At 47.0% G+C, this 72,089-nt stretch overlaps 2 protein-coding genes across 2 annotated transcripts; one reads left to right on the top strand and one right to left on the bottom strand.

Moving 5' to 3' along the window:
* The first annotated feature begins 46,182 nt into the window (after positions 1–46,182).
* On the top strand, positions 46,183–48,391 carry LOC124685764 (photosynthetic NDH subunit of subcomplex B 1, chloroplastic). Its single transcript, XM_047219829.1, has 6 exons — positions 46,183–46,916; positions 47,024–47,214; positions 47,310–47,555; positions 47,637–47,754; positions 47,880–47,965; positions 48,058–48,391. Exons 1-6 carry the CDS (start codon positions 46,326–46,328, stop codon positions 48,236–48,238), a joined length of 1,413 nt encoding a protein of 470 aa, XP_047075785.1. The 5' UTR covers positions 46,183–46,325; the 3' UTR covers positions 48,239–48,391.
* Positions 48,392–48,634: 243 nt separating this feature from the next.
* On the bottom strand, positions 48,635–56,869 carry LOC124685748 (probable WRKY transcription factor 32). Its single transcript, XM_047219828.1, has 4 exons — positions 56,457–56,869; positions 54,353–55,026; positions 54,110–54,256; positions 48,635–49,408 (listed from the first exon to the last, which is right to left on the bottom strand). The coding sequence occupies exons 1-4, from the start codon at positions 56,796–56,798 to the stop codon at positions 49,003–49,005; spliced, it is 1,569 nt and encodes a 522-aa protein (XP_047075784.1). The 5' UTR covers positions 56,799–56,869; the 3' UTR covers positions 48,635–49,002.
* Between the last annotated feature and the right edge of the window lie 15,220 nt (positions 56,870–72,089).

Here is a 72,089-nt window from a genome sequence, read left to right as displayed (position 1 = left end):
AACCACTATGCCATTTGTGTCCACCATACCTACCTACTACATGGTATTTCTCCGCCATTCCAAAGTAAATTGCTTGAGTGCTACCTTTAAAATTTCTATCCTTTACCTTTGCAATATATAGCTCATGGGACAAATAGCTTAAAAACTATTGTGGTATTGAATATGTACTTATGCACTTTATCTCTTATTAAGTTGCTTGTTGTGCGATAACCATGTTCCTGGGGACGCCATCAACTACTCTTTGTTGAATATCATGTGAGTTGCTATGCATGTCCGTCTTGTACGAAGTAAGGGAGATTTACCACTCATTTAATGGTTAGAGCATGCATAATGTTAGAGAAGAACATTGGGCCGCTAACTAAAGCCATGATCCATGGTGGAAGTTTCGAGTTTTGGACATATATCCTCAATCTCATATGAGAACATTAATTGTTGCTACATGCTTATGCATTAAAGAGGAGTCCATTATCAGTTGTCTATGTTGTCCCGGTATGGATGTCTAAGTTGAGAATAATCAAAAGCGAGAAATCCAATGCGAGCTTTCTCCTTAGACCTTTGTACAGGCGGCATAGAGGTACCCCTTTGTGACACTTGGTTAAAACATGTGTATTGCGATGACAATCCCGGTAATCAAGCTAATTAGGACAAGGTGCGGGCACTATTAGTATACTATGCATGAGGCTTGCAACTTGTAAGATATAATTTACATGATATATATGCTTTATTACTACTGTTGACAAAATTGTTTCTTGTTTTCAAAAACCAAAGCTCTAGCACAAATATAGCAATCAATGCTTCCCTCTGCGAAGGGCCTTTCTTTTACTTTTATGTTGAGTCAGTTCACCTATCTCTCTCCACCTCAAGAAGCAAACACTTGTGTGAACTGTGCATTGATTCCTACATACTTGCATATTGCACTTGTTATATTACTTTACATTGACAATATCCATGAGATATACATGTTATAAGTTGAAAGCAACCGCTGAAACTTAATCTTCCTTTGTGTTGCTGTTATCACCAGATTTTAGACAAATCCAGAGGTGGGCCGGGCTTGGAAGATTACATGGAAGATTTCTGAAGCGGCCTGGCACGAAGGGCTTTGGGCTGAATTGCCCGTGTATCTTTATTTAGTAGTTTATTATTTTAGAAGTTAGAGTTTACCTCGTGCACGGTTTAGTGCACGCCCGCATAGAAGTCCCCTGGACTATAAATATGTACCTAGGGTTTATGGAATAAACAACAACTCACGTTCAACCCCAAAAACAAACCAATCTCGGCGCATCGCCAACTCCTTCGTCTCGAGGGTTTCTATCGGGTAAGCGACATGCTGCCTAGATCGCATCTTGCGATCTAGGCAGCACTATCCACGTTGTTCATGCGTTGCTCGTACTTGAAGCGCTTTTGATGGCGAGCAACGTAGTTATCATTAGATGTGTTAGGGTTAGCATTGTTCTTCGTTTAAGCATGCTTACGTAGTGCAACCCTTGCATATCTAGCCGTCCTCACGCCTATCTCGGGTGTGGGGCGGCACCCGCTTGATCATTATTTAGTAGATCTGATCCGTTACGATTGCTCCTTGTTCTACAAGGATTAGTTTAATATCTGCAATAGTTTGGCCTTACAAAGGGGGGGAGGATCCTGTGGCACGTAGGGTGGCGTTCGCAAGTCCTAAACGGGATGTTCCTAGGATCAACTTCATGTTGGTTTTTTTGGCCTTGTTTAGGATCGGCTTATGAGCACCGTGCGTGGCCATCTGGCCCAACCTGGAGTAGGATGATCCGATTATGTGGTGAAAACCCTAAATCGTCGTAGATCTCATTAGCTTCATCTTGATCAAGCAGGACCACCAAGTATTCGTACACCCCGTACGGATCATGGGTGGATCGGCTCTTTGAGCCGATTCACGGGATAACTCGAGAGCCGATCGAGGCTCGTATTTGCGTTTACATGTATGCCTGCGAGAAACTAAGCGAGGCAATCTCATCACCTTCTCGACCGGGTATAGGTCGGGTGGCACGCCCTCACGCCGCAACGCCGCGTGTGACCGAGAAGAGCATTGCGGGCCGTCGCTCGAGAGGGTCTCGGCCCGGCCGCAGCTCTAGGCTCCCCGGCTCTACGGTGTTGACAAGGCCGCTGCCCGCCGGTGGGTTTTGGCAAGTCAACACATTCCGGCACGCCGGTGGGACAATCGTCTACATCAACCACATCGCCATCTACATACGAGATGAGCGGACGGCACGCCGGTCACCTACGAGGATCCGCCGACGACCTCAAGAAGCAATACAACGAGATCAAGGCTACCCTCGGCCGACCTCATCGGCTCTTTTCGGAGAACCCGTTCCGGTGGCATCGGATGGAAGGGGTTCTCACCGAGGGTGCACTCGATGGGGTAGACCTTTCTTCCCCGTCGGAGGAACGCACCCGGGGTCCGCGGCAAGAGATCAACTACCGGTGGCTCACTCGCTACACCGCCACTGCGAGAACTTGGTTAACGTGCTGGAGCGTGTCGCCCTGCGCGTGATCCGGGAGATCATGAGCCACCGGTACTCGCCGTCGGGACCAGCTCTCGGGACGCATCAAGGAGAATTGCCATTCCGGTCCCGTCCACCGCTGCCATTTGCGTTGGCGGCACACTGCTCGAAGTGCCGACTACACCGGCATTCCTCGTTTACTGAGGTGGTGGCGACCCCGGTGACTACCGGTTCTTAATGGAGGCGCCTAAGGAGATCCCTCATGGGTACGCATGCATGTATGTGCCGGATTGTGGTGACTCGGGCACTCACAAACCAGGCCACAACATCGGGGACTCCGGCGAAGACGGGAGGAACGTCGGCGGCGAGCGGGACGTGGCTAACTAAATACGCCACACCGACGAAACTCCCGAGCCCAGCTCCTGCGGCTGGCTCGAGGCTGGAAAAGCAAACGTGGCGAGGCCAAGTACGCCACCCCGGCGAATCTTCGGAGTGCAACTCCTACGGCCGGCACGGCGGATCAGATCGAGTACCATGCGAGAGACCGGTTCGGCATGATGCCGAAAGAAGGGCGGTCGGCTATTCCAAGCCGTACCACGACGATTACGAGATGATCCCGCTGCCACCAAAATATCGGCTCCCGACTTCTCCAAATTCGGTGGATCGGATGGCTCCGGCTCCATCGAGCACGTCGGCCGATATTTGGCTCAACTAGGACCGGCTTCGGTGTCGGATCAGCTACGCGTGAGGCTCTTTTCACGAGTCCCTCACGGGATCGGCTTTTGGATGGTACACCTCTCTACCGGCGAACTCCATCCGGTCTTGGAAGCAATTGGAAGAACGAGTTCCATATGCAATACCATTCGAAGCTTCGAGTGCGGCATTGCCGATCTAGCACAACTACGTCGGAAGCGCGGAGAAACGGTGACGAGAATACATCCAGCGCTTCGGGAATCTTAGGAACCGATGTTATTCGGTTCGTATAGCTGAAAAGGAAGCGATCGAGTTGGCGGTAGCGAGGCCTTGCAACACGGCTCAAGGACATGGCCTCCCAAGCGGATTATCCCTCAGCTGGCGCACATGGTTCGAAACTATCGGCATATGAACGAGCGCCACCCGGCCTGTACCAAGACAAGTTCAAGCGTGCGGTAGTCATGGTCGATACGGAGGAGGATGAAGTGCTGCGGGAGGCCAAGAGATAGCGGTGGGTGAGTGGACTCGGGGAGGAACCCCTGTGGCACTGCAAATGGGTAAAGCCACCGGGGCCGCCCGGGGATTTGATTTTGACGTGACCAAGGCCGAACAAATCTTCGACCTCCTGCTCAAGGAGAAACGAGTTGACGGTTCTGAAGGTCTCAAGTTCCCCACGGCGAAAGAGCTAAACGGAAAGCCGTCTTGCAAATTCCACAACTCGCTTTCCCATGCCACCAACGGCTGCGGGTGTGGCGTCGGCACATCCAAGCGGCGATAGAGAAGGGGCGGCTAATTTTCAACCGGTACGCCATGAAGGTCGACACCCAACCCTTCCCCGCCGTTAACATGGTAGGAATCACCTACCACGAAGGTTGCCGACCGGGGCCCTCGTTCGGCATCAACATGGTAGGGCCTGGAAACCACTGCGGCAAAGATGGAGATGAGGGCGAGCTGCTCTCACGGCAAGGATACGGATGAGGCCGCTCCATGCGATCGGCTCCGTCATGATGGCAAGCGCTATGTCACGAGAGGAGAGGTGAAGAATATAAGATATCAGCGACCCCTCTCCGATCACCTCCTCAACAAATATGTTAATCGGTATGGTCAACGCCGGCGACCCTATTACGGTGATAGAGAAGATCGTTTGGCTAGAGAAGCCGAGAAGATATCGTCGGCGAGGATCACGATGAGGAGGAGCATGAGCGCTATGCCACGGAAGCATCAAGGGAGCAAGACGACAACGCCGGGCATTGGGACTGCCCCTTCTTCGGACACTCGCTGGGATTCGGGAATGAGCCGATTGCCCACAATCGGCAATTGCCCGAATGCAATCGAGAAAAAGAAGGAGGCAGCCAACGTGTCCGTGTTCGAGCGCTTAGGGCCTCTCCCACCACAAAGCAAATGCGGCTGAGTCACCTCGTTGGGCAGATCTTGAAGATTCGGGAGACGAGGGAGAAGTGGAAGAAGACAGGTACCACCGGCCAAGGTGGTGCCACGACGGACTCGGCCGTTCCCGAAGCGCGGGGTTCGGCGATTGCGGGGCCTGGAGGAAGCCGAAAGGTTGTACCGCATACGCTAAGAAAGGCACGGCCCGATGCGGCTGCAAAGGTTCGGCGAACCACTGGATGAAGAGGGTCGTCCACGGAAAATGGAGTGGCGCCCTAAACAGAGGAAAGCCGATGATGAGACATCGGGCTGGCACAAACATGGTACTCGTCTTGCAGACGGAGCGTAGTGCTCCACAACTCTACGGAGCACACAAGGTGGACGACGAGCGGGCGCATCAAGTCGGAGGTTGGGTTGGTTTCATCCGGCTGGCCAAGTAGCAAGATCAAACCAATGAGCAAATCGGGGAGAGGCTGATCCTTGTGATCGGCCCCAAAATTTATGAAGGGAACTTACAAAAACCTTCAACGAGCAAGCAATATGGAGGCCGATTCCGGCGATCGGCCAAAATTATCCTCACCCACCATTACGCACTGGGTTCAACATGGTGTCCAACGGAGCCGATACCATCAATTCTCTTGACGAGAATCGGCTCGGGGGCACCCGAGGTAGATAAGAAGCATCTCATCTTACGGTGATGGGTATTGGAATATGGGGGCCGATGCACGGGTCGGCCGTAATAAAAGTGAAAATTCGAAAATTTTCGAGCACGGTCGATGCCCATCGACTCAAGGGGAGTAAGCTGTTGCGATCGGGGGTCAATAAAGCACAAAGGGGACTCCTCAATGGAGCAGTTTGGAAGCTCGGATCCTCGCTTCAAGAACGGTGTCGGGGAGCGGCATGGGCGTGCGGATCGGGTCAAGGATGGATTGCATCGGGTCCACCAAAGGAAAGGAGCCTATCGGCCGGCGAGGACCGAAGAAACTCGGGGGGCAGCTCACCTTGAGGGCTCTGCGCTTTGGGAAGCCGATTTATGTTTAAATCGGCTAGCTCGGCATAAGGAGTTCCCTCGGACATGATCGAGCCCAGGTCCATGTGGCTCGTTTTGCCTCGGCTAAGACTCGGGGGCAACAAGCACTGGAAGATGCCCTGTTTTTAAGAGCCGATTAGAGTCACCTCGGCTGCGCGAGCTGCATCATGGTCGTCTCGGGGAAGAGCTGGGAAGGAAAAGCCGTCGTCTAGTACGGGGCACTGGACTATGCTTGTTCTTGCAAGAAAAGGGAAGAAGTCCGACGCGTTGCTGTCGGTCTTAGCATGACAAACGGAAGGAATGAAATTGGAGCGATTAAAAGATGAATGGAAAGAACAATTTCATTAATTCCAAGGAGCGGCTTTACAAGAAAGAGCCGATGGCTCTCAAAAGAGGGATACGGTGCCTAGTGCACTTGCTACTACTAGTCCTATACTACTAGTCGTCGTTGTCCTCGTCATCGCCGCCGTCGACATCGTCGGCGCTGCTCCCGGGGAGCTCCTCGTCGCTGCTGCCCCGGCCCTTGGCCGGAGCCTCTTCCTCCTCGTCATCATCATCATCCTCGCTGTCCGCCCGGGAGCGGAAGCGCTTGGTCGGCGGATACCCGATGGAGGAGGAGGAGTCATCCTCCTCCTCTTCCTCTTCGTCATCATCTTCGTCCTCGCTGTCCGCCCACATGCGGGGCGCTTCTTCGGCGGGAGCTTGGCGGAAGGGGAGGCCTTGGCCTTGGCTGCTTCTCCTTCTTTCTCCTCCTTGTCGGAGGAGAAGGGGTTCACTTGCGGGGTGGAGGCTGTCCTCGTTCTTCTTCTTCGGCGAAGATTGGGGGAAGAGTTTTGAGAAGGAAGAGGAAGAGGAAGACATCGCTACGAGGAGGAGAGGGTTTTTTGGTGCCGATAGTCTGGGATGGAATAGAGGATAAAGAGAGCTAACCGAGTCGGCACGGTTAAATAATGAGAAATCTGGTGAAGGTTTAATGCCATTACGACTTCCAAGGGATCGATGCTAAAGGCTATCGAGAATTTTTAGAGAAGGCGAGAAGACGGGGCATAATGATGACGGATCGTCGCAACGGCTCGCTTCTGCCACGACATGACCCTTCGAAGGGAAAGCATAATGATTTTGGAAATGTTATTTCCAAAACCGAGGGGAGCATGTGTTATCACCAGATTTTAGACAAATCCAGCGGTGGGCCGGGCTTGGAAGATTACATGGAAGATTTACGAAGCGGCACGGCACGAAGGGCTTTGGGCTGAATTGCCGTGTATCTTTATTTAGTAGTTTATTATTTTAGAAGTTAGAGTTTACCTCGTGCACGGTTTAGTGCACGCCCACATTAGAAAGTCCCCTGGACTATAAATATGTACCTAGGGTTTATGGAATAAACAACAACTCACGTTCAACCCCAAAAACAAACCAATCTCGGCGCATCGCCAACTCCTTCGTCTCGAGGGTTTCTATCGGGTAGCGACATGTCTGCCTAGATCGCATCTTGCGATCTAGGCAGCACAAGCCCACGTTGTTCATGCGTTGCTCGTATCGAAGCGCTTTTGATGGCGAGCAACGTAGTTATCATTAGATGTGTTAGGGTTAGCATTGTTCTTCGTTTAAGCATGCTTACGTAGTGCAACCCTTGCATATCTAGCCGTCCTCACGCCTATCTCGGGTGTGGGGGCGGCACCCGCTTGATCATTATTTAGTAGATCTGATCCGTTACGATTGCTCCTTGTTCTACAAGGATTAGTTTAATATCTCGCAATAGTTTGGCCTTACAAAGGGGGAGGATCTGTGGCACGTAGGGTGGCGTTCGCAAGTCCTAAACGGGATGTTCCTAGGATCAACTTCATGTTGGTTTTTTGGCCTTGTTTAGGATCGGCTTACGAGCACCGTGCGTGGCCATACGGCCCAACCTTGGAGTAGGATGATCCGATTATGTGGTGAAAACCCTAAATCGTCGTAGATCTCATTAGCTTCATCTTGATCAAGCGGGACCACCAAGTATTCGTACACCCGTACGGATCATGGGTGGATCGGCTCTTTGAGCCGATTCACGGGATAACTTGAGAGCCGATCGAGGCTCGTATTTAACGTTTACATGTATGCCCTGCGAGGAAACTAAGCGAGGCAATCTCATCACCTTCACGACCGGGTATAGGTCGGGTGGCACGCTCCGCACGCCGCAGCGCCGCGTGTGACCGAGAAGAGCATTGCGGGCCGTCGCTCGGAGGGGTCTCGGCCGGCCCGCGGCTCTAGGCTCCCCCGGCTCTACGGTGTTGACAAGGCGCGCCGCCGGTGGGTTTTGGCGATCCAACGGTTGCTTCAATACCTTTACTTTGATTTATTGCTTTATGAGTTAACTCTTATGCAAGACTTATTGATGCTTGTCTTGAAAGTACTATTCATGAAAAGTCTTTGCTTTATGATTCATTTGTTTACTCATGTCATTACCATTGTTTTGATCGCTGCGTTCATTACATATGCTTACAATAGTATGATCAAGGTTATGATGGCATGTCACTCCGAAATTATCTTTGTTATCGTTTACCTGCTCGGGACGAGCGAGAACTAAGCTAGGGATGCTGATACGTCTCCGACGTATCGATAATTTCTTATGTTCCATGCCACATTATTGATGATATCTACATGTTTTATGCATACTTTATGTCATATTTATGCATTTTCCGGCACTAACCTATTAACGAGATGCCGAAGAGCCGATTCTTGTTTTTCTGCTGTTTTTGGTTTCAGAAATCCTAGTAAGGAAATATTCTCGGAATTGGACGAAATCAACGCCCGGGGGCCTATTTTGCCACGAAGCTTCCAGGAAGACCGAAGAGAAGACGAAGTGGGGCCACGAGGCGCCGCCACAACGGGTGGCGCGGCCCGGGCCTTGGCCGCGCGGCCCTGGCGTGTGGGGCCCTCGTGTGGCCCCACGACTGCCCTTCCGCCTACATATAATATTCGTCGCGAAACCCCGGTGCCGAGAGCCACGATACGGAAAACCTTCCCGAGACGCCGCCGCCGCCAATCCCATCTCGGGGGATTCGAGGAGATCGCCTCCGGCACCTGCCGGAGAGGGGAATCATCTCCCGGAGGACTCTTCACCGCCATGGTCGCCTCGGAGTGATGAGTGAGTAGTTCACCCCTGGACTATGGGTCCATAGCGGTAGCTAGATGGTCGTCTTCTCCTTATGTGCTTCATTGTCGGATCTTGTGAGCTGCCTAACATGATCAAGATCATCTATCACGTAATGCTATATGTTGTGTTTGTTGGGATCCAATGGATAGAGAATACTATGTTATGTTGATTATCAATCTATTACCTATGTGTTGTTTATGATCTTGCATGCTCTCCGTTATTAGTAGAGGCTCTGGCCAAGTTTTTACTCTTAACTCCAAGAGGGAGTATTTATGCTCGATAGTGGGTTCATGCCTCCATTAAATGCTGGGACGAGTGACGAAAGTTCTAAGGTTGTGGATGTGCTTGTTGCCACTAGGGATAAAACATTGATGCTATGTCAGAGGATGTAGTTATTGATTACATTACGCACCATACTTAATGCAATTGTCCGTTGTTTGCAACTTAATGCTTGGAAGGGGCTCGGATGATAACATCGAAGGTGGACTTTTTAGGCATAGATGCATGTTTGGATAGCGGTCTATGTACTTTGTCGTAATGCCCAATTAAATCTCACTATACTCATTATATCATGTATGTGCATGGTCATGCCCTCTCTATTTGTCAATTGCCCAAGCTGTAATTTGTTCACCCAACATGCTATTTATCTTATGGGAGAGACACCTCTAGTGAGCTGTGGACCCCGGTCCATTCTTTTACATCGAATACAATCTCTTGCAATACTTGTTCTCTTGTTTTACTGCAAACAATCATCATCCACACTATACATCTAATCCTTTGTTACGGCAAGCCGGTGAGATTGACAACCTCACTTTGTTTCGTTGGGGCAAAGTACTTTGGTTGTGTTGTGCGGGTTCCACGTTGGCGCCGGAATCCCTGGTGTTGCGCCGCACTACATCCCGCCGCCATCAACCTTCGACGTGCTTCTTGGCTCCTCCTGGTTCGATAAACCTAGGTTTCTTTCTGAGGGAAAACTTGCTACTGTACGCATCACACCTTCCTCTTGGGGTTCCCAACGGACGTGTCGACTGCACGCATCACGCGCCAAGTCGAGAGTGTTAAGGAGATGATCGTCAGATTCTTCATATAGGGTATACTCCTCACCCATACGGCCTGCTGGAGAAAACCACGAGTTCGTTAACATCGGGGAACAAGCAAAGGCAGAAGCAAAGGGCGAGTGAAAATAATGGCTTACTTGTAAATCTGCGGTTCTACGTGTCGAAGCGCGTCACTCTGGCATTTTCGCGTTCGATTTGCTGGACCACCTTGTCGCTTAAAGTGTCCTCAGCAGTCTTAAGCCTCTGACGAAGACCCTCGACAGCTGCGGCATCCTTCTCGGCTTTCTTACGAGCCGTCTCGCTGATTTCAAGCTTGGCCGCCAGCGCATCGGCGCGTTCTTCGGCACGGTGGAGCGCCTCTCAAGGGGAAAGATCAAAAGGCAAAGAATCCTTGTTAGAAGACGAAGAATCCCATGACAGAAACAGGAAACATACTAAGAGCAACACAAGTTTTACCTCTCAAAGTAGCAGCTTCATCGCGGAACCCAATAAATTCGGAACCCAGGTTGATCAGATCCTTCATTAAGGGATGTACAAAAATTCAACAAGATGGAAAGATATCGTCAGAAGATAAAAACTTGACAGGCAAAAGAGGTGATGAGCAAGGAAAAGGAAACTTACATCTTCTAGCAGGGAAGCCGACGCATTCCCAGTGGCAAGTTCTCCCGTGTTACCAGCCCCGGTTGTTGTGGGTATACTTTATGGGTATATCAACCAGGTTGGTCGGGATATGAGCTCTTGATGGCGTATCATAAACCTAGTCGTACCCAGACATATCTCTTGAGACCTGGCCTCCTATATAAAGGCCAGGAGAGGGGCTGCCGAGGGACAGAATCCATCATAGCAACTTTAGCCACCAGAAGCCTAGAGCTAGGTCGCCGTATCACTTAGCCTCTCGACGAGATCACAGCCGAAACCTTCGGCACCCCATTGTAACCCAATATCCTCATAATCAAGATCGGACGAGCGAGACGTAAGGGTTTTACCTCATCGAGGGCCCCGAACCTGGGTAAATCGCTCTCCCCGCTTGTCTGTTAACAGATGTCTCGTGTCAGCCTACAGGATTCCATCAACCCTAAGCCCCAATCGGAGGGCATTGCCGAGGAGTACCCTCGACAGCTGGAAAAAGGGAACTTACATCTTCCAGAAGGGGATTTGACATACTCCCAGTGGCAAGGTCTCCTGTGTTACCAGCCCCGACCCTGGCTTTCTTCGTTGGAGGCGCTCGGGGGCTGGGCACGGGAGTTGGCGCTTTCGAGTTATGCTATGGGGGAGGCGAAGATTCCATCACAGCACGGTGTTCTTCGGAAAGAACTAGCGTGTTGGAGGTGCTCGTAGGAGCTGTCCCATACGCGGCGAGTTCCTCCTCCTCGTCAACCCTGTCAGTATAACAACAAAACAAAACATAAGAGTCTAGAAGGACAAAAGAAACAGACAAATATAGAAAAAGAGCAACTTACGAGCTAACAGCACCAACATCAGCAAAAGGATCGAAGGCCCTTCTTCCTCCGGGGAAGATTCTTCGGCAGCAAGTTTGGACGCACCGGAATCTTCGACATCGCCTCTCTTCCTCTTGCGCCCGTCAGGGAATGTGGCAAGAGGAGGAGAGATGGAATGGCCATACTCAGAATGTTGGGAGCTTGTTTCTTTTTCGGATGAACCCGCGGATTTTTGGGACTCCGCGGCTTCAGTCTTAGGAAGAGTTTTTTGTGAATTGTCGGTAACAATGACTCGACCATCCACCTCTCCACCTTTAGGTAGGGGGAAGAGAAGACAGAATTTGGTGACCCTACAGAGCACAAAACAAAGAAGAGACAAAGAAAGTGACTATACAAGGAAAACAAAATAGTAGTCGAAAAAATAGTTATACAACTCGAAGATAAATTACTTACTTCGGGAAGAGCGTGGCTACCACTGAAGGGAACCACGCGACAGGAAGAAGGGACTTCGTTGTTCTTGCTCAACAAAGTAAATCGGCGGACGAGTTTCTCCAAGTCCTTCAAAGGAAGCTCGACAGAGACTCTGTCAGAATCTTCGGGACCTGAATACATCCACATGGGATTTTTTCGGGCCTGAAGAGGTTGAATGCGGATGCGCAGAAAATATCCAATAATCTGCACACCCGATAATTATGCCCCATCGGTGTTTTGCAGTTCGTGGATGCGGGCGATTAGAGATTTTGTAGCCGCCTTTTCTTCGGCTGTTACTTCAGCATCCCAAGATTTGCGCCTTTGAATTTCTTTGTCAGCGTCAAAGGGAGCAATGTCGTATTCTTGGGCGACAAAAGACTCATCTTTTATATAGAGCCACTTTTTGCGCCAACCTTGGATGGAGTCGGCGAATTTGACATCAAAATAATCGACATCCGGGCGAACACAGATAACAATGCCACCTACGTTGTAGGCGATGTTTTTCGAGTTGTTGCGCCGGAGATAGAAGATGTGTTTCCAAAAGCCCCAGTGACATAGGCATCCCCAATGGGCCTGCCGAAGATGGTACCCGGGGTTTATTGAAAGCCCATAACCCGAAGTATACGAAGCCCGGAATCCTACTAAAGCATCGACTATGGCAAGAAGAGATAGATTAGGAATAGAGAGATTTGTAACTTTACGGGTCAAACTCAAAGAGTGTCCCAGAGATTGTAACTTGTGTAATACGAAACCCTCGGCTCCACCTCCTATATAAGGGGGAGTCGAGGGACGAAGAAGGGATCGGTTTCATTGTCAACATAACCCTAGTTTTATAGCAGTCGAGTACTTTTCCGGCTGAAACCCTCGAGATCTACTTGCCCTCTACTTCCACGAAAACCCTAGTCTATGATAACCCACAAGTATAGGGGATCGTAACAGTCTTCGAGGGAAGTAAAACCCAAATTTATTGATTCGACACAAGGGGAGACAACGAATACTTATAAGCCTTAACAACTGAGTTGTCAATTCAGCTGCACCTGGAAAAGCACTAGTAACAGGGGTGATGTGAAAGCAGCAGTAATATGCGAGCAATAGTAACGATAACACGAGCGATAGAGCGATAGAACACGTAGGCAATGGCACCGGAAAATAGTTGATACTACTTCTAATGGCATATAGGACCAAGTGAGTATTTGATGATGAAAGATGGACCGGGGTTCCCAGCTATCTACACTAGTGGTAACTCTCCAATAACAAGTGACAAGTGTTGGGTGAACAAATTACAGTTGGGCAATTAATAGGATTGAAATAGCATTAAGACAGAACATCAAGTTTATTAATCATGTAGGCATGTTTTCCATATATAGTCATACGTGCTCGAAATGAGAAACTTGCATAACATCTTTTGTCCTACCAGCCTGTGGCAGCCGGGCCTCAAGGGAATCTACTGGTAATTAAGGTACTCCTTTTAATAGAGCACCGGAGCAAAGCATTAACACTTGGTGAAAACATGTGATCCTCATATCTAAGCCTTCCCCTCCAGCTTATCCCGATTGCTTGTCACTCGGGGCCTCGGGTTCCGGACATAGACATGTGCAAACAACTTGTAGATACAATCTAAGCAATAAGTATAGAGCTTAAATCTAAGATCATGCCACTCGTGCACTAGTGACAAGCATTAAACACAACAAGATTGCAGCAACAATAACTTCACAAACTTTATAGATAGACCAATCATAATGTAACAATTCATCGGATCCCAACAAACACAACACCGATTACATCAGATGGATCTCAATCATGTAAGGCAGCTCATGCGATCATTGTATTGAAGTACATGGGAGAGAGAGTACCAACTAGCTATAGCTAGAACCCGTAGTCCATGGGGGAACTACTCACGGAGCATGATGGAGGCGGTGGCGTCGATGGAGAAGACTTCCGGGGGTCGATCCCCGTCCCGGCAGGGTGCCGAAACATGAACTTCTGACCCCCGAAACTTGGTTTCGCGATGGCGGCGGCGCCCCTGGAGTCTTTCTGGAATATCGTCTGGTTTTGTAGGGTTTTCGCGTCGCGAGGAATATATAGGCGAAAGGGCGGCGCGAGGGGGTGCCTAGGGGGCCCACCCCATAGCTGGGCGCGCCCCCCCTCTTGGTCGCGCCGCCAGATGGTGTGGGGCCCCCTTGACCCCTCTCCGTCTCTCCTTCGGTGTTCTGGGTCCGTCTCGGTAAAATAGGAGGTTTGGCTTTTGTTTCGTCCAATTCCGAGAATATTTCCTGTGTAGGATTTCTGAAACCAAAAACAGCAGAAAACAGGAACCGGCACCTCGGCATCTTGTTAATAGGTTAGTCCCGGAAAATGCATAAAATCATTATAAAGTGTGAGCAAAACATGTAGGTATTGTCATAAAACTAGCATGGAACATCAGAAATTATAGATACGTTGGAGACGTATCAGTCTACAACTTGTAGGCATTGACAAGTTAATATCTTGTCAATTGGCGCCGTCTGTGGGAATTAGAGGCGACAAGGAGCTGATCTCGATGGCACGTTCAACATCGTCGACATCTTCAGTGGCAACCAATGCGATGGACGGAGGTAAACATATCAAAACTGGTCTCGTTGATTTTGTTCCTCACCATCCCGCCCGTTTGGATGCATATGCCTATCTGGAAGAGCCAATGGAGATGAAGTTTGGGAGCTTCTACTTTTGCATCGGGAGAGAAGGATCACATCGTTTAGCGGCACCGATCTGTTCGGGACCGCTAGCGTTTGGTTCTGATTCCTCGAGATCATCATCGTCAACCAAGTCGAGCGGCGGCGAAACTTCGTCGACAATCAGCATCAAGCCCGCCGCCGGCGGAGATCTCGCCAATCTTTTCGGCGGGATGTCATTCGGGTCGTTCACGGACTCCAATCTGGACAGCGACTCGGAAAACGTCGATAGCTTCAGCTTCATCGACAAATCTACCCTTATTCGGGAGGTCTTCGCCGATCGTTACGACGGTGTCACCGACCCAGAGGATGATCACTCAAGGCCAACATACCATCAAGTCTACGTGATTGGCGAGTCCAGTCGTCCGGAGGATGAAACATCAGAGGCTTTCGATGATTTGGGAAATCCATACAACGATCCCACTGATCTTACGCGAGGTTTAGGCACCAAGTATGTCGGGACTACACCATGCTAGAGGTTGCAACATCCGCAAGCAGCGTGGGACCGAGCAACAACAACCGTGAACGGTACAGATCCGTTGACCACCGCCGCTATGGTGGAGGAGTTGCAAGCATACCAATATACGCTCACGCGTGCTGGTCGAGAACTGGAGAAACAAAGGGTGATACTTGAGCAGAGAAAAGTTGCGGCTTCCCGCGTCAAGTAGGCGAAGAGCTGAGCTGAGTCGACAATCAGGAACTTCGGGAGATAGTCACATGGCAGCTCGTAATAGAGGAAGATCTCGGCTGCGGCATATACCTAAGGGTGAGAGGGAGCATCTGGTCCAAAACCTTGACAGGTCCTTTATGTCGATAGACATAAGAGGAAACATTATTCCCAAAACACTGGAAGCTGGATACATGGTGACTCAGGCTTATATACCGGCATCCAGGCCACCTCCCGGAGATCCAAGAGAAACTTTGTACAACATGTCTATGGCAGGAGTTGGAGTCATGGGAACAAAGTTCGCAGGCACAAGTACACCTCCCGAAGGTGCTCCAAGGCAAAATAGTCCACGACCTACGGTGGTAGTGCAAGATCCTCCAAGAACGGGTGGTGCGAGCGATACAGCGACACAGGCGCGGTCGATAGAGCGCGGCAAGAAAGGAGAGAACGTCGGCACTCACCAGAGGTAGATGAGGAGGATATGTGTGGGCTCCCTTGTTTCACTCGACGAGTCTGTAAAACTCGGGTCCCGTCTGGGTTCAGACTGCCCGACAATTACAAGAAGTTCGATGGTTTGCAAGATCCTGAGGATTGGTTAGTCGACTACCTGGAAACAGTAAAATTGACGGGTGGAACCAAAGCAACTGCCATGCAAAGCATCCAGGTACACCTAAGTGGAGCAGCAAGGTCATGGATAAAAAAGCTACCACCTGGATCCATCGATAGCTAGGAAACTTTCGAGGACATGTTTGTGAAGAATTTCCTATCCACATGCAAGAAACCCGCGTCAATAGAGCAATTGAGGGCCTGCAAGCAGAAGTATGATGAGACAATGAGGACGTATATCCAGAGGTGGAACATCATCAAAAATTCGGCAGAGAACATATCTGACGAAAGAGCAATAGATGTGTTTGTTGCTGGAATCCGAAGAAAGGAGTTAGTCGAGGATTTGGGAAGGACTAATCCGAAAACAATAGCAGCGCTCATGGAAATAGCGAATCGCTGGGCAGATGGAGAAGACGATGTTCACAACAAACGACATAGGTCGCCTAAGGACGACCGCAACCGAAATAATCAAAATAGACGACGTTTTTCTCGACAATTTTCAGATTATGATGGTCCTGGCCAAATATCGGCTGGCTTCCGAATAACTGGTGGAGGTAATAATTGAGACGATTATCAGAGAAGTAACGTGCATCGCAGCAATCAAAGGGATGCTCCCCGTCCCAGTAGAAAAAATAATGGGCCAAGGTTCCAGAGGCCATATGTGTCACCCGTGGATCTCTTGAATGGACCATGCCAAATGCACTTCTTCCTCGATAACAATGGGAAGAGGCAGTCGGGACATCTGCAGAAGGATTGCCAAACTTTCCTAGCATTGCATAGGTATGCAGGGCATGCCAACGCACATGCAGCAAACAGAAACCCCCAGGGGCCAAGGAGCGAGATTCACCTCCCACCTCCACCCGCAATTACAGACGAAAATCGACATTAGTTGCAATTGCCGGCAACTCCAGACAACGGTCCTTATATCGACACCAATGGAGCAGTTTCGATGATTCAGAAGGGCAGACCCTCCAATAGAACTCAAAAAGTGATTTCGTGACAAGTTTTTATGGCAGAAAAGATGCCTCCACCAACAATCGAGTATCTGAATTGGTCGGGGCAGGACATCGGCTTCACCTTAGCGGACCACCCGCATCAAGTTCCACGACCAGGGCAATCAGCCTTGATCCTACCGGCGGTGATTGCAGGATTCGACGTTTCACGGGTGTTCATAGATGGAGGCAGTAGCTTAAACCTCATGTATGCAGATACACTGAGGAAGATGAACATATCCTTGGCCAATTTAACACCAACCGATACGCGTTTCCATGGTATCACACCGGAGAAGCCAAGTTATCCATTGGGAAAGATCAATCTCGACGTTCAGTTTGGAACCCGACAGAATTACAGAAGAGAGAAGCTGGAGTTCGAAGTTGTGGATTTCCCGTCACAATATCATGCTTTACTAGGACGACCCGCTTACGCCAGATTTATGGCGGTACCACACTACACATATGTTGTGGGTATACTTCATAGGTGTACCATCGACAGTGCCTAGATCCGGCAAGCCCGGGTGGCCCATAGATGGTGATGTGGCATGTGGCCCATCGGGCGGCCCATTTGCTGTTGATCCTGAAGGATGAAGTCCAGCCCAGGATAGGGGAGCCGGATCCCAACTGACCTTCGGAGGAAGCCGGATCCGTGGGGGCCCATATGGAACCCGGATCCAGTACGACGTAGATAGGAAGGCGGATCCTTGACGTACACGGCAAGACATTGTACCGTAGTTAGGCCACCTGTAATCCGGCTAGGACTCTCCATGTAAACCCTAGATCCGTGCGCCTTTATAAGACGGATCCCGGGAGCCCTAGAGGCACAACCACAACTCATTGTAACAACGCGAAAGCGCCCAGATAATTCCAGACAAGCAGCAAGTAGGCCCTGTCATCGTGCAGGTGTTCCGAAGCTGGGTAAATCGCGTACCACCGTCCCGTGTGCACTCCGCCCTATGGCCCCTACTTCTTCTCCCCCTCGTGAGGATCCCTCCTCTGAGGCACCGTAAAATAGGCAACGACAGTTGGCGCCCACCGTGGGGCCAGCGGCGTCTGGAGGCCGGAACCGGGAGGGTTCCGCCATGGGAAGCTACGACGACACCATCGCTGTGGGGCGCGTCCTTTACGCCGGAAACCTTCCGATCGTCCCTCCGGATGAATGCTGGATTCCGGCTAAGACTAACCCTGTCAAGCTCTCCATCGTCCCAGTTGGCGGCATACACATCTTCATCGGCGAAACCGTTGATTCCGACGGGAACGCACTGGTAAGTAACGCTGACGCGACCGCCGCTGAGCAGGACGCAGTCGCAAAGATCCGATCAGAGATGCAGGAACTTCCCAAGCAAGATTCCGCCTTAGATATGGAAAAATCAAAACCCACCCAATCCACCCCTGAGCAGGAAAAAACGGTGGAAGACCAATGCAGATCCGCCTGGGTCTCCCAGGTGTTAGAGAAGCAAAGGTGTCACTTCGTGCACTTCTTAGCCCATACCGCAGGAGCCGCCCCTCAAGAAGTCGGAGCAGGCCCCATGCAGGTTGAGGAACCGGAAAATAACGCTGCTCCGGATCAGCGAGGAGGTCTGTCGGAGAAAGCGATGCCCGGGTGAAGAATCGATCCTGGGTAACCTAAGCCCAATTTCCGGGGATGCCCCCTCTATGGATACTGATGAGTTCGATCGCAAGGTGAAGGAGTTTGGATACGGTGATCAGCCTGAAGTTGAATCCGCCCAACCTAAACAGGTTCTCGCAACCTTGGCGGCGCTGGATCAACGGGAATCAGAGGATGAAAACACCCACTCCGACCCACAACCATCTCGTGCAGGATCTCCGCTATCAAGGGAGCGTCCGCATAAGGAAGTCATGTCCCCAGAGGAACTGGTTGATCAGGCAGGCATGGATGCAATCGCACACTCGGATATCCTCAACAAACCCATAACTCCTGCAGACGCAGCAGATGCGGAAGCTCTAGAAGCAAAAAGACAGGAGATGCTGGCAACAGCCAAAAAATTCGCCACCACCGCAGCAGCAATTCTAGATGAGAGGAAGGAGGCCGCGAACTTCGTGGACAATTTCCTCAAGCGAGAGCGTGAGGTGGACGAGTCATTGGTAAAAGTCAAGCAACTCCGGAAACATTGGGAGGACAAGATCACCGAGGCTCAACAGGAAGCTGATAGGATCAGGCGAGACGCTGTAGCTCCTCGCAGGATCACCTTCGCAACACCTACCGAGCAACAGCCACTCGCAAGTCTGAAGGATAACATGAAGAAGGCTGCGGAGATCTTGAAGAAAAAGGACGAGGAGATTGATATCGACTACGTCCGTACGCTCGTTGCCTCAGCAATGAAGCAGCAGAGCAAGGCAGACACTTCGCGCAAGTTGGAATCCAACCCGGATCATTGCATCTCTACCGCGCAGAAGGACGCCTACGACAATCGCCATCGCGATAACGAATCGCGAACCGGATCCTCGGAATGCAGAAGGAAAACCAGAGAGCACCCAAATCCAATCCTCGTACCATCAAAGACACCTCCGTCGGATCCGAAGAAGGGAAAGGATGCGATGTACACTGGTAGGAACAAGTACCGGAATCCCTCACCTCCACCCAACGGATACCCGCGTCCTCCACTTCCTCGCCGCCGCAGTCCAGTCGGAAACACCAGGCCTCATGGTCCAGGTGGAATCAACATCCGCGACAACGTGCCGCCTCCGAGGAACAGAGAGCGTACGCCGGAACCCCGCCGAAGCCGGAACAACGATCGAGAGCCCGAGCCTAGGAGGAGTCGGAACGAGGAGCGTGACCCGGAGCCTCGCAGAAGCCGGAACGACGAAGGCAGCCAGCACCATGGTGAAGGAAGCCATCGAAGCCGGAGTCAACATCGCGAAGGGCGGGGAGAGTCAGAAGGCGGAAGCAAAAGGTCGCATCGGCCCCCTCGCAGATCTCCCTCACCACCACCTAGCGGTGGAGGCGGAGGTGGAGGCGGAGGCGGCGGCCGGAGATCTCGCTCTCGCTCAAAATCCCCCCGCCACGGCTCGCGTGACGCGCGGGAACGTCTCAATGAATACAAACTGACTACATCGGTCCAAAGTGCTTTGGCAGGATGATTCGAGAGGAACCAACGCCAAGGATGAACCTCAAGCTACCCGGAAACCTGAAGACTTATGATGGCACGGAAAGGCCAGATACCTGGATTGAGGATTACTATAATGCAGTAACCTTTGCCGGAGGAACCCCTAACATTGCCTGCCGCATGCTTCAGCCTGTACCTTGTGGGTCCAGCCCGGATCCGGCTCGGCCGACCTCGAGAAGAATTCCATCTTTTGCTGGTTTGACTTGAAGACCGCCTTCGAAAAGCACTTCAGAGGCACCTACAAGAGACCTGCCACGACAAGCGACTTACATGCATGTATCCAGAAGAAGGGTGAAACATCAAGGAACTTCCTCACCCGATGGCTAGCAACAAGGAACGAGTTTGAAAATGTCGATCACACCACGGCTATGCACGCCTTTATAGGTGGACTGCAGAGGGGAGGATTGCTGCGGCACAAGCTCACTTGCTTGGCTAACGCAAACAAACTGACTTTGGATGACATGATCTCCATCGCCAGCGATCACACTGCCGCCGATGACGAGGCAGGCGGAGATCTCGCGGCAACAACAATTCCCCTGCATCAGTAAAAGAAGAACCGTGATAACGGTAACACCAGCGGCACTAAGCGGAAGAATCCACCTGATGACCAGAAGAGTGGCGGATCCGAGATGGTCGCCATGGCTTTCCAGCGCGGAGGTCAAGGAGGTGGAAGAGGCCATGGTCGCGGAGGCGGAGCCGGCAGGGGCCAGCAGCGTAGTGACGAGGTCACCGCTTCCGGATCCCGCGCTCCCCAAACTTACGAAGAGTACAGAGACATGCCCTGCCTGGCCCATCTGGATCCGGCTACGGGCAAGTCCACTCACACTAACCGCAATTGCAAGTGGGTCAACGATCTGAAAAATGACCCGGAAGCACCGCCCACGCGGCAAAGGAGGCAAGGGCAAGAACAAGGACAAAGAGGAAGACAGTTCCGAGGCGATGGATGAGGATGATGCTTCGCCGGACCTCAAAGAGGGATCCGCAGCTAAAACCAACCCCTTCGGCAAAAAGAGTGTTGGCGCGTACCACACCTTCCTCGGAACCCCAATAGTCCGCGCAAGCAAGTCAGCTTTCCGGATCCTGAACGCCACAGTTCCGGCTGTGCCGCAGTATGCCAGGTGGTCGGAAATTCCGTGCACATTTGATAGGCAGGACCATCCTACCATCGTGCCAAAAGAGTGCTACGCCTTGGTTGTAAGTCCCCGCATCGATGGCTATGACTTCTCCAAGTGCCTCATGGATGGCGGAGCCAGCTTGAACATCATGTACCTGGAGACTCTGGAGCGGATGAACCTTACCAAGGAGCAGCTTAAACACAGCAACACTGAGTTTCATGGCGTGGTTCCGGGTAAAAAGGCAAATTCCCTCGGCAGCATCAGACTTCCCGTGGCCTTTGGGGATATTAACAATTTCCGCGAAGAGATGATCATGTTTGAGGTCGTGCCCTTCAAGAGCTCCTACCACGTCATCTTCGGCAGGCCCACCTACCACAAGTTCCATGCAAGAGCGTGCTACATCTACAACAAGCTCAAGATTCCGGGTCCCAATGGTATGATTACCGTATCCGGAGACTACAAAAAGGCTCATGAGTGCGAGTTGGGCGAAGCCGCCTTCGCAGTCCGTAATATCCGGAGAGGAGCCGAAAGGCTACGGAGCCGCGGTGGATCCGACAGAGATGCAGACCACCAAGAAACAGATCTCCGAACAGAAAAATTCCTTCAAGGCCGCGATAGAGACCAAGAAGATCAACTTCAAGGAAGGCGATGCCACCAAGCAGGTCTCGGTCGGAGCCAACATGGACCCAAAATAGGAAGACGCGCTCGTCGAGTTCCTCCATGCTAACATGGACATCTTCGCATGGCAGCCTTCTGACATGTCCGGAGTACCAAGGGAACTCGCCGAGCCTACCTCAACATAAACCCGGGGGCTAAACCGGTGAAGCAAGCTATGCGACGCTTTGGAGATAAGAAGCGCCGCGCCATAGGAATGGAATTAGCAAAGTTACTAGAGGCAGGTTTTGTAGTAGAAGTTATCCATACTGATTGGGTCGCAAACAGAACTCTGAAATACTAAGAATGTGCATCGATTACTCCGGCTTGAATAAGCATTGTCCGAAGGATCCGTTTCCCCTGCCGCGCATTGACCAAGTCATTGATTCAACGGCCGGGGCGGAACTTCTATGTTTTCTTGACGCATATTCCGGGTATCATCAGATCCGGATGAAGAAGTCCGACCAAAAGGCGACCTCGTTCATCACCCCATTTGGCACTTACTGCTATGTTACCATGCCTTTTGGTTTGAAAAACGCAGGTGCCACCTACCAACGTACGATGCAGCGGTGCCTGAAGGACCAAATTGGCCGGAACGTACACGCCTATGTCAACGACATCGCGGTCATGACTCGAAAAGGATCCGACTTGATCAGCGATCTCACAGAAACCTTTGAGAATCTCCGACGGTACAAGATGATGTTGAATCCACTGAAGTGCGTCTTTGGCATTCCAGTTGGAAAACTCCTTGGCTTCATTGTCTCTAACAGGGGCATTGAAGTTAACCCGGAGAAAATCAAGGCAATCCTGTGTATCAAAAGGCCAACTTTTCTCAAAGATGTGCAGCGACTAACTGGTTGCGTTGTAGCAATCAGCAGGTTCGTTAGCCGTCTTGGCGAGAAGGCGCTACCACTATACAAGGTATTGAAGAAGACAGACAAATTTGTCTGGGACGATGCAGCGGATGCAGCGCTTCAAGGGTTGAAGGAAATACTCACCTCCCCACCTATCCTGGCAGCACCAGAAGAGTCAGAGCCCATGCTCCTTTACCTGGCAGCTACCAACAGAGTCATCAGCCTCGTCATCGTGGTGGAGCGACAGGAAGAAGGACACGAGTATGGAGTCCAAAGGCCAGTCTACTACATTAGCGAAGTGCTTACGGAATCCAAACAAAGATATCCTCACTTTCAAAAGCTAGCATATGAAGTGTTCCTAGGTAGCCGGAAGCTGAGGCACTACTTCCAGGAGCATCCAGTAACATTCGTGAGCAAAGCTCCGCTGTCAACAATTCTCAACAACGCTGACGCAACAGGGCGCACAGCAAAATGGGGCATCGAATTATCTGCCTTCGACATCAACTACAAAGCCAGGACTGCGGTTAAATCCCAGATCTTGGCAGATTTTGTTGCAGATTGGACAGAAGCTCCGGATATAAATCTGAAGCCGTAACCAGAAACATGGGTCATGCACTTCGACGGATCCAAGCAGCATCAAGGCTCAGGAGCCGGAGTCACCCTCAAGTCCTCTACCGGAGAAGAACTGCAGTACGTTCTGCAGATTCACTTCGAAGCTACAAACAACATGGCGGAATACGAGGCTCTACTACACGGACTGCGCATCGCTAAGGAGATAGGGATCAAGCACATTATTTGCTGCGGAGATTCCGACCTGGTGGCACAGCAAGTAGCTGGAACCTGGAACGCCAGAAACTCCGTCATGGCGGCTTACAGAGACGAAGTTGACGAGATCGCAAAATGCTTCCTCGGATACGAAGTCAAGTACGTCAGGAGAGACGACAACGCAGCGGCAGATATGCTATCCAAGCTCGGATCCGGCAGGAAACCAATTCCGCCTGGTGATTTCCTGGAGCATTTACGGATACCCTCGGTGAAGGGCGCTAACCCGGAAAATCCAGATGTGGCAGTATCTCCGGCTAGAGAAGTGATGGTCATCACTCCGGCCTGGACACAGCCTTTCCTGGACTACCTCATTGATCAAAGGTTGCCAGAGGACGAGGTCCTTGCACACCAGATCATCAGACGAGCAAGATCCTACACAATCGTTAACGGACAGCTCTATAAACGAAGCGCAACAGGAGTATTTCTCAAGTGCGTCTCCTCACAAGATGGCATTGAAATCCTCAGAGAGATCCACGCAGGGGATTGCGGCCATCATGCCGCCCCCAGGTCACTCGTTGCAAAAGCCTTTCGGCTTGGGTTTCATCGGCTCACGGCTAAAGAAGATGCTGACAAGCTGGTGAAGACCTGCCGAGGTTGCCAGTACTACGCTACTCAACCAAACGCTCCAGCCCAAGAGCTGAAGACCATCCCTATCACCTGGCCATTTGCGGTCTGGGGGCTCGATATGGTTGGTAAGTTAAAGAAATCATCTCCTGGCGGTTTTGAGTACCTCCTGGTCGCTGTTGACAAGTTCAGTAAGTGGATCAAGGCAAAGCCAGTGAGAAAAGCCGATGGTGCTACGGCACTAAAATTCGTCTGCAGCCTCGTTATGAGATACGGCATCCCACACAGCATAATCACAGATAATGGCACAAACTTCGCGCAAGGAGAACTAAAGGATTATTGTGAGGACGTAGGAATACGGCTTGACCTCGCTTCTGTGGCTCATCCACAATCCAATGGTCAGGTTGAAAGGGCTAACGGTCTCATATTATCAGGAATTAAGCCGCGCCTTGAAGAACCGCTGCGGCGCGCAGCTGGGGCTTGGGCTGATGAGTTAGATTCTGTCTTGTGGAGTTTACGAACTACCCCTAACAGGTCAACCGAATTTACTCTGTTCTTCCTGGTATACGGATCCGAAGCCGTGCTCCCCTCCGATATCATCCATGATTCACCGCGAGTCTCCGCCTACAATGAAGAAACTGCTGACAAGGCCAGACAGCTATCTGTGGACCTGATAAAAGAAGCTCGGAATTTAGCTGACCAACGCTCCACCATATACCATCAGAAACTCCGACGCTATCATAGCCGTCGAGTTCGGAATCGCTCATTCATGGCCGGAGACTTGGTCCTCCGCCTTCGTCAGGTGAAAGATCATAAGCTGCAATCTCCATGGGAAGGACCCTTTGTCGTTAGCAAAGTGCTCCACAATGGATCGTACTACCTTGTCGATTTTCGGGAGCTAAAGGACAGACCTGCTAACTGGTACCGGAAACTCAAGCGAGAGGATCCGGGTGACATATACGATGAAACAGAACGTCCCAAGAACATTGCACAGCTACGTCCTTTCCACACTTAGCAAAATTTTAGAATTACATACCTTGTAATAGTTATGCATGATCAATGAAATAAAGCTTCTGGTTCACTCTCTGAGTTTTTTACCTCCTTTACTTGTTCATTTTTAGATCATGTACGTTTTCCGACTGAAACCGCAGAGCTGGATATTTCCGCCTAGGCGTGTATGAAAGTTGTGATTTTCAAAATCGTCCTCTTTTGGACGTAAGCTTAAGTTTTCTGGCGGAAATATTTTCTGTTGCAAACTCATGGATTCCTGGTAGCGATTTCCGGCACCTACGCTGGGGGCTTGTTTCCGCGGTTATTGACGGACGCCATTGGGCTTCGTCGCCATTGGCTAGCGTTTCCGGCTAACGGTCTTCCGGCTCGCGGAAGGTCAAATGAGCAAGCCGGAAAATATGAAACCAGCTCTTTCAAACAAAACGAAACATGCAAATAACATTCAAACGGATAGCAGGATAAGTATTTTCCGCCCATGCATAAATGTTTCGTCCCTAGCTACTTAAGAATTTAAGTTATCTTACAAACCCACTCCGGGGCCAAAATGATACATCAGTTTGATTGTTTCACAGGTTTTCGCTCGGAGGATTGTTCCTCCTCAGAAGCTATGTAGGCGGAGCCGTCGCCGGAGCCAATGCCGGAGTTCTCATCGGTCTCTTCCTCGACTTGATCAGCGCTCGATCCGGAGCCCTCCGCGTCGCCCTCCTCAGCACCCTCCTCTTCGTCTTCCGCGTCAGAGAAGCCCTTGGGGAGATCGTAATTGTTGTACCAGAACAAGTTGTTAACTCGTCCAACAAAGATTCGATCGAACCCTTGGGTCTCCGCTAGAATGGCTCTCATGTTGGTGCCCTTGGGAGTATCGCGTGCAACATCCGCAAACCTCATGGTTGGGAAGTGCGCTTTGCAGGTGGCCAAGACGAGGGACGCGACTCCGCGAGCAGAAGATTCTTGCCAGTCCTTGATGAGCTCCGGCACCTGCCTCATGAGCTTAGACATGGTGTCGATCACCGTGGTCTTGGCCCTCTTCAAGGACAGTGACTTGGCGACTCCGCGACATGCTTCAAAGAGGTCATCGATTGAACTCCGCGCTTCATCATATGCTTCCGTCCTCTTGAGGGTTGAATCCTTGGTCCATTCAAAGCCAAGACTCGCTGCGAAAATGATGATCAGTTCTTCCGCGGACATAGCAAAATATGAGGAAGTCGAAATCAAAACAGGAAAGGTTCTTACGGAAGATCATTTTGTCGATAGCCTCCGCCTCCGCCTCTTGACTTTTATTTTTAGCCGCTAAGGTTGATACCCTTTGCTGGCTCTTCTTGAGTTTGTCCGCAAGTTCCGCCATGTCGCGTGCGTGCTTCTCCAAGAGCTCCTTCTTCTCCAAAGTCTCCTTCTCGGAGGATTCCTTCAGGAAGTTCTTGAGGGATTCGTTCTCCGCCTCGAGCACTTGGACCTTGGCGGACAGGGCATCGATGGAAGGGCGCTTGGCAATCTCTTCTGTAGGCGGAAAATCACACAAGTTATGCATCATGATTGTTCATGAAACGATTCGAATCCAACCCGGAGTTCTTACCATTCAGGCGGGTCTCCAAGAGCGATATAGCCTGTTGGCTATTTTCCGCATTCTGGTGCAGCCCTTCTATTTCTGTCATTTGCTCCAGCACATGGACGCGCAGGTCTTCATGCAGCTTCCGCGTGTTCTGAGAAGCAGGCAGACGTTAGCCGGAAATTCAAAATTCTGGGGGCTGGCGAGGAGTTTAAATTCTTGGATTGAGAAAATTTTGAATTTCCGCTAAGGTGCACATCTAAAAAGCACCGGCTGACACATGTTATTCGGAAAAATGTCCAACCCAATGCTTGGGGGCTAGTGTTACCTGGCGCACGTTCTTGTGCTTAGCAAAGAAAACCTTGAGATCACTTTCGAGGTCGGAGAGCTCCTGCATTTCCGTGTTCGCAGGCCCCCACACTTGGTTCATCATGGCGGAAATCTCCGCATGGCGCTGTGAGAGGGGGGGCTTTTGCAAAGTCGGAAAGAGGTGAGGATGAGTCTGGGGCGTGCCGGTGGCACGACTTAGCAATAACTTTTTCTCAACCTCCTCAGCCGGAGCTTCAGCAGAGGTGACGTTTGGCTGCTCAGGTGGAGGTGCGGATGAGGATGCACCCTTGCCGGATTCGCCGTGGCCGGTTTCGGCGGTCTGTTCTTCAGGGAGGTCATCGAGATTGATGACGTCCTTAGGATCCGGCTTGGCGGTAGAAGAGGCTTTGGGCGGAACCTCAACTTCCGGTGTGACTGGTATGGAAGCCGGAGATGGCTTCGTTCTCTTCTTGGGGATCTTGGGGGGCTGGCTTCCGGAGCTTCTGTCGCGTAATAAGAAAGGCATAATAGTTAAGCGCATGCTGACTTATGGTGACAGAGGAATTTTAAGGCGGAAACCAAGCACTTACCCGGATGGTTTAAAAAAATGAAGCATGTCAGGTTGGGCTCGGTTGCTGGTGTCAATGAGCTTGAGGCGCTTCTTCTCCGCCTCCGCCTTGCGGGTAGCCGCGGTGCTAAGCACTTCGCGGGCACGTTTGGCTGCGGGGCTGGAGGGAGCAGCCTTCTTTCTTTTGGAGGGGCGCGGAGCCTCGGGAGCCTCCGCGTCCGATGCGACTTCTGGGTCGGTGTTGCTCGCGTGAGGGACCCGGAGGAGAGTTCCGAGATCGCCCTCCTCGAGGGCTTCAAGCTACGTTACCCAGCCAACACTTAGACAAAATTCAGATTAGAAAGGAATCGATAGTTGGGTCAAGGCAACGTACCGCGGTCCCGGAGCCGTTGGTGTGGATGTCCTTGTTACACACGTGAATCCGAAGATCACGCGGAATCTTGATAAGAAGTCGGATCCGCTTGTCGATGGCGTCAGCGGAAAGGTTGTCCTTAGAGGCGCGCATACGCGCCCCGTCTACTGGAACATCAGGCGGTCCTGATGTTGAAGTGGTTGGATCCGCTTGGTGAACCAGGACATTGTTAGGTCCTTCCCTGACAGACCTTCTTCCGTCAGTTTGCAGATCCGCCTAACTGCGCGAGTCAGCAGAGGTGACTCGGAGAGGTGAGGACATTGTGTCCAGGCCGGAGTCTCGCTGGCGGGGCTATTCTTGAAGGGCGGCAGCATCCTCTCGCTCGCCGGGTCGGAAACATCCTTCAAGTAGAAGAAGCCACCGGACCAATATCGCGCGGATTCGTGGCGATCGGTCGGGGGATAGACACGACCGGGGCAGAGCATGAATCTAATTGACCCGCAAGTGGCCAACTCGGAGGTTTGAGGAATCTTATCCTTTTTTACGGATAAGTAGTACTGAAAAAGAGAAAGTTCTGGGGATACCCGGAGGTGGCCTTCACATAGAGTGACATGATTGCTGATGGCCAGGACGCTGTTTGGGGATATGTTGTGGGGCTGGAGCCCATACGCCTTCAAGATTTCCGAGAAGAAATCGCTTGGCGGAAATGAGAAGCCGCGCTCCACGAGTGCCTTAGTTACCACCATTTCTCCGGCTTCGGGAGCTGGAGCTAGAGCACCCGGAAGTGTCCGCCAGGACCCGGGTCGTAGGAAGCCCTCCGCCTCGAGGTTGTTGAGCTCAGTTTCTGTGGTGGTGCAGGGCCACCACTTCCCCTTAGATTCGCTGTCTCGCTGGCGAGCTTTAGATTTTTTGGCGGCTGCTTCTTCCGCCTTCTTTTCTGCCTGCTCTGCTCCGGCGGTTTTCTCCGGGATAGCAGACGTTCCTTCGATGTTCTTGCCGGAATCCTTGGAGGGTTCCAGCTGAACTGGGACAAAGGGGGGAGGGGCGGAGGAGATGGGGGTTGCCATGATCGGCTCGGAGGTTGGAGGCAGAGTCGAAGAAGACATCTGAAGAGAAAACAGTGGCGGAAAAACTAACTTAGTCGGATCCAATGTTGAAATCCTAGTTCATCCCTACCAACTACGGTGTGAAGACGAAGCTTCAGAGCTTACCGGAATGGCTGCCACGGTGGCCGGAATCGCCGGCGGTGAGGTTTCACTGCGGTGGCTCGCTGAAGTTAAGAACATGAAGAACACTGCGCGGCGGCGAAACGACTCCGGCGAACTCCGGTACGGCGGAGGGGGAGCTCGGAGGCAGCGCTGAGCTGGGAGGTGAAAAGGGGGCGAATGGAGTGATTAGGGTTGAACGGCGGATATTTATAGGCCGAAGGAGGAGATTCGTGCTCCGCATCCTGTGGTCGGAACGTAAGCGTCGCACCGTTGGATGAGCGACACGTGTCGAAAACCCTAAGCGGTAAAAACGGCTAAGGATAAGTTACCGCTCAAATCGCGGGAAAATGGCACCAGGATTGGCGGAACCGTTTGAACCTTTTAAGGTTCTGGGTTGCAGCGTGAAGATAAGCAAGCCCTTGTCCGCAGCAGGGGAGTAACCCGGAGACATGCCGTATGCTGTCAATGGATGAAGTCCCGCAGGATGGGGGAATTTTCCGACCAAGAGTTGGGAAAGAAGAAAATGTGAAATGGGAGTTCTTCAAGTTTCTCCGCGTTACCGAAATTGCCGGAAATCATGAAGCGTTAGCAAGGCGAAAACAGGAGGTGAAACTCGGAGAACTCTGGGGGCTACTGTTGTGGGTATACTTCATAGGTGTACCATCGACAGTGCCTAGATCCGGAAAGCCCGGGTGGCCCATAGATGGTGATGTGGCATGTGGCCCATCGGGCGGCCCAGTTGCTGTTGATCCTGAAGGATGAAGTCCAGCCCAGGATAGGGAGCCGGAACCCGACTGACCTTCGGAGGAAGCCGGATCCGTGGGGGCCCATATGGAACCCGGATCCAGTACGACGTAGATAGGAAGGCGGATCCTTGACGTACACGGCAAGACATTGTACCGTAGTTAGGCCACCTGTGATCCGGCTAGGACTCTCCATGTAAACCCTAGATCTGTGCGCCTTTATAAGCCGGATCCCGGGAGCCCTAGAGGCACAACCACAACTCATTGTAACAACGCGAAAGCGCCCAGATAATTCCAGACAAGCAGCAGTAGGCCCTGTCATCGTGCAGGTGTTCTGAAGCTGGGTAAATCGCGTACCACCGTCCCGTGTGCACTCCGCCCTATGGCCCCTACTTCTTCTCCCCCTCGTGAGGATCCCTCCTCCGAGGCACCGTCGAATAGGCAACGACAACATATTTGTTGTGGAGACTCCCTGGACCCAAGGGCCCAATCACAGTAAAAGACAGTTTCGCGCTAGCAGATTAGTGCGACATGGATTTTCGTCGGCTATCAGAAACTTTCGGCATGCAAGCAGAATATATGGCGTCAAGGCTAACAACTGATTGTGATATGCTGCCTGACGGAGGGAGGCCACTGAAGGAGCCAACCTTTGATACTACCAAAAGCTCGAAGGAAGTATAGATTCACCAGACAGATCCCAAGAAGACGATAGCTATCGCAACAAACATGGATATCGCATAGGAAAGCGCGCTCGTCGAGTTCCTCCGTGAGCGCAGGGAAATCTTCGCATGGTGTCCAGCTGACATGCCAGGAGTACCCAGTGAACTTGCCGAGCACCCTCTTAATTTGGATCCAATGGCTAGGCCAATTAAACAATCTTTGCGGCATTTTTTCGGAATCAAGCCGCAAAGCTATGCTGTCGGAAATTAATCGACTTTGAGAAGCAAACTTCATCAAGGAACTGCACACATAGGCCACATGGGTTGCTAACCCAGTCCTGGTCCCGAAGAAAAACACTGACGTCCTTCGCATGTGCGTCGACTTCACGTGTCTCAATAAACATTGTCCAAAGGATCACTTTCCCCTCCCGAGGATCGATCAAATTATCGACTCCACAGCGGGATGCGAACGTCTTTCCTTGCTGAACGCGTATTCTAGTTACAACCAGATCTGCCTAAAAGCAGAGGATGAGGTAAAAACAGCTTTCATAACACCGTATGGTGTGTTCTACTACAGAACGATGCCTTTCGGGTTGAAAAACGCGGGAGCTACTTATCAGAGGATGATGCAAAAGTGTCTCGCCACGCAGATTGGCAAAAACGTTCAAGTATATACCGACGATATCATAATTACAACAAAGAAGGGGTCATGTCTAATTGATGATCTCAAGGAAACCTTCGACAACCTTGACAAGTTTCGTCTCAAGCTAAACCCGACGAAGTGTTCCTTTGGCGTTCCTGCGGGAGAACTCCTTGGATACTTGGTGTCAGCCAGAGGAATCGAGGCGAATCCTGAAAAGATACAAGCAATTGTGACAATGAGAAAGCCGACGAAGCTTAAGGGGATACAACAGCTGACAGGACGTGTTGCGGCTCTGAGCAGGTTTGTCGCTAGGCTAGGAGGAAAAGCATTGCCCTTTTATGCGCTCTTCAAACAAGGAGAAAAGTTCAAGTGGAACGAAGAAGCAGATAGAGCGTTTGAGGAAAAGGAACCTCTCCTATTATATATCGCGACAATCTCGACACCACCAATACTGGTGGCGCCCAAGGAAAAGGAACCTCTCCTATTATATATCGCGGCCACACCTCAGGTGGTTAGCATGGTACTTGTGGTGGAAAGAGAAGAAGAAGGGAAACTTCATGGAGTCCAGAGGTTGCTGTATTTCATAAGTGAAGTCTTATCGCCTTCAAAACAGCGGTACCCGCAGTATCAGAAGTTGGCGTATGGAGTGTTTACAACCGCAAGAAATTGCGACACTATTTTTCGGTGCATCCGATAATAGTGGTCAATGAGGTGCCTTTATCAAACATATTAAACAATCCAGAGGCTACAGGCCGTGTCTCCCTTTGGGGAATAGAGCTTTCCCCTCGGGACATCACGCATGAGAAAACAAAAGCAATAAAGTCGCAGAGCTTACCAGACTTTGTCGCAGAGTGGATGGAGCTGCAAAATACGGGACCCCCAGATCTGTCGAGAACCTGGACCATGAACTTCGACGGGTCCAAGAGGCTAGAAGGAGCTGGAGCAGGCGTGATGTTAGTGTCACCTCAAGGAGATAAGATGAAATATGTGCTGCGGATGACGTTCCCTAATGCATCCAACAATGAGGCGGAGTATGAAGCACTCATACATGGGATGAAGATGGCGAAGGCCTGTGGAGCAACCCGATTAAAAAAATTCGGAGACTCCCAACTGGTGGCTCAACAGGTGATGAATCAGTGCGATGCAGTCAATGACAGCATGATAGCATACAAGGAGGTATACAATGAACTCGAGAAACTCTTTGATGGGTGTGAACTGAACCATATTAGCAGACTCAGCAACGATGAAGCCGATGTTTTGGCAAACATCGGGTTGCAATGCTTAGCAACACCACCCGGCGTATTTTGGGAGGAGATAAGTGAAAGATCAACTAAGGCGAAGAAACAGCCAAAGAAGAAGGAGAAGCTTGAGAAAGACTCGGGGCACCAGCAGGATCAGAAGCAAACACATCGGGAGATGAAGAGGAATCACATTAGGTGATGGTGGTGCAAGTTCCTTGGATGCAGGTTTACGTAGCATATATCCTAAGGAAAGAGATACCCGAAGATCCGGTAGAAGCAAGGCGAGTTATTCGACGATCCAAAGCTTTTACTGTGGTCAAAGGAGAGTTGTATAAGCGAAGTATATCGGGAGTATTGCGGCGATCCGTTACACCCGAAGAAGGAAGAGTTATCCTGAAGGATCTACACGAGGGAGTATGCGGACACCACGCAAGCAGTCGAGCAATAGCAGCCAAGGTCTTCAGAGCAGGAATTTACTGGCTAACTACAGTAGAAGATGCAAAGGACATAGTACGCACTTGTGATGCGTGCCAAAGATTTGCGGCAAAACCTCATTCTGCGGCAGCAGAGCTGATGCCAATACCTTTGTCGTGGCCTTTCGCACAATGGGGTCTCGATATGGTGGGGAAATTACATAAGGCGTGGCTAGGAGGATACGTATATATGCTCGTGGTTGTCGACAAGTTTACTAAGTGGATTGAGGCAAAACCAATAACTTCGCTAGATGCAGCATCGGTGGTAAGCTTCGTTAAGGGCATCGTCTTTCGATTTGGTGTCCCTCACAGCATTGTCATGGACAACGGCAGCAATTTCACCTCCAAGGAATTCAAAGCATATTGCGCAGAGGTAGGCATCAAACTACACTTTGCATCAGTTGCGCACCCACAAACCAATGGTCAAGTCGAGAAAGCAAATGGTATCATCTGCAATGGTATCAAGAAACGATTGTTGACACCTCTGGATAAAGCTCGACACACTTGGCAAGAAGAGTTGCCTAGCGTGTTATGGAGTATACGGACAACACCCAATACATCAACACAGGAAACTCCGTTCTTTTTGGTCCATGGAACCGAGGCAGTGCTCCCGATAGAAATAGAACACAATTCTCCATGAGTGGCGGAATATGATGAAGAAACTTCGAGAAAAGCACTAGAGGACGATGTCGATGCACTCGATGAAGCTAGAGATGAGGTGCTGTCAAGAGTCACCAAGTACCAGCAAGACCTGAAAAACTACCATAGTCGAGGTTTGCGTCCAAGGTCTTTTCAAGTTGGCGACCTAGTTCTTCGACTTACCCAGGACAGCCATGAAAAATTCGAGTCACCATGGGTAGGACCATACATCGTCACAGAGGTGATCGCAGGAGGAGCGTACAGAATAAAGTACAAGAAGACAGGGGTCGCAGAGCCAAATTCATGGAACGTGGCGCAGCTTCGGCGTTTTTACGCGTAGAAGTCAAAATAGAGATATGCATGTAAACATACAATGTACTGAAAAGCTCGCGAGTTTTCAGACGCACTCTTTTCCTTTCAGGGCATCGAGTGGGGCTGGAAGGTTTTTAATGAGGCGGGCTCGCGATGCTGCAATATAGTAAAAATAATGATGATATATTTTTTCTTCGTCAGGCTCGGGGGCTTGCAACTTGCAGATTCAACAAAAATAGACTTGATCTTTACAAACATATAACACACAAATTATTCGCCTTGGTTCAAACACCTCGCGAGTAGTAAATATACATATGCCTACCAAAACGCTCGGGGGCTAAAGAAGGAGGAAAAATAAGTATACATAGTTCTCGCAATATACAAGATATCTCTCGCAATATACAAGATATTTCTTTATTTTAGGAAAAACTCGACAGAAGAAAAAGAACTTCAATCATATCCTATAACGTAATCTATGTTTACCCTTTCACCCTCCTCAGGAGCACCCATGGAATCAGCATAGTGGCAGTCAGTAAAGAAATCTGCGTCCATCCGAAGAAGGTCTTCAATCATTTTTTTCAGCTACAGGCGTTACCGCGTCATTGATCTTGTTGATGTTTCTTCTCCTTTTTCTTAATCGGGAGTGGCAAAGATCAACAACGTTGGACATGTCTAACTTCGGGTGGCAGATTTGCAACATAATTAAGGAGAACCTGGCACCAGCCATTAGTTGGGCCTTCACAAATCCATGAACTTGACAAACACTTTTAAATTTCTTCATCAATTAGGAAGAGTTTTGGGTTGACGATTGCGAGGAAACATGGCGTTGTAAACCATGGCCAGATTATTTATGCAGAATTCAAGATGCTCCCGAACCTGAGCAGCACGATCCTGGAATCGTACAATCTGGCGGGTCCGTTCCGGGGAAGACCAGAAGCTGGAGTTGTTTTGTTGAGCAAGTCGAAGAAGAACCTCGGATCTCGCATAAACATGCTGATCTTCAGCAGTAGCATCCAAGAAGGAGACTAACCATGTCAGGAAATATGATGAGGATTGAAAAACTTGTACACAGATAAGAAAAAGGAGAACACAAAAGGCGAAACTTACCCGCCATATCCAGACTTGCATCAGTCAGTAGTTCAAGCATATAATTTTCTCGAGAGGTGGCCTGTAAGGCCTCGGCAACCGCAGTATCCTTCAATTCTAAAGCTTCTTGAGCCTGCTGAAGAGCCATCTTTCCCCGCTCGGAAGATTTGCAGGATTGATCCATGACAATAAGGGATTGTTTCTTCATGGCTTGGAGTTATTGTCGAAGTTCAGCTAATTCTAATTGATCCGAGTTAGCACATGAAGAATCGTCCAAGAAAACATCATCAGATATCCGTTTAGAGCGAGACGTAGCAGGGGAAGCAGACGATGGTCCAGCAGTCTTAGAGTAATTATCAAACACCAACTGGAAGAAACAAAAGGTCGACATTAATTACCAAACAAGTATTCTTCCTTTTTCATTCATAAGTCGAAATATTTACATAAGTGGAGATCCATTACAAAAGATCGACTCGTAGTGAGTCAGCAATGGTAGTCGCACATCGTAAAGATATCGACATCTACCAAAAGAGAAAAAGAAAACGAATGGAGGGGTAAGTTGGTCTACTTGACCTCCGGCTTGGCAGTACTGGAGGAAGCAGCTGGTTTGTATCCGAGGAAGGAGAGAATCTTCTTAGAGTGCGGCTTGGCAGCCTTCACCAAGGACTTCCACTTCTCCTTGTTTATTCCCTTCGTTTCACCAGCTTTCGCCCAGTCGACGTTTTGCTGGCTTTCGGCAACCAGGGCTATGGTCCCTTCAACTCCAACCTTTAAGTTTTCTTGCCGAAAAGCCAATCCAAGATCCTCCTCAGGAAGGAAGCGCCTGGCAAGCTCAGAGAAAGTATCTGGTTGTTTCTTTTGGGGCAGAAGTAAGGGAAGAGGCGCGTGAACGCGGCCCGCGCATTAGCAATGCTGCTGCGCGCCAAATCCCCATGAAGCTCAAGGATTGAGAGGATGTCAAGAAGACGATCCTCCTCAGCTTCGTGAAGTCTAAAATCTCCACCCATTTTTCCTGCTGAAACAAGTTTCAGATTTATCAATATATGCAGAGAGCCAATCTTAGAAGAAGCTTCCAAGATAAGATCAAGGAACTTACTAACAAAGCGCCGGTTTTGAGATTCTAAGCGGCCTATGATGGCCTCTTCACGCGCAATCTGCTGAGTCGTCTTCTCGCTTAAAGCATTCTCAGCGTCATGGAGCCTCTTGCGAAGATCTCCAATAGATGCAACGTCTTGCTCAGCTTTCTCGCGAGCCTTTTTGCTTTGCTCAAGCTTAATAGCAAGATCATCAGCGCGTTTTTTGGCTTTGCCGAGAGCCTCTTGAGGAAGGAGATGTTGCAGGAATTTGAAGTCAAAATACAACGTAATCTAGTCGAGGAAAAACAAAATATCATATCCGTATAAAGCGAGGTCTACCTTTCAAATCTTCGACAGTATCACGATACCCAATAAATTGGGTACCGAGATTGATGAAATGTTTCCTCATAGGCTATAAAGAGAAATTCCAGAGACAGGGTCAGAAGGGAAAAAATTCGACAAATGATACAAAATGAGATTGACAAAATCAAGATAGCCAAAGGAATACTTACGTCATCCAGGGGAGGAGTCGTTGAACTTCCGGCCGGCAAGTCGAAGTTTTTGCCAAGTTCAACCCTTGGTCTTTTAGGTGAAGGAGCTCGGGGGCTGGCGACCGGAGTCGACATTTCCCTATCTTGATGGCGAGAAGGCAAAGGTTACTCAGTAGCACGACGTGCTTCCGAAAGAACCAAGGTATTCGACGTGCTCGTTGGAGCCGTCACATTAGCAGCGGGTTTTTCCTATTCTTCGCCACTGTCAAGAAAGAAACATGAGGATATTTACAAGGAATATGCAAAAATAAGAAACATCGAAATTTACGAGCTAATGATAGCGTCGTCGTAAGGGCAGAAGCCACCCTCTTCCTCGGGAGAAGTTTCCTCGGCAGGTGACCCGATGGGTTTGGAGGTGCCGGAATCTTCGACTTCATCCCTTTTCCTTTTATTCTTTGGAGAAACAGCGGAAGGAGGAGAGCGCATTGATTCAGAAGCTTCAAATTCCGTCTCTTTTCGGAGGAAGAGGCGGATTTGTGAGATCCTGCGACTTCACTCTCAGGACGAGAAGTTCCATGCGAATCGTCGGTAACGACGGCTCGTTCGTCGACCTCCCGACCTTCAGGTAGGGGAGGTAGAGAAGACATGACTTGATGGTTCTGTAGAAGGAAAATCAACACCAAGGGAAAGTTAAGCAAGACAGCAGTCGAAAAAATAGAAACTCGAGAGACAAGTTACTTACTTTGGGGAGGACGTTGGTGCTGATGTACGGCTCCACGCGACAACAGCTTGGAACCGCCAGTTTCTTGCTCAGCGATGAAAAACGTCGAACAAGCTTCTTCAAATCCTTTACAAAAAGGTCTTTGGATACGCGGTCAACATCTTCCTCGCCAGCATACATCCAGAGGGGGTTTTTGCGAGCCTGCAGAGGCTGCACCCTAATCCTAAGGAAGTGGGTAGTGATTTGAACACCCGACAGTTCTTTACCGCGGGTGTTCTGAAGCTCGTGGATGCACTTCGTCAGGGCATTTGTCGCCATTTTTTCTTCCTCGGAAGCTTCGGCGTCCCACGATCGGCGCCGACGGATTTTCACGGCACCATCAAAAGGAGCGATATTGTACTCCTGCGAGTCGATATGCTCCTCTTGAATGTATAACCATCTCCGGCGCCATCCTTGAACGGATTCAGGGAATCTGACGTCGAAGTAGTCAACTTCGGGTCGGACACAGATGACAACGCCGCCCACATTGTAGGCGACGTTGTGGGAATTTTTGCGACGAAGATAAAAGATATGTTTCCACAGGCCCCAATGAGGATGGGTCCCGAGAAAGCATTCGCATAGTGTGATGAAAATCGAGATATGGAGGATATAATTGGAAGTCAGCTTATGTAGCTGAATCCCATAGACAAAAAGCAGCCCACGAAGAAACTCGTGGATGGGGGTGGAAAGGCCGCGGATGAGATGGTCAATGAAGGTTACCCGGTATCCAATGCGCAGCGTAGGGAAACTTTCATCGGTGGGGAAGATTTTTTGCTTCTTCCTTCTTCAGCAGCCCCAATGTCTTCAGGGTCTCCAGATCTTGGTTGGAGATCTTAGGTCTCTCCCACCCGGAAATCTCCATAGGCTCCATCGATGAATTGGTTCCTGGAGCGGTGTGTCTAAGGAGCTTCGTGCGTGGTGGCATCAAAGATGAGCCTTGGAGGAGGGCAATAGCGCGCGAGCTTAGAGCAGCAACAGTGATTTTGGAGAGAGAAGGGAAATATGAGCGGCGCGGCGAAGGAGATGAATGAGGATGAAAGGGAAATTTATACGCAGTCCGCCGAACCGTCGCACCGTTGGATGAAATAAAAATGGATCCTATGCCCTACACGTGTCTACAGGGGTAAAAATGTATATTTACTTTGAAGTTGTGGGACAGGCGGTACAGTGCGCGTGCCAAAAAAGCGGAGGACGTGTGTCCCCCACTCCCACGACGTGTCAAAGGCACAGAGGTTTGGACCCACATATCAGAGACATGACTGGATTCGCACCTTCCCAATACAGAGCTCGCGACTATCATCAGCATCGACGTCGTCATTGGAAAATCTCAAATAGGTTTTCCAAAGTAACGACAGAAGAATTGTCGAGGATTCCAATAAAATAACTTCGGGAGCCTTTGATCAAATACAAGTTTTTGTTCAAATGCTCGGGGGCTACTTTTTGTAGGAAGATTGATATGAAGATGATTCAAAGATAGCAAAGATGAGCCTACAACCAAGTATAAATACTCGACTGTAGCCTCGGGGGCTACTCCCATCGGGAGCGCTGATCGCGCACCCGATAAATATGGAAAAATAGGTGATAAGCCTACAATATAGCGACAAGATGATAAAACAGTGAGCCTACAACCAAGTACAAGCACTTGGCTGTAGCCTCGGGGGATACTCCCATCGGGAACGCTTGTTGCGTACCCGATAAAACTGAAGGAGTAAAAATAAGTATATTTTGAGTTACGATATAACTCTTCATATACTCCCATCGGGAAGTCAAGAAAATAAGTCTTCATATGACTCGAAAAAATGTTTCATTCCAACAGCCGAAAAAGGCACTCGACAATATATTCTCAGAGCGCCTCAGTCGCGGTTAAATGTCTGAATGCCGTAATACTTTACGAAGGTAAGACCCCGGGATCCGTCCTGCGTGGCGTGGTATCGCACATAAATGCGCTCTGATATTTTTTTCCGTATCAACAGATGAGAAGAAAAATCCTAACAGACGCGTTAGGTACCCGATAAAATATGACTGGAGTTCGGCATATGATAAGACCTTAAGCGGCACATGTCGAATTACGCCAGTATACCGAGGTCAAGTCTAGGGACTTGACCTTGAAGTAGGTTTTTGCGGGATTTCCACGAGAGCAGTTAACTGGTACCTGATCCGTCAGATGAACCAGCCCCATTCACCATCATCCTTGTACAATATATGATGAAAACTATTTAGTGACTCGAAGAAATCATGTGTTAATTGTAATGATGGAGATTTTACTTGATTCTCTGATTCAAGCAAAATCTCGGGGGCTACTGACATAGGCATCCCCAATGGGCCTGCCGAAGATGGTACCCGGGGTTTTGAAAGCCCATAACCCGAAGTAGACAAAGCCCAGAAGCCTACTAAAGCATCGACTATGGCAAGAAGAGATAGATTAGGAATAGAGAGATTTGTAACTTGTGTCCCGGAGATTGTAACTTGTGTAATACGAACCCCTTGGCTCCGCCTCCTATATAAGGGGGAGTCGAGGGACGAAGAAGGGATCGATTTCATTGTCAACATAACCCTAGTTTTCTAGCAGTCGAGTACTTTTCCGGCTGAAACCCTCGAGATCTACTTGCCCTCTACTTCCACAAAAACCCTAGTCTACAACTTGTAGGCATTGACAAGTTAATACCTTGTCACCCAGTGAGGGTGGATGCCCAGGAAACACTCGCAGAGAGTGATACAGATTGAAATGTGAAGAATGGAGTTGGGGGGTCAGCTGGTGCAGCTGAATCCCATAGGTGAAAAGCAAACCACGAAGAAATTCGTGGACAGGGACAGAAAGGCCGCGGATGAGGAAGTCAATGAATGTTACCCGGAAGTTGATAGGAGGATGCGGAGTACTCTCGTCTCCAGGAAATCACACGGCCTCTTTGTCGAACAGACCTAGTTTCTTTAACATCTTGTGGTCCTGGGCGGTCAGCTTCGAACGCTCCCATCCAGAGATCTTGGCCTGCTCCATGGTCTCACCAGCGTCGGAGGCACGAGAAGTGCAACGTTTGGTGCGCGGAGGCATGCGGTAGATTGCGAAAGGAAGCATCGGCAACAAGAGAGAGAGGGCGCGAGGAGCTCGAGAAGCATCAATGGCGGAGAGAGAGAGAGAGAGAGAGAGATGTGCGGCGCATCAAAGGGGAAAATGAATAAGAGGAGGTGAATTTATGAGAGAAGATGATACGTTTGGCCGTTGGATGAAAAGGGGAAGAGTTTCAGCCCTACGTGTGTCCGAAGGGTAAAAAGGTCTTACATTCTGAAATTACTGGACGGAAGTTACCCCGCGCGTGCCTGAAATTACGGAGGACGTGTGTCCCCCACTTGCGCGACGTGTCGATGGCGCAGAGCTTCGGACCCACAACACAGTGAGGTGACAGGAGTTGTGGCTTTCCAAGATGGGTATCGTGGCTATCGTCAGCGGCGACATCATTCGAGAAAGTTTCGAAAGTTTTTTCATTAAAAGATAGCGACAACAAATCTTCGAGTCCTCCAACTGAGAAACGTCGGGAGCCTATGATCAAATGCAAGCATCTGTCCATATGCTCGGGGGCTACTCTTATCAGAAGCATTGTATATACTTCTGATAAGAGAATATGGTGAAAAAGAAAAATATAGAGTTGATCAAAATAGCAAAAGCCGAGCCTACAACCAAGTGCAAACACTCAGCTATAGCCTCGGGGGCTACTCCCATCGGGAGCGCTGGTCGCGCACCCGATGAAATATGAGAAAGAAGAAAGATCGGGATATCAAGACAATATACAGTTACAATCGAAAGAACTTTCATCGTACATCTTTGAATTATAAATAACTCGTCATGTACTCCCATCGGGAGATCAAGATATTATGTCTTCATATGACTCGAGTAAATACACCATTCCAGCAGCTGACAAAGGCACTCGACAATATATTCTCAGAGCGCATCCGCCGCGGTAAAAACTCTGAATGCCGTAATATTTTACGAAGGTAAGTCCCCAGGATCCATCCTGTGTGTCGTGGTATCGCACCCGAATGCGCTCTACTACTTTATCCGTGTCAACAGACACGAAGAAAAATCCTAGCGGACGCGTTAGGTACTCGATAAAATATAACTGGAATTCGGTTCACGGTAATTCCTTAAGAGGCGTGTGTCGAATTACGCCAGTATCCCGAGTTCAAGTCCGGGGACTTGAGCTTGAAGTAGGTTTATGTGGGTTTGCCACAAGAGCAGTTAACTGGTACCTGATCCGTCAGATGAACCAACCCCATTTACCAGCATCCTTGTACAAAATAAGACGTCAAACCGAAATATTCGACTAATCGGTATGTTAAGATATGGTCTGATTCTACATTGGAGATTTTGCTTGATTCTACGATTCAAACAAAATCTCGGGGGATACTAACATGGGCATACCCAATGGGCCTGCCGAATATGGTAAATGAGGAAATTTGGAGGCCTACAACCCGAAGCTTTTGAGGCCCCGAAGCCCAATAAACATTGATATAGAAGATAGAGCTAGATTAGGAATAAAGAGTCATGTAATTATATAGGAAAGACTCAAATAGTCTCCCGGAGTTTGTAACTTGGACAATACGAAAGCCTAGGCTCCACCTCCTATATAAAGGGGAGCCGAGGGAGAAAGAGAGGATCGAATCCATTGTCAACATACACCCTAGTTTTTCATAGTGGAGCACCTTTTCGGCTGAACCTTCGAGATCTACTTGCCTCTACTTTCTACGAAACCCTAAGTCTGCAATCTGTATGCATTGACAAGTTAATCCCTTGTCAGCGACCAACTAAGAGAGCAATAATGGCCATAATCATGCATAGCGACAAAACATTACTAATCAAAGCATAAAGAGATATTACAAGTCAAAAACGAAATGATCATAGAGGTTTTAAATTACTGGTTTGTAGTCATAACATGGTGTAACCATGTGCCAAGTCAACCAAATAAAGCATCAAAGGAGAATACCACGATATTATGCTTTTGTATGATGGGAACAACACATAATTCTTTCAATGGCACATTAAGCACTCTCGGCTATTTGAGACAAGTCATGCTACAACAATAACTACTAAGCATATTATTAAAATAACATCCAACATGACATGCCAAAGTCTATGCCACAATCTAAACAAGCTTCCTTTTGCATCACTATAAGCATGAAACATTTTACTCGTCTCCAACACCAATCAATTTATTTGAAACAACTATCATAGATAATAATAAATAAATACCAGAGAGATAATCATACCTAACTAAAGAAACCTAACAAGCTCTGAACAAAATACGAGTGGAAAACCAGAGCTAAACACAGTACTAGCAAAAGAGAACACTCACAGAACAATAAGACTGAAAACTAGAGTGTTCTATGCAATGAAAACGGAGTGTGTCATTCTTCAAAACAAATATGCTGGGATTCAACCATATGCTAAAGCAAACAAAACAAAAGAAAACTAAAAACAAAAATGAAGACGCTCCAAGAACAACACATATCATATGAAGCAATAAAAATATAGCATCTTGAAAGATGACCTGATACTTTTTTTTGAAGGGTAAAACAGTGGGGAAAACCCCACTGCAATTTTTATATATTATAAAAAGAATACAAAGTATATACATATGAAGACAGCCTCAGCTATCAAAAGCAAAAGAGAAAACTACAAAACTACAAAACTAGCAAAGCTAAGCCACTTGAGATTGCAACCATTCTTTGAAGGATTGAACATTTTTTTCTTCATTATGTATTCTAACATGATCTGATACTTTGTTGATGAAGAAGGAAAACTTGATATTTTGTCCATACTTCATCTCATTACATCATTATTCTCTCCCTACACTGGAAAACTTCCTTCATACAAAACTTCAAACAATTTCATTACTAGCATTAGTGCAATCAAAATAAAAAATCCACATTGGTTCAGTTATAACATAATTCAAACATCCATTAAAACATTAGATACTGTAGAAACTTCTTTAAAAAGCTCTTTCTCTCAAAAGACCTCAAAAAGAAAGAGATTACGAGGCAAATGCAAATAGTGGCAGAAATCTGTCAAAACAGAACAACAGGTAAAGATCGATTTTTTCTCGAAAAGTGCAAAACTAACTAAAGTTAGATAATAACCTAGGGCATTTGCTCAAAACTTATCAGATCAATATGACGTTCTGGCTGGGAATACGATTTTTTTTTTGTGACAGCACAAAATCTGTTTCAGGACAACAACTTCCTCAAATCTTACTTTCTTCCTATTAGAGGCTATTCTTGGCACAAAAACGAAATAAATGGATAAGGAGAGGTTATTAAAGAGGTAACAACTTCGAAGACTCAACAAAAGAAAAATCACAGAAATAAAACATAAGTTATCTCCCAAGAGTGCTTTTCTTTAGCACCTTTCAGCTAGGCGCAGAAAAGAGCTCGAATCAAGTATTTTCAAGTGAAGAAGGATCAAGATCAATGCCATAAGTCTTTTCAACAAGGAATTGTATTTTATCCATATAAGTTTTAGAAAACCCTCTCTCAACACTCTTGGGTTCAGTACTTTCATCAAATGGGTTTTCAAGAACAATCCAATCAAAATTCTTTTCCAAAGCTTCATGCATTCCTACGAGTTTGAAAGGTATTGGTATTTTGATTTCCTCCCTATTTTTAGGTTTGGTTTTTTCTATCTTTTCAAGTGTACCAATAACATCTACACATGAGCCTAGCATCTTAAACTGATCAAAGACTTTCCTAGCTTCTATAACAACATCTCTAAATTCTTTAAGAAAAAATTCCAGAATAAAATCTCTCTTTTAATCATCCTGAACTTCATGATGTTTAAGAAACATTTGTTGCATTATGGGGTTAAGGTTAATAAACCTAGCCTCCAACATTTGAACTAAATAATCTGCAGCAGTTTCATAATTAGGAGCAAGTTCTACTAAGGATATTTCCTCAATATCTTTGTGCTTACTAACATGATTAAAGAATTCTTCAATGTTATATCTCCCAATTATAGAACCACTACCTATTGATAGGTCTTTCAAAACGTACTTAGGGATAAAAATTATGAGCTAAAAATAAAGCAACAAAATAACAACTATGAAAGGAACTAATTTTTTGTGTGTTTTTTATATAATGAAGCAAATTTTACAAAGTAAAATAAACTAAGCAAACAAAATAACAAAGTAAAGAGATTGGAGATGAGAGACTCCCATTGCAGAAATCCTCTTTCTCCCGGCAATGGCGCCAGAAAATTAGTTTGATGAGTGCTGAGCACACTGTTGGGGAACACCAAGAGGAAGGTGTGATGAGCACAGTAGCAAGTTTTCCCTCAGTAAGAAACCAATGTTAATCGACCAGTAGGAGAAAGAAATCACTTCTGAAGGTGTTGCTAGCTGACTTTTGGCAGGGCGCACTACCAGCGTCAGCAACAACATGGAACCTGCACACAACACAACCAAAATACTTTTCCCCAACTTACAGTGAGGTTGTCAATCTCACCGGTTTTGCTGAAAACAAAGGATTAAACATATAGTGTGGAAAGAGATGTTTGTTTGCAGTAAAATTAAAGAGAACAATGCTTGCAGTAAGTAAACAAAACAGGTGTTTGCAGTAGATGGATTTATTAGTGTAAAAGAAAGGACCGGGGTCCACAGTTCACTAGAGGTGTCTCTCCATAAAGATAAATAACATGCTAGGTAAAATAATTACAGCTGGGCAATTGATAGAATAAAGACCATACATGACAAGATGATTACTATGAGATTCATTTGGGCATTACAACATAATACATAGATCGTAATCCAACTACGTCTATGACTAATAGTCCACCTTCCAGTTAGCGTCTGCACCCTTTCAGTATTAAGTTGCAAGCAACAGATTATTGCATTAAGTTAGCGTCTGCACCCTTTCAGTATTAAGTTGCAAGCAACTAGAGGGCAAGTAGAACTCGAAGGTGGTCAGACGAACAAAGACGTCTAACTAGAAAGAAAACGGTGGATAGGGTTTAACAATGATCGATCTTTTCCTCGACCTCAACTTCGCCCTTATATAGGAGGCGGAACCGAGGCTTTTCGTGATTTACAAGTATACAAACATCGGGCCACGTTGGGCCTTTCCATATATTGCTACATGTTTCCCTATATTGATTCTATTCCCTCGAACCGCATGTCTTCCGCTTCATGGGCCTCCAAACCTTCGGGTCTGTGGGCCTTCAACTTCTTATATACCTGAAAGCATAAACCAGGGGTATACACGTAACATGCCCACTAGGCATACCCATGTCACCTGGTACTTATGTTGAGGATTATGAATAGCTCGGTACAATTTTCGTAAAACAAAAAGGTTCAAATATTAGGTAGCACCAAATTCTTGGGAGTTTGAGGATTGCACATGTTTCGGAATCGATTCACCCCGCCTCTGATGGTGTTCGCTTCCTCCCTTGCCATTGGGAACTATCGGTGATCTTGGCATTAGGATTTTAGTCCCGCAGATCGGGATGTGTCGGATTTTCAAGTGTACGATGGAGGGCCGCTTATTATATTTCCGCTACGTGGGCCCACAACAAAATGATGTCGGGCAAGTTTTTCTCTTAGGGTGTCTTCAATTGTAGGCGCTTAAGTGGAAAAAAATCAAGCAATTAACCCTAGCGTCCACACAATGGCAATGAATTTGAGAAGCTTATTTCTCCAACAGACGTGGTCCGCATTTCATCCCGCACAAAGCCCAAGGATGATGAAGCGGCCAAATGCAAAATTTTATCATCACCTACTTGCTCCTCTGGGTATCCATAGTATCTTGCTTCAAGCAGAAGATTCGAGAAGGAGTGAATTGATTGATCATGGTACGAAGCCCCGAGGGGGAAGCTAAAGCACACTCTTTCACGTTGTCACCCGCCTGTTTCTTAGACCCCTCTTTCCGTTTCCTTCTCGGGACACAAGTTATACGAAAAGCGGTCTTCTTCACAAGCCGAAGAGGTTATTCAGCCGGGGGATCGAAATCCGATCATCTCGTCCGGCGAATGGGAAGTCTTGTCGATATGAATTGATCTTCAGCAGAATGACAATGTTGTTGCTCAGTTGGGTACAAAAAATGGCGCCTCTAAACAAGCGTGTGCATTGTAGATGCTCTTGCCCGCGCATGCACACATCTTTTTTTTTCTAGTTATAAAAAATTTAAGTGTGATAATTCGGATTCTAGTACACCGTTGAGCATGACTATGTTTCACTTGCTACATAAGAAGAGGACAAGAAACCAAAACTCAAATGCCACCATATCATCCCCTCGCCTCCACCTCCACACATCCAAAAAATCAAAATCCAAAGCCCTCCTCTCTTCCCTTACCCTCTCCTCTCAGCTGAGAAGAAAAAACAGTAGCGATATCCAAAGCCAATCCATCACAACACTCTACCACTGCAAGAACAAATGCAAACACCAACCATGTCCACGTCCATGGCGACGCTCACGGCGAGGCCCACGTCGACGGTGCCGGGGGCGGCAGCGAGGCTCCCCGCGCCGAGGCAATGCTACCTCCTGCCAGGCCGCCGGGCCGGGCTCGCTGGCGGCGCCCCCTCGGCGTCATCCAAGAAGAAGAACCCATGGCTTGACCCGTTCGACGACGGCCCCGACGAGGACTTTGACTACACGGGCGTGTACTCCGGCGGGAAGCAGGAGGAGGACCCGCGGCCGCCGGAGGACCCCGCGAATCCATACGGGTTCCTCCGGTTCCCGCCGTCGTACATGCCGGAGCTGGACAGCCTCGCGTCCAAGGTGCGCGGCGACGTGCGTCGCGCGTGCTGCGTGGTGTCCGGCGGCGTGTACGAGAACGTGCTCTTCTTCCCCGTGCTGCAGCTGCTCAAGGACAGGTACCCCGGCGTGCTCATTGACGTGGTGGCGTCGGCGCGTGGGAAGCAGGTCTACGAGATGTGCAAGAACGTCCGGTACGCCAACGTGTACGACCCCGACGACGAGTGGCCGGAGCCAGCCGAGTACACGCACCAGCTCGGCGTGATGAAGGTACGGATCGACCATGGATGCACTAGCTACGGCTGCGGATTTGCTTCATCGACTAACTGAAGCTGAACGAAGACGTATGTGTCTCTGATTTGTGCTTCGAATGGCAGAATAGGTACTACGATATGATCCTGTCGACCAAGTTGGCCGGCACGGGGCACGCGCTGTTCCTCTTCATGTCGTCGGCGCGCGAGAAGGTCGGCTACGTTTATCCAAACGTCAACGGGGCCGGTGCCGGGCTGTTCCTCACCGAGATGTTCAAGCCGCCGACCACCAATCTCTCCGACGGCGGGTACAACATGTGAGATTGACCATCATTTCCCACAAATACGAAGGCAAAGCCGACTATTCTCAAGGACGCGCATACTGAAACTGCTTGCGTGCACATTTAATTAGGTACCAGGAGATGCTGGAGTGGCTAGGCCGGCCGGCGAAGGGCGTGCCGCAGCAGCCGATACCGCCGCTGAGAGTGTCCATCTCCAAGAAGCTGAGGGCGATCGTGGAGGACAAGTACAGCCGTGCCGGCGTCGAGAAGGGCAAGTACATCGTCGTCCACGGCATCGAATCGGACTCTGTCGCCAACATGAAGTCCAGAGGAGACGACGACTGCCTCCTGCCCCTCGAACAATGGGCAGAGATCAGGTAATTCGTCTTCTCCAGCGCTTGGCATTGTGATACATACTACAGCTAGCAGCTGTGACTGATGGTCTCTTTGGCATGCAGCTCTGGAGGCAATGGACTGAGGCCTCTGTTTGTGCTGCCGCATGAGAAGCACAGAGAAGAGATCGAGGACATTGTGGGCAAGGAGACCAGCTACATCTTCATCACCACTCCTGGACAGGTAGGTTCTTAATCCTCATGCTCTTGCTTGTTCAGACAAATCTTTTGCAGACTCGAGCCGCCGCCGTGAATCATCATTTTGACTGTGGAAGCGCGATTTTCACTGCGTCCTCTCTTCACTCACAGCTCACCTGCCTCATCAACGACGCCGCCGGTGTTGTCGCGACCAACACCGCCGCTGTCCAGCTCGCCAACGCCCGTGACAAGCCATGGTAGACTCACCAGATCGAGCTGTCCTTCTGTAATTCTTGCTCGTGCAGGCATCTTTGGGATGAAGTGCTCACGCCATGTTTTTCTTATCCAGCGTGGCGCTCTTCTCTTCTGAGGAGAAGGCAAGGGTGTTCCTGCCGTACGCGGAGGAGAAGAAGAGCTGCACTATCGTCGCGTCGACGACAGGGAAGCTGGTCGACATTGACATTGAGGCGGTGAAGAATGCGGTCAAGGACTTCCAGCCCGCTCCCAGCTTCGCGTTGGCACAACAGTGATCATCTTGATTGTGTTGTAAATAGATACGGACAGCAAGCTCAGCTGACCAACAAGAGAGGCCGATTCAGCACACATGTATAATGTCACCTTTGGTTTGGAACTTTGGATGGTAAATCAGAAACCACAGATAAAAGAAGAAGCTCATCAACAAATTGCCAATGACCATACCCCAACTTTTTAGCCATGCAGATCATCGTGTTTAAACTTTCACCGCTGACTACCCAAAACCCCAACAATTTATCTCTAAGATAAACCTATGTACTAAATACAAGTCAATTAAAAGGGATCCGAGCGAGTACTTCGTACGCAATATCTTCACTCTTCAGCACTATTATGTGAGCATCACAAAAGAATACTGGAATATAAATACAGAGTCCACAAATAGTGCAGGTCCATAAACTGTAACTTGCAATACGTCATGACTATAACAACAAATAAATTCACCATAGCTCGGATCAGTTAGTGTTTGCAACAAATCCAACTAGAACAATACAGTTAAAGAGCCCCACACATTAAGGTTCTGTGTCTTCCTTGTTGCTTAGCCTCTGTAAGTGATACAGTACCTATAGCTATACAGAGGGATCACGTTTCATGGCTTTCTGAACCTACATTCTCCGTCGAAACTTCCATCAATCCGGTGGTGCTCCACAGAATGCTGACCACTCATCTCATGTACAGAAGCTAACACAACAACAGCTCACAGAACCAATAAATATAAATACCATAAATTAATGCTAGTTGAATCCAACCTAACCTCACAGAATCAATTGTTTTGCACAGGAACTATGGCAGAAGTATCTTTCAGGAGGGAACTCTTCATGTCATCCGGGTCAGTTTTTATGCTGAGCAGGGTTTGTGCACTCTCCGGAGGCTTCTTATCTCCAAGTTCTAAACACGTGTCCTTAGCGGACTCACTGTCAGCCGCCTTCTGTGTGCTGGTTGGAGATTTCTCATCTGATGTCAAAGGCAAAGCGCTGGGTAGCTCAGCGATGGTTACTGCTGAAGTGATCACAGAAATAGATCCATCCCTCAACTCGTTGTTGCTTCTAAATGGTTGATCGTGGTTGTGCTTTCCTTCATAAGTTACTACCATATTGTTTACATCATCCGGTGCTTTTTCAACGTGCTTACGGACAGGACATCCATCATGTGTGCAGCGGTAATAGCTCCTGTGAAGGTTCAACAAAAATTAATATCATTAAAACAATACCGGCTGAAACAGCATATTAGGGCAGAGAATAATAAACAATGCTTATTTTCTACGAGCAACCGGCAAGAGAGCTGCCAAATCATTTGAAGTAGTAAGAAAAATTTAGAAGGATGAAAGCAGCAAAGCTTAATAAAAATGTTTTGTCACACAACATGAGAGTCAAAAGTTACACTTTGTGTGGCAACTGTTAATGATATATAACGTAATTAGATTATGTTACATAGTTCCTCCGTCCCATGAAGGTTGTCTGAGATTTGTCAAAATTTGGATGTATCTAGATCCTATTTAGTGTCTAGATACATCCAAATTTTGACAAATCTTAGACAACTTCCGTGGGACGGAGGGAGTAGCTTTGTTCTTTGTGAAATTGTGTTGGTCATGTGCAATTTTCATATTGTGCAAATAAGATATTAGAACATATCTAAGTCACACCATATACAATGATCTCTAGCAGATTTCAAACATTTGAAAGCAATTTAATACAAGACAGCTAAAAAAATGTGTGGGGAACTTGTGATCTTTGGACATCAGCAGCAGGGTTGTAGCAAACAAAAAAAATCATAAAATTGAACAAATGCACATTAAATTTTTGTCAAGCATGACTCAAGAACAAAGTGCAACAATCCAGATGGCTTAAGGAATACAGTGCATGATGGAGGTGTGCATCGAATAATAAACCAATGGCAACAGAGTACTTTTGTCCTTCAGTGCCCATCTACTAAACCAAATTCCAACAGCCTAGTATTATCGTGTTGGTACTACACCCATGTGGCCCATCCCTTTACACTCAATATCACGCCCATACTATTGTATCGACCACAAGCTCAATGGCTAAGGGCATCACCAGCTGCGCGACCCACAACAGCGACCCAAATGATCTGATTCTGTCCGTTTGGATCGCGCCGTATACGGAATTTGGGTCTGGGTCTAGCCTGCCAAGCCAGCGCCCATAGCAGCGTGACCCATTCAGCCCGCGCTGGCCATTTTGGCCGCAGACAACAAATCAATTGAATTCAAATAAAAATTAAAAGCGTGCAAAAATTTGAAAAACATCTCATTCATTCAAACATAATTTTACATAGGAAATAAAAAAGAAAAAAAACTACACCCTAATTCCCAGCGCCGCCATCTCCTTCTTCGCCTGAGACGAGGTCTATGAACGGCGGAGGCGTCTGAGCGCGTCTGAGCGCGTCTAGGCGCTTGCTGCGCCCACGCAGGGATCGCCGGCGGCATGTACTTCAGCGGGTGGGGCATGTACTGCGGTGGAGTTGTCAGCAGCAGGCATCTCGTCCTCCAATGCCTGGCCGTCCGTCGACGCATGCAGCACCGGCACCCTGGCTTTGTTGAGATGCCAGCCACCAGGTAGTGAGACATCGCGGTGCCGGTACAGGTCAGCCCGTGCCCACCGCCACTGGCACTCCAACACCTGCCGCGCTCCCGTGGCGGCAGTGGATGGTAGCACGCCACCGCTGCGGCGGCAGATTTCGTCGCGCAGGTGATCGATGTGGCAGAGAGGTCTGGCGACATCGCCGCAACGAGGGGCCAACCTCGGCGTCATTGTCCGTCTTCTTGAGCCACTTAGGCATCTTCATCGGCAGCGGTGTTGGTGGTTGCATCGGCAATGGTTTGCTGGCAATGGCTCTAGCCGTGGGAGTGGGGAGGAGAGACGGGCACAGAGCCAGTTTAAGTAGCCCTGGCCATCAATGCCAGTGCAGGCACGCGGAACTTTCAGCGCCATCAGCATCAATGCCGGCGCAGGAGCTGAGGCGGCGGTTGCAGTGGTCAGCGATGGCTTTGACGGCTATGGCTGTTGCCGCCGGTCAGCTTTCTACCGTCAGGTTGCTTCCATGCAGGCCCATGGTAGACGCGGGAGGACACGCGTTGTCCGCGCATACGCATATGTTCCCCAAATTTGGTGGACGGATGGGTCGTGCTGGATAGGTTGGTCCATTTGGGTCGCACCGCTGGAGCATGTGCGCCCGGTCCACCTATCCGCGCGGACCATTTCGGACGAGCCAGGACCAGATGGGTCAAGCCGCTGGAGATGCCCTAATAGCAATAGGTGAGACAATGTGTAATCCCAGGTACTTGTACAGTGCGATCACCAAAGGGACAAGAAATATCAGCTCTCCGATAACCGATATATGACAAAGTGGCATGCTGACCAAGAGAGTGACCACCACTTATGGCACAGCTATTTTTCACAAGAGAAAAAAACATGGAAATATATGTATGGTACCGGTTATCGCAGGAGGTCAAGAACATGATGATTTGAGTTAAGATTCTCTTAGAAAGTTTGTTAAGGTCCCTCACTATGCTAGGGACCAAACACATGCTCAGAGGGCAAGAAAGAATTATCCAAGTATCTCTTTTCCTTTCATGGTTCATTCCTCCGATGGAGCAATGTGCACTTAAGCTTCCAAACCACTGCCAACATGGCACTACCCAAGAGCAGGTATCTTGACCTCCTGTGCGTGACACGCCATCAATCCCATCCAACCATAATACCATTTCGAGTTCAAGATGATGTCGAATGAGGCATTCAATTTCCAAAAAAAAAACACAATTGGGTATCATCTGTGCAAATATTGTATGGACAGTTTCAACTTCAAACACGTGAAAATACCAACCAGCATCATCAGCCAGCAGTTCAATGCAAGAACTCGGTACCCAGAGGTGTTGCACGAGGGATTCAGTTTCCATAATACCATTTATAGTACGTAAGATTGGTGTTGCATGAGTCTTTCAGTTCCCGCAAACACAATTTGATCTCGTTTGTGCAAATATTGTATGGACAATTTCAACATTAAGCATGCGAAAAGTGGAGGATACGACGAGCTTTGCCAGCTGCCAGTTCAATGCAAGAACTCAGTATCCCAAGAGGTCGTGGTCTGGACAAAACTGCCCCTCCAGTAAGGCTAAAAAGACCTAAGAAATAAAGGTATAAACTGAATAGCAAGAGATAAAGCACCTCTATAACTAAAATAATGACTTCTCCCTACTCAGCTATCTGTTTCTACTGCGTTGCGTTTTGAAGGCCCGATACAAGGGAATATAGGTATTACTGTAGGGTGAAAAAAGTGGGGCCCAGAGTCAGGGGCAGGCCTAGGATCTTGAGCATGGGTATTCAAAATTGTAATATTTTATCATATACAATAAAGGTTTAAAAAATTTAGAGTATGAACTAATAAATATAAGTATCCCATATTTACTTGAGATACCCTCACAATGAAGGATAGTTGTGCTTGAGAAACGTATGAGTTTACCAACATGGGATCTTTTTATACATCTGAATCTAGATAAGCTTGAGACACTTATTTTGGATCAGAGAAAGTAACAAAAGTACATACAGCTTTAGAGTATCGAATATGTAACACGTACAAATTTCTAACTAATAGTTGAGTTAGCATGAATACATGAGTATAAATAACACTATACAAGCCTTTTTATAATAAATGCACATGCAAAAGAATTATTTTGAAAACAAGGAAAAACGGAAAACATGGGGTTTGAACCCTGCACCAAACGTCCTAGCAATTCTTCCAAACCAATTGAGCTACTCCATCCTTTTGTGTCATCATAGGATAGCTTACTTCTATTATACATATTCCATAGAACATTTGTATACCAGTATTTGTTCAAAATATTTGGGTATTCAACTGAATACCCTTGAATTGAAGTGGGCCCGCCCGGCCAGAGCTCATGATCCACTTTGAGGACACAAAACAATGAATCAAAATATTAGGCGATATTGCTCATTGGTCATTACCATCACAAGGATCAAACTGAGTTGAAAAATATCATCCAATTGATCACTGACACACGGTCCTGGAACCAACATGTCAACCTCAAAGTTCAAGAAAGTGCTACGTGCTAGGCAGGCGGTGGGGCCCGGTGCCCCCGGACGACTATGAGTTATGTTAAACACATCAGGTTATGGAGGAGGAGAGTGGCTTTAGCAGAAAGTGAAGAGCATGGTGAGAGCAGAGGTGGAGCAGTGCATGGCGAGGGCATATGCAGAGCAGTGCATACACCCGTTTAAGGTAGAAGAAGCAGATCAGTGCAGGCATTGAGGAAGATGTGGAGGTCAGCAAAGAAAGAGGAAACAAATTTCTTTAAGGCTCATGTGGAAATCGTAACTGCTGAAATAAACCAGGACCGACCACGACTGTTTTGATGCGAATATCTGGACTGTCACTGCATTGCAGATATAATCCAACTCCCACGCCTGTCTCTTGTTGTTTTCCTTCATCAAGCTTCGGAACCAGCACTGCAACCTCTGCTTTGCCAGACTGCCAGCTCATTCATCGGTCCTCTCTTGCAGATGCTTTACAACCAGCCCTCTTTCCTGCCACCGGTTTGGCTCTGAGCCAGTCACGAACTAGCCTACCTTCTAGACCCGAACCATACCGATTTGTGCCCCACTGACTGAGGACCTAGGTGACTGCCTAAACAAGTAGGCAATATTTACACCTGTTTTTCCCCCAATTTAGACATATTTGCGATGGTACTGACCTACTGTTCTCATAAATATAAGGTTGTGCTATTAACATCACTTTATAGTACTGTATTCAAATTGAGGTTAAATGTGCACCATCATTAAGAACAACCTAGAATAGCACCACTGCAGTAACCATGAGTCAGAGATAGCAGCACACACCTGGGGTTTGGATTCCCCTTCACAATTTTCTGCCCATACTTGCGCCATCTGTACCCATCGCTCGTCTTCCCAGCCTGGACGATCATCTTTTGCTCTCTGACAGTTCGGAGAACTGGAGTTAAGTTAGGTGTTGTGGCTTCGATTATCCTGTTCAAAAACCAATACAATAGAGGAAACAAAGGTAAGAACACTAATCACCAAAAATATTATATAACGTTAAAAATAGTGCCACGGCACAATGACCTTCGCTTTGGCTGTGGCTCTGCACTAGGATGCTCATCTTCGGATTTGTTACCAGCATCCCCTTCACAATCACTTGAGCAAAAGAGCTGCTGTTCAGATTTTTCAATGACAGCAATCTGGTTTAATTTAGATGTCGGTGTACGAGAATCCATAATGTCGCTGTTCACAAGCCGCAAGGTTTCACCGCCTCTGGGGGAAACATTGATGTGATGCCCTTTCTCTTTTACAGATCTGGTCTTCTGTGGACGCTCATGACTATGTGTTCCTTTATATATGATTTCTATAACACGGCCATCAGGAGAATGCTCAACTTTCTTTTTAGCCAAACAACTTGAGCTTGTACATCTGTAGTAGCTTCTGGAATTATCACTACTTTTCACTTGCTTCTGACCATACTTCCTCCAATTAAAGCCATCACCCACCATATTTACAGTAGCATGACGATGCAATTTTGACTCAGATGAGGATGGGCTTTGTGCAATTGGTCTGCAAATACTTCCCTGAGCTAGTGATGGTTCTTGCTGTAGTGGCCGAATAGCTTTAGGTGTTATAGGATGAGGAAACGGACTTGGCAGCCCTTCTGAATATGCAGATGACGTTGGTGATTGTAGTTGCATTTGTGCATGAGCTGTAACACTTGCCAAAGCTGCTTGATGACTCATTGAAAAATGGCCCTATTTTCAGAAAAGATCATAAAAATCCAATTAATAAACCAAAATAAAAACCCTAAGGTTCTTGTAACACCTATGCATTACTGAATTTCTAGCAAGAGACACTGTGGGCATGCTATAGGAAAGACCATCCCACCAAACTATATGTATCAATGCAAATTTCTCTCTACCCATGAAATTATGAAGTAGTTCAACCAACATACCAACAACTTATGAACTTCGTGGAATAGTGCACAAGATTAGGCCAGTCCTAATCTACATAAAAAGTAGAGAAAACCAATATATATACAATGCATACTGACCTATATCTTCCTGTTTAACTGTGATCTACTGGTACTAGCACATATATGATAACAAATGGTACATATTGCAACAACTAACATGAGGTGGAAAATACAGCAATAATGAATTAATTAAACTGCCCATATCTATAGAAATTAGTGCGTTGGTTTGATGTTACTCCTTGAACCAAGTACAAACTTGTTCTAACTTCAATATATTTTTATTTAACATTATCAAACTTGAGCCACGAATGCATATCTATATGTGTTATTCGTTGGTGAAATTATGACACCTTCCTTGAACAATTAAATTGCAATTGTAGAGTAGAGTTGAAAAACTTTGTTGTGTAACTTGTGTCCACGATCTATGTAGCAACGCTATTTCGACAAACGGCCGAAGTGTAGAAAATTTCACACGGATCATTCGAACTGAAACGCAATACATGTGTGGGTTTTGATAGTTTAACCCCAAGGATTCAGTTTCTTTGACACCACTAATGGTGTGAAAGCAAATCTTACAAGGACATGTAGCAGTAGCCACTATGATTAGATAAGATGATAAATTGATGACTTAAAAGTGTTGCAGCAAATAATCACTCAAGGCGCTACCTAGGCACCTAGCAGTGGTAATGTACATGAGTTCCAAAGCATGACCGCTATACCAAAAAGGTATTATTATAGAAGTACTGAGACAGAAAAACACACAAGTTTGGGCACATTGTGTGACCCATATTCCAAGATGTTGTCGATTATTGGAATTTTTAATTCCAATGTGGATATAATATTATTAAAGTAATGCACGAACATAGCCTAGGAAGGATAGAGCAGCATGAGCTATCGCATGGCAGATGATATCATAGTTACTTGTCTGCCCAGACTGGCGAAGTTAACAAGGATCCAAAATCATCGAGCATGCATTTCTGTATCTGGGCTGGAGCGCTAACCATATTGTTGGTTCAGAGGTGTCTGAACAACAACAACATACAGTGTGTTTATCCTTGAGACTAGAAAGGAGCAGAGATTGAGAAGGCTGCACCCATAAGCATTATTATCATACCTCGAAACTTTTTGAAGGCACATTCAATCCATCATAATAAGATGCCCTGGCAAACAAAAAGAAAAGACGGAAAGAGACAGAAACAGCGCACGCACCGCGAAGCCCGGAGGAGCGATGAAGCAGGGCACAGCCAGCATGGGCACCGCGAGGATGGGCGCATCCGGGCTAGCCCCGGCCGGCCGGCGCGTCGCGTCGATCTCCACCTTTTCCTTGTCCTTTTTCTCCAGTTTCACCTTGGCCTCCTTGGGTCCCGCCTCCTTCTTCTCCATCACCTTGGGCTCCGGCTCCGTCGCCGTCAGCACCGATTTCCCCGGCTTCGTCTCGGCTAGAGGCGCATCGGGGGCTTCCGGCGGCGGGGGCTTGTCCACCTCGGGTGGCGAGGCCGCGGGGGCTGGGTGCTTATCCTCCGCCGGCGCGTCCGGCTCGCCGTCGGCCATGGAAGGCTGGAGAAGGCTAGGGTTTGGGAGGGTAGGAGGTGGGTAGAGGTGAAGGGGAAGGGGAATGGAGGGGCAACTTTTGACTGGGATTGACCGGAGCGGGCGTGGTGTGGTAGTAGTAGTACTGTAAAAGCCAGCCGGGAGACGGGAACAGCCGGAGGAGTAACGGACGTTTTTTTTTTTTTTTGAGAATTAACGGACGTTAGTTGTTAGAGAGAGGAAGCCGTCAAGGTCGAACGGTCAAAGCTAATGCCAGGCCATCACAGCGGTAAAGGATAGAGGCCCATGCCAGGCCCAGCCTAAACTTCGCTAAGTTGATAGAACAACTCAAATGGATCCTAAAGAGCGAACAACTCAAAGAAGATGTGTCTAGCTTTCATTTTCTCTGTATGTTGTATTCAAGCGCACTTCAGCGTGTATATTCACCCATTTCAGTCTCTATGTAGTCTACACCAAAAATATCCAAAATATAATATTTAACTTCAAGTTTACATAGAAATGTTTCATCTCTTCCCTCTATTTTAAAATGCATCTTACACACATTTTAAATTTTAAAAAAGTTGAAACAAAAATTCGCACGTACATCTTCACATGCTAAGCGCTCACAAAACATTTTATAAAAAATCGACTTGTCATGTGACGTGTGTAAAAAAGACAAATTTTAGTGCTAAAAATAATGCATTTCATAAGATGAATTTTCTCTTTTTTTACATAGACCACAAAATATTGTTTTTATTGCGTGAAACTTGACGAATTCACATATCCATAGGATATGTACATGTAGAATTTTTTGTCAAAATTTTTCAACACTTTGAAATATGATTTTTTTGGTAGAGGCGGCATAAACACCTGGGAGCCGAATTGAATTTCCGCACGCATGGGAGACTCTTAGTTGTTGGATACCAGATCGATGTTTCCTTGATCATGAAGAAGGTGTGAAGAGATACGATACGTGTCAGGCCATTAAATGGTGTATGAAACACTGAGATTGAATTTCACAGTCCTAAAATGTCATCGCCTCTTAACTGAATTTATTGAAGGGTGACATCAAGTTTGACAACTCCGGGGGATAGACCAACCAGGCCTCACAACTCCTCAAGTTTTAGATCGGACTTGTCCACATGCTTGAAAACCTAAGAATACCTTTTCTCTCTATGTGAACCCTTTTGCCACAAGTTTTGCTTTGAACCTTTCGGTGTTCCCTTTGGAGTCGTACTTGCTTTGTAGTCCCATTTGCGGCCTTCTCTTTTGGCACCATTAGGAATTTCTACGTTATTAGATGTCTCACTCGGGAGCCGTCGATTCACTAGCACACAAGTTTCTGTTTATGAGTTCTTGAGATCATGCTATTTGGGCCCTTAAATTAGACCATAACATTAGGTGCATATAAACATTCATACTTATACATAATCATCTTAATCATAAATTCACAAATAGATGGAACAGAATTGACACATCATGCGGTGACCCGGCATGCCACTGCATGTTGTAGTATACAAGTCGTTGATATGATCTTCATGAAGGGACTTCTTCACAAATATCACATCTCTCAGAGTGGTACAACAGAAATATTGCAGGTCATAACACTCCAGATTATATTATAAACATGGTCTTAACAAGTTGGTATTCTCACAGGTCCGACGAGAAGACCTTACAATACTAATATAGAACTCTTACAACTCAACATAAAGTTCAAACTGAGCTAAGCAACTTATTTAAGTATGCCACTGCGCTGCTCGGCTTTAAGATAACTATGGTAGAACACTACTCTTCCGCCTCATTGTTGTCAACCCCGTAGACTATTCTGTAGTCCACGCCTCCTCCGGATAGATCAGGTTCCTCGTAGACCAGCTCGTAGTCCCCTTCTGGTGCTCCATCGTTGGCCTCCACTTCATTGTCACAGTCTAGCAAGAGTGTCGAAAGAAAGTGAGTACAAATGTACTCAACAAGTTCAAAAGAAAAAAAGGTGTTTGATGCACTAGCTACGACCATTGATCAGAAAATCTCAGGTCAATGCATGTTTCGAAAACATTTCTTCAAAAGATTTATTTTATATTGAAAACTATGCCCGCTAGTCTTCACAGGTTGACCTGAACTTCATGGGGTTCCTTTTCTGCCGCGTTCGTAGTTCCCATCCGGGAACTGGGAGTGACAAGCCACAATTTGATACACTCTACAGAGGTGCATTACTTTTCCCGTAAGAGAACTTATCCTTATTGCCAACCGGGCGTACTTTCCCGTCCACACTTCCTTGGTGTGAGGTCCGGCATAAGAACCAAGCCAATCACTGCCTTTTCCGTGACCCCGTAGACCCACCCTTTTGTAAGTCTGTCCTGCTCTTTATCTATAGGTAGACTGACCCAGGTATTTGTTCTCACCTATACTATTAAGGTAGACTGTTCCGAACAATTCTTATGCCCTGTCATGTACACTATAGATAGACTAACCCGGACAACGCTTACAATCCATCATAGACCTTTAATAAGTCTGCCCTCTCCTATATCTATTGGTAGACTGTTCCGGACCACTGTTCTCACCTTTACCAATAGATAGACTGATCCAGTCAACCCTTATCACTAGTCCGTTGGTATGCGAGAGGGAAAAAGGTACAGCTGATTTCCCTAGAGCCATTATAGATCTCATGGTTAACGTGAAATGTACGGCGCTAGAATCACTAGATGGCACTGGTGATTAGTCCTAAATAAGTAGAACCCTTGCAATGGAACCTCCACCATCAACACATACCATGGTTCCATTGCCAGCCACATAGTCATATTCATAATTGAAAAAGCAATATTTTATTTTCAATGCAGGAGTGATAAGTATATAGCTTTGCAAGTAAATTGATAGAACATAATCAAGATGGCATGAGCAAGAGTGTTGGTGACTGCGAGATAGTGCAGTTCAATGTGTTGGATGGAACCTGGACCTTGATACGTCCATTTTGCATCACTATTTTATATCATAGTTTACTGTTATTCATTGATATATTTCATATTAAGAGATGATAATTATGTTATTTCACCTATTTTGCATGTTTCATGATTATTGGAGAATCGCTCACCGGAGTCGAGATTACTGCTGGAAAAAGCACCGTCGAGAATGCAATATTTCGGAAGATCAACAATTGACGGCAATTACACCGAAGATCTTATTTTTCCAGAAGACGAAGCCAGCCAAAAGGAGGGACCGAGGAGGGCCGCCATGGGCCCCCCAAAGGCCGGCGCGGCCAGGGCAGGCGGCGGGCAGGGCCCACGCCGCCTGGTGGGGAGGGGGCCCACAGCCCCCTTCGACCGCCTCTCTTTCGCGTACTTCTTCGCCCCGAAAACCTAAGCTACAGAGGATAATCGCGAAGAGTCACAGCCGCCTCTGCGGGACGGAAAACACCAGAGAGAAAAGAGCTCTCCGGCAGGCTGAAATCCGCCGGGGAAATTTCCTCCCGGAGGGGGAAATCGACGCCATCGTCACCGTCATCGAGCTAGACATCATTGGGATCATCATCACCATCATCTCCATCATTATCACCGCCATCTCCACCGCTGCACCTCGTCACCGCTGTAACATCTAGGGTTGAATCTTGATTGTTTGGTAGGGGAAACTCACCCGGTATTGATTACTCCTTGTTATTGATGCTATTGAGTGAAACCATTGAACCAAGGTTTATGTTCAGATTGTTATTCATCATCATATCACCTACTGATCATGTTCCATATGATGTCTCGTGAGTAGTTCGTTTAGTTCTTGAGGACATGGGTGAAGTCTAAATGTTAGTAGTGAATTATGTTGGGTAATATTCAATGGTTTGATATTTAAGTTGTGGTGTTATTCTTCTAGTGGTGTCATGTGAACGTCGACTACATGATACTTCACCTTTATGGGCCTAGGGGAATACATCTTGTATTCGTTTGCTAATTGCGGGGTTGCCGGAGTGACGAAACTACGAACCCCGTTGGTATATCGATGCAGGAGGGATAGTAGGATCTCAGAGTTTAAGACTGTGTGGTTAGATTTATCTTAATTACTTTCTTGTATTTGCGGATGCTTGCAAGGGGTATAATCACAAGTATGTATTAGTCCTAGGAAGGGCGGTGCATTAGCATAGGTTCACCCACACAACACTTATCAAAACAATGAAGATTAATCAGCTATATGAAGCGAAAGCACTAGACTAAATTCTCGTGTGTCCTCAAGAACGTTTGGTCATTATAAGTAAACAAACCGGCTTGTCCTTTGTGCTAAAAAGGATTGGGCCACTCGCTGCAATTATTACTCTCGCATTTTACTTACTTGTACTTTATTCATACTGCTATATCAAAACCCCACGAATACTTGTCTGTGAGCATTTACAGTGAATCCTTCATCGAAACTGCTTGTCAACACCTTCTGCTCCTCGTTGGGTTCGACACTCTTATTTATCGAAAGTACTACGATACACCCCCTACACTTTTGTGGGTCATCAAGACTTTTTTCTGGCGCCGTTGCCGGAGAGTGAAGCGCTATTGGTAAGTGGAATTGGTAAGGGAAACCTTTACTGTACGTGCTGATTTTATTTCTGCATGCTGCTATAATTCATTATGGAGAGGTCTTCTCTTGAATTCCTCTTCGGAAAATCTACTACTACTGCAAAGGTAGTGGATGAGGCGCCAGGTGAGAAAGAGGTTCCATACAAAATACCTATGAAAATTATTGAACGTGTTGTGGATAACCGCTATGAAGGGGATGGAACTGTCCATCCTGGAGATCATTTCTTGTTTTTACATGAATTATGCGGGTTATTCAAATGTGCGAGTATTGCTATGGATGAAGTTAGGAAGATACTATTCTCTATATCGATGTACGGTAAAGCGGCGCATTGGTATAAATTCTTTGAAGAATAGGGATTCTCTTGATTGGAAGGATATTGTGCCTTTATTTTATTCTAAATTCTATCCTCCAAGTGAAATTCACAAAGATCGGAACCGCATATATAATTTCTGGCCTCATGATGGAGAAAGTATTGCCCAAGCATGGGGGAGGTTGAAGTCTTTAATGCTCAAATGCCCCATTCATGAGCTTCCTGGTAATATTATCATTGATAATTTCTATGCAAGACTTGTCTTTTCAAGATAAGACCTTCTTTGGATAATTCTTGTTCTGGATCATTTACACGCAACAAAGAAGACTTTAAAAGGGACCTTCTTGATCGGATTCAGGAGAATACTGAAGGATGGGAGAACGACAAAGATAGAGAGTCAGGTATAAACTGTGATTATAAATGCATTGAAGTTTTTATGGAGACTCATAAATTTCGTAATATGAGTGCTACTTATGGTCTTGATTCTCAAGTTGTTGCAAATTTTTATAAAGCTTTTGCCTCTCATTTTGAATTGCCTAGGAAGAATTTTGATAAGTATCATGAACCGTACAAAGATAAAACTGATTCATCTATAAATAAATGTGTTGTAATTGAACCTGTTGATCATATTCTTCCTGAAGCTTATATTGAAAAAACTCCTTTCCCTGCTAAAATGAAGGAGTATTATGCTATAACTAGTGTGGTTAATAAAAGTGCAAAGAAACCTATAGAACCTGAAGAACAAATAAAGGTTGAACCTGCTATTGCAATAGTTAAAGATCTTGTGACTGAAAATGTAGAAGATGGTCATATAATTTTTTGCGAAGATGCTTCTAATATTGTTTCGCATCCTAATAAGTCTAGGAAAGCCAGTGTTCCTATGCTCTCTGTTAGAATTGGTGATCATTGTTATTATGGTTTATGCGACATTGGTGCAAGTATTAGTGCCTGTCAACACCCGGATTTTTAAGTCCAGATGCCTGTTATGCCATACATCGCAATCCCAGGAATGTTGTTGTTGCGAGACATAACAGTTGAATATCATAAGTCATCATTCATTACATATCATAGTCGTCTTACAAATAGATCACCTGATCCAATATTACAATAATAGTTGAACTATTGTTTCAACACACATCACAAATACATAGCGGAAGCGTAGTAGTAGTAGTGGACTATCTAATCCACATGCCAACGTCTGACGTCAGAAGATTCCCTAGTTGTCGTAGACATCTTGGTTGCCGTCATCTTGATAGTTCTGCTCCTCTTCATAGTCCGGCCATTTGAATAGCCGGGGACACGGTACGTGAGTACTTTAAAGTACTCGCAAACTAATATGAATGTAAGTACTAACAATTCTAGTAAGGGGGTGCTAAGCTCTAGTTTATTTGCATAAAGCCAATTTGAGTTCACAAGTATTTGAGAAAAGACTTATTCATGTGCTAGACTAACCCAAGTGGGAACATTAGTGTCATTCCCACAACATTGTTGCAATTCAAAGTCAAGTCACCAAGTCACATTTCATTTCAACATCATTTTCAAAAGATTTGACATTGGACACTGTATGGCCTTTCCAACCGTCCGTAACCGTGGACGCGGCTATTCGAATAGATTTACACTCTGCAGAGGTTGCACACTTGTGCCACAACATTTGATTTCATCCATCGGGATTTCCCCGAATCATCGTAACATAGTACGCGGATCATCAACCATAACCTTTCACTTACAAATCCTAGTATAGGCACCTCTCCCCATGAGCTTGGCCTCCCAGTGAAGACAGACAGTCAGCCTGGGAACTGCACAGGGCTTGGGCCGGACATTCACCTCATTCACGTCATTTCACATCATCCCTTTTGTTGTAGAGGCAGCCTCCGGCATAACCCCGATGACGCTTGTTTTAGAGGGAACCCATACTAAGATGCATAAACTTCCAGTTAAGCCCTACCCATAATCAGGTATTGTGGGGGTACTCAAAATTGGAAAGGTATCGCATTCAAACCAACATCAGTTTTATATCAAAAATCACCATCTTCTCTTGGTCATATTCACCTTCAAAAATCATTCAATGAAATGACTTCATCATTCCAAGGTTTCAAACTTGTTTCACAGTCATATGTTCCCATCTAGAGTAGTCAAGTTTTAAATATTTAGCACTAGCACTAATCATGAGGGGTGCTAATCTTGCTTGGCTAGCTTGAGACTAACTTTACTACCCTAGTAACCTTCTTTAACTTAGACCAAAGTTAACTATAAAAGCAACTCTTTAAATAAACAAGTAAAAACTTGTAAGGTAAAAACTTGGGATAGGCTTGTGGTAAGGAAGGTAAGAATCATGGTGCCTTGCCCCAAAGGAGCTTTGCACTTTGCAAGGGTATTAGCTTGCAACCATAGAACTTGCAAAGGTGTTAGCTTGCCTTGGTGGTTGAGGTGGTCAAAGTGCTCTTCTTCTTCTGGGTAGAATCCTTCCTCTTCCTGGTATTCTCCGGCAGTAGCGTCTATACACGAATACGAGGATACCATCACCAAACAATACTTAAGTAACCTTAATTAGCCTTAATGGCCCACTCCAAATGATCTATCATCATCACTTAACATTGCTACCTAAAATTAATCTAGGGTTTTCTTACTTAGTGTTAGAGAAACAATTTCTTCTCATTATATATGTAAATGATAGTTTCCATATAGTTTTTGAGAAATAATTTCCTCTCATTGAATCTTCTTTAAGATTTAATTTCCTCAAACAATTATACATGAAATCATGTTAACATAAGTCAACCATTCATCATTATTTGAGGAATTGATTTAAATGAGGTAGAGTACCCCATACCATTTAATAATGCCTATTATGATTTAAAATCACCAAGCATTTCATTTGAGAGTATTTGACCAGGGGTCAATACTTCATATGAAAGTATTTGTGACAAGATTTAAATGAAGTGAAGTACTTCATATAATTTGCATAATAGTTTTGGATAATATTAGCTAAATAAACTAGCCATATTGTCCATTAATTAAACTAAGGCATGATCATGCAAAGTGACCACACCATTTTCTTGCATAAACAATTAGTGTAAGTGAAATGTGAGCTAAGAGAGTTGAAATCAACTCAATATCATTTTTGGTTGATTTTTAAGAATTATTTGAAGTTGTAAAAGATCTCACATTGAGACCAGTGGGGTTTTGTAGATCTTTTCAGTAGATTTCCAACAATATAAAATTTGTTAAATTTGGCCAAGCCAAACAGATTCCATTGAATTTCAAAGTGGGGTTCAGTATTGAAATTATTTGAATTTATTTTAAACCAATTTCGAATTACTGGGCTGGCGGGAAAGAAACTAGGCCGAATCAGTTTAAAACGCAGTGAGGAAGAGTTGGGCCGGCCCAGCTAACGCTGCGGGCCAGCTGACAGGGGGACCCATCCGTCAGCGGGTCATAGAACCCGAAACGGTACCAATCAGTCTCAGACACACGATTAGAACAAGGATCGACGGCTCACATGCGTCGTCTACGTCGACGAGAGGGGGGATACGGGCGGCGAGGGTTTGATGCTGGCGAGGTCTCTGGCGGTCGGCGAGGCAGGGCGTCGACGGTGTTCGAGGTTGTCGACGACGGCGGTTCCGGTGGTGGTCGTGGGAGCGTGCGGGGTGGTCGCAATCGACGGCGGCGTGCAGGTGTTCTGGCGGGGCTCCGGCGACGAATTGGCTTGCTCCGGCGGCCAATGTGTATGGGGGAGTGGAGGATGCTCAGGAGGAAGAGGGGAAGCGAGGAGTGTGTGGAATTCGGCTCAGGGGGTGCTCTATTTATGGAGGCGAGGAGGTCCGCGGAGGTGCGGCGAGGTCGAGCATGGAGCGCCCGCGCTGGGGCTCGAAGGGGCAAGGCGACGTGCGCGCTAGGTAGACGGCGTCTAGGCGATGCTAGGGCGTGTGCTAGCTAGGTGGGGGACGACCCGGTGAGCGAGCGCGACGTTAGGGTCTGGCGGCACGGACGCGGAATATCGGCGAGCTGGTCGTCGGCGAGGGTGCTTGCGCGGGGCATGGAGCATGTCTGGCGGGCGCTGGTCGTCCAGTGGAGCGATTTGGTGAAGGGAGAGAGCGAGAGGGGGCCTGGGTTGACGGTGGCAGGTGGTGCTCTGAGATGCCCGTGGCGTGCTCTGGGGCGTGCCCACGCCGTGATTGGCATTGCCTGGGCCGCTCTGGGCGCGCGTTGCCTGACGCGTGTGAGATTCCTCTCCGGACATGGTGGGCATAGGGGGTTGCAGTAGGTCGAGGTGGTCTCATTTGACAAGGGGGCCAGAGCTGAGGAAGAGAGGGAGAAGAGGAGGAAGAACATGGCCGGCATGGCCATGCACATGCATGCTAGGGTTGGTTTCCTAGGGTGGGCTGTCTTTGGTGTAGGGAGAGAGGGGACAGGGGAACCAAGTAGGGTAGTTTGGGGTAGATTAGGGTTAGATAGGACACTGTTTGAAATAGTGTCAAATAGTGTCATGTTTGGAAATTTCCAATTTGTCCAATTTTTGAGTGAATTCAAAAGGTTGCCCAATTTGAAAAAAAGTGTGTTTGATTGAGTTAGAAATGATCAGAGAAGATGAGGTGTGGTGGTGGGATTGTTGAATTCAAAGAATTGCAAAAATTGACAAGTGTGAGATTGTTACACTTGTTAAAATGTTGCAACTTTGGATGAGCATAGCTATTGATCCAGAAAGAATTTGGCATGGTGATCTTTACAAAAATTGTTCACCTTGATGTTGTCTTGGATGAGGTGCAAAGAGTTAGCAAGGTTTAGTTTGAAAATTTTGAATTACAGAGGCTCAAAGTGGTGATTGATACGTCTCCGACGTATCGATAATTTCTTATGTTCCATGCCACATTATTGATGATATCTACATGTTTTATGCATACTTTATGTCATATTTATGCGTTTTCCGGAACTAACCTATTGACGAGATGCCGAAGGGCCGGTTCTTTGTTACTGCTGTTTTTGGTTCCGAAATCCTAGTAAGGAAATATTCTCGGAATCGGACGAAATCAACGCCCGGCATCCTATTTTTCCACGAAGCTTCCGGAACACCCGAGAGCCGCCGGAGGAGGGCCCCGTGGGCCCCGGACGATAGGGTGGCGCGGCCCGAGGCCGCGGCCGCCCCCCTAGTGTGTCGTCGCCTCGTCGACCCTTCGACTCCGCCTCTTCGCCTATATAAAGGTCCTTGACCTAAAAACCTCGACACGTTCGACGAAACCAGAGAAAACCTTCCAGAGCCGCCGCCATCGCGAAGCCAAGATGCGGGGGACGGAGTCTCGTTCCGGCACGCCGCCGGGACGGGGAAGTGCCCCGGAAGGCTTCTCCATCGACACCACCGCCATCTTCATCAACGCTGCTTGTCTCCCATGAGGAGGAGTAGTTCTCCATCGAGCTCGGGGCTGTGCCGGTAGCTATGTGGTTAATCTCTCTCCTATGTGCTTCAATACAATAATCTCATGAGCTGCCCTACATGATTGAGATTCATATGATGATGCTTGTAATCTAGATGTCATTGTGCTAGTCAAGTGGGTTTTACTTATGTGATCTCAGGAGACTCCTTGTCCCACGTGTGTAAAGGTGACGAGTGTGTGCACCGTGTGGGTCTCTTAGGCTATATTTCACAGAATACTTATTCACTGTTATGAATGGCATAATGAAGTGCTTATTTATATCTCTTTATGATTGCAATGTGTTTTGTATCACAATATATCTGCGTGCTACTCTAGTGATGTTATTAAAGTAGTTTATTCCTCCTGCACGGTGTAATGGTGACAGTGTGTGCATCGTGTAGTACTTGGCGTAGGCTATGATTGTGATCTGTTGTAGATTATGAAGTTAACTATTGCTATGATAGTGTTGATGTGATCTATTCCTCCTTTCCTAGTGTGAAGGTGACAGTGTGCATGCTATGTTAGTACTTGGTTTGGTTATGTTGATCTGTCATGCACTCTAAGGTTATTTAAACATGAACATTGAATATTGTGGAGCTTGTTAACTCCGGCATTGAGGGTTCGTGTAATCCTACACGGTTAGTGGTGTTCATCATCCAACAAGAGGGTGTAGAGTCTAGCATCTATTTATCTATTCTGTTATGTGATCAATGTTGAGAGTGTCCACTAGTGAAAGTATAATCCCTAGGCCTTGTTCCTAAATACTTCTATCGCTGCTTGTTTCTTCGTTTCTTTGCATCTTTACTTTCTGCAATATTAATACCATCAACTGCACGCCAGCAAGCACTTTTCTGGTGCCGTTGCTACTGCTCACACTTATTCATACCACCTGTATTTCACTATCTCTTCGCCGAATTAGTGCACCTATTAGGTGTGTTGGGGACACAAGAGACTTCTTGCTTTGTGGTTGCGGGATTGCATGAGAGGGATATCTTTGACCTCTTCCTCCACGAGATCGATAAACCTTGGGTGATCCACTTAAGGGAAACTTGCTTGTTGTTCTACAAACCTCTGCTCTTGGAGGCCCAACACTTGTCTACAAGAATAGAATCACCCGTAGACATCAAGCACTTTTCTGGCGCCGTTGCCGGGGAGGAAAGGTAAACGGCACACACACACACCGGATCCCGGCAACTAGCCACTTTTCTGGCGCCGTTGCCGGGAGGAAAGGTAAAATGCACTCATACTCCTGTTCCAGGTAAAGTACTTTTCTGTTACCGTTGTGTGTATGCTCGAAGCTATTTCCTTTAGATCCTGCAATTGCATCTTTTTGTTTCTTGTTTACACTAGTTAGGCATAATGGACAACAATGAGCTTCTTATTCTATTTCCTGATTTAAGACATGGATGGTTTGATGCAAAAATTAAAAAACCTATGGAACATATTTGTATGAACTCTTTGAACACCATTGTTGCTAATGATATGGAAAATTCTAAGCTTGGGGAAGCTGGCTTTGATGAGCATGATATTTTTAGTCCCCCAAGCATTGAGGAGAAAATTTACTTTGATGATACTTTGCCTCCTATTTATGATAATTACAATGATAGTAGTCTTTTAGTACCGCCTGTTATGGAGGATAAATTTGATTATGATTACAATATGCCTCCTATATTTGACGATGAAAATAATAATGATAGCTACTTTGTTGAATTTGCTCCCACTACAATTAATAAGAATGACTATGCTTATGTTGGGAGTAGTAATTATTTTATGCATGAGACTCATGATAAGAATGCTTTATGTGATAGTTATATTGTTGAGTTTGCTCATGATGCTACTGAAAATTATTATGAGAGAGGAAAATATGGTTGTAGAAATTTTCATGTTACTAAAATACCTCTCTTTTGCTGAAAATCTTGAAGCTACACTTGTTTTATCTTTCTATGCTTGTTGCATTATGCTTCATGAATTTGTTTATATACAAGATTCCTTTTCATAGGAAGCATGTTAGGCTTAAATTTGTTTCGAACTTGCCTTTTGATGCTCTCTTTTGCTTCAACTACTATTTCTTGAGAGTGCATCATTGAAATTACTGAGCCCATCTTGATGGCTATAAAGAAAGAACTTCTTGGGAGATAACCCATGTGTTTATTTTGCTACAGTACTTTTATTTTGTATTTGAGTCTTGGAAGTTGTTACTACTGTAGCAACCTCTCCTTATCTTAGTTTATTGCATTGTTGTGCCAAGTAAAGTCTTTGATAGTAAGGTTCATACTAGATTTGGATTCTCTGCGCGAAACAGATTTCTTCTTGTCACGAATACGGGCCTAATTCTCTGTAGGTAACTCAGAAAATTATGCCAATTTACGTGAGTGATCCTCTGATATGTACGCAACTTTCATTCAATTTGAGCATTTTCATTTGAGCAAGTCTGGTGCCTCAATAAAATCCATCTTTACGGACTGATTCGTTTTTGACAGATTCTGCCTTTTATTTCGCATTGCCTCTTTTGCTATGATGGATGAATTTCTTTGTTCCATTAATGTCCGAGTAGCTTTATGCAATGTCAGAAGTGTTAAGAATGATTGTGTCACCTCTGAACATGTTAATTTTTGATTATGCACTAACCCTCTAATGAGTTGTTTCGAGTTTGGTGTGGAGGAAGTTTTCAAGGGTCAAGAGAGGAGGATGATGCACTATGATCAAGGAGAGTGAAAGCTCTAAGCTTGGGGATGCCCGGTGGTTCACCCCTGCATATTTCAAGAAGACTCAAGCGTCTAAGCTTGGGGATGCCCAAGGCATCCCCTTCTTCATCGACAAATTTATCGAGGTTCCTCCCTTGAAACTATATTTTTATTCGGTCACATCTTATGTACTTTACTTGGAGCGTATGTGTGCTTTTATTTTTGTTTTGTTATTTTCATTCTCTGAATAAATACATGCTTGTGTGGGAGAGAGACACGCTCCGCTGGTTCATATGAACACATGTGTTCTTAGCTCATAATATTCATGGCGAAGGTTGAAGCTGCTTCGTTAATTGTTATATGGTTGGAAACGGAAAATGCTACATGTAGTAATTGGTAAAATGTCTTGGATAATGTGATACTTGGCAATTGTTGTGCTCATGTTTAAGCTCTTGCATCATATACTTTGCACCTATTAATGAAGAAATACATAGAGCTTGCTAAAATTTGGTTTGCATAATTGGTCTCTCTAAGGTCTAGATAATTTCTAGTATTGAGTTTTGAACAACAAGGAAGACGGTGTAGAGTCTTATAATGTTTACAATATGTCTTTTATGTGAGTTTTGCTGCACCGGTTCATCCTTGTGTTTGTTTCAAATAACCTTGCTAGCCTAAACCTTGTATCGAGAGGGAATACTTCTCATGCATCCAAAATCCTTGAGCCAACCACTATGCCATTTGTGTCCACCATACCTACCTACTACATGGTATTTCTCCGCCATTCCAAAGTAAATTGCTTGAGTGCTACCTTTAAAATTTCCATCATTCACCTTTGCAATATATAGCTCATGGGACAAATAGCTTAAAAACTATTGTGGTATTGAATATGTACTTATGCACTTTATCTCTTATTAAGTTGCTTGTTGTGCGATAACCATGTTCCTGGGGACGCCATCAACTACTCTTTGTTGAATATCATGTGAGTTGCTATGCATGTCCGTCTTGTCGAAGTAAGGAGATCTACCACTTTAATGGTTAGAGCATGCATATTGTTAGAGAAGAACATTGGGCCGCTAACTAAAGCCATGAATCATGGTGGAAGTTTCGGTTTTGGACATATATCCTCAATCTCATATGAGAACACTAATTGTTGCTACATGCTTATGCATTAAAGAGGAGTCCATTATCTGTTGTCTATGTTGTCCGGTATGGATGTCTAAGTTGAGAATAATCAAAAGCGAGAAATCCAAAATGCGAGCTTTCTCCTTAGACCTTTGTACGAGCGGCATAGAGGTACCCCTTTGTGACACTTGGTTAAAACATGTGTATTGCGATGATCCGGTAGTCCAAGCTAATTAGGACAAGGTGCGGGCACTATTAGTATACTATGCATGAGGCTTGCAACTTGTAAGATATAATTTACATGATACATATGCTTTATTACTACCGTTGACAAAATTGTTTCATGTTTTCAAAATAAAATCTCTAGCACAAATATAGCAATCGATGCTTTCCTCTTTGAAGGACCTTTCTTTTACTTTTATGTTGAGTCGGTTCACCTATCTCTCTCCACCTCAAGAAGCAAACACTTGTGTGAAGCTGTGCATTGATTCCTACATACTTGCATATTGCACTTGTTATATTGCTTTGCATTGACAAACTATCCATTGAGATATACATGTTACAAGTTGAAAGCAACCGCTGAAACTTAATCTTCCTTTGTGTTGCTTCAATACCTTTACTTTGAATTTATTGCTTTATGAGTTAACTCTTATGCAAGACTTATTGATGCTTGTCTTGAAAGTACTATTCATGAAAAGTCTTTGCTTTATGATTCATTTGTTTACTCATGTCATTACCATTGTTTTGATCGTTGCATTCATTACATATGCTTACAATAGTATGATCAAGGTTATGATGGCATGTCACTCAGAAATTATCTTTGTTATCGTTTACCTGCTCGGGACGAGCAGAAACTAAGCCTGGGGATGCTGATACGTCTCCGACGTATCGATAATTTCTTATGTTCCATGCCACATTATTGATGATATCTACATGTTTTATGCATACTTTATGTCATATTTATGCGTTTTCCGGAACTAACCTATTGACGAGATGCCGAAGGGCCGGTTCTGTTGTTTTCTTGTTTTTGGTTTCAGAAATCCTAGTAAGGAAATATTCTCGGAATCGGACGAAATCAACGCCCGGCATCCTATTTTTCCACGAAGCTTCTGAACACCCGAGAGCCGCCAGAGGAGGGCCCTGTGGGCCCCAGACGATAGGGTGGCGCGGCCCAGGCCTTGGCCGCGCCCCCCTAGTGTGTCGTCGCCTCGTCGACCCTCCGACTCCGCCTCTTCGCCTATATAAA

Source organism: Lolium rigidum, chromosome 1 (assembly GCF_022539505.1).
Source record: "Lolium rigidum isolate FL_2022 chromosome 1, APGP_CSIRO_Lrig_0.1, whole genome shotgun sequence".
Lineage (NCBI taxonomy): Eukaryota > Viridiplantae > Streptophyta > Magnoliopsida > Poales > Poaceae > Lolium > Lolium rigidum.
Note: the sequence above shows the minus strand (reverse complement) of the source record. Positions and strands in the feature narration are given on the sequence as shown.

Excerpts from the sequence above, each read along its gene's own strand:
- LOC124685764 (XM_047219829.1), top strand. The coding sequence starts at position 46,326 with ATGCAAACACCAACCATGTCCACGTCCATGGCGACGCTCACGGCGAGG. Across the intron at positions 46,917-47,023 it reads ACCAGCTCGGCGTGATGAAG|AATAGGTACTACGATATGAT; the intron begins GTACGGATCGAC and ends TTCGAATGGCAG. Across the intron at positions 47,755-47,879 it reads TCATCACCACTCCTGGACAG|CTCACCTGCCTCATCAACGA; the intron begins GTAGGTTCTTAA and ends CTTCACTCACAG.
- LOC124685748 (XM_047219828.1), bottom strand. The coding sequence starts at position 56,798 with ATGGCCGACGGCGAGCCGGACGCGCCGGCGGAGGATAAGCACCCAGCC. Across the intron at positions 55,027-56,456 it reads TCGCTCCTCCGGGCTTCGCG|GGCCATTTTTCAATGAGTCA; the intron begins GTGCGTGCGCTG and ends TTCTGAAAATAG. Across the intron at positions 54,257-54,352 it reads GAGCCACAGCCAAAGCGAAG|GATAATCGAAGCCACAACAC; the intron begins GTCATTGTGCCG and ends GTTTTTGAACAG.